Raw genomic sequence first — 70,754 nt, 5'->3', positions numbered from 1 at the left:
GGATTTACGTCTCTTCCTATCCTCTCCATCTTCATTCATACCACCTACTACTTTGATTGTGTCATAGTTTTGGTTAGATCATTATTCCATATTTACATTTTAATATATGTAAATGTCATAACAGTTGATCCATATGGTATAATGTGATTACTTTTCCTTTGTCTCACAATGTTTTATTTCCCTATTCATTTCATTTCCTGTTTTTAAAATGAGACTTATGGTATGTGAGTAAATGGGCAAGCCAGGTGATTTCAACTCCTCTTATTGGCCCTTTTACTTGATTGTTAAGATGGATTAGTTCTATTTAATAGCTATAGCTATGAAGTTTAATTTGAGCTTGGTTTGTATTAAAATTCAAGGGCACACCTGGGTGGCTCAGTCAGTTAAGCGTCTGAATCTTGATTTCAGCTCAGGTCATGATCTCATAGTCATGAGATCAAGCCCGTTGGGCTCCGTGCTGAGCATGGAGCCCACCTGGGATTCTCTGTCTCCCTTTGCCCTCCCTTGCACACACGCGCGCTCCCTCTCTTTCTCAAGAAAATAAAAAAATAAAACCCTACAAAGTATAAACTTATTAAACATGTACATGTGTATGAATTTACATACAGTAACATTGTATACTACAGTATACATTCTGCAGTATCATTGTATACTCTATAATTCATTTACGTTTGGACTAGAAGTGAATAAAGACTTAAAGAGTTTTTTTAGCATTAGTTTGCTTTTGGCATGGTAAAGTAAATACTGTTATTCTTTCTTCAGTGCATTAGGAATTTAGGCCAAGATTGGGAATTTAGAGTAGAATTTAGATAATTTAGTTACTACACTGGTGAACTACTTTTTTTGAATTGTTATTGAAGAAACTGGGAGAAATATAGTTCCATGAGTTTAACTTTGACTTTTAATAAATGGCGTATTTTGTTCTTCACTTTTGAAGAGTAAGAGTAAATGCTTTTTTTTTAAAGTCACTTTTTCCAAACTTTCTTTCAGTTGTGAAGTTATCCGGGATTGGAAGACAGGAGAATCCCTTTGTTATGCTTTTATTGAATTTGAAAAGGTAGGTCATTATATAGATATATTAAGTTTATATTTATTTTGCTCTTATATAGTGTTAAAGTATGAAAAATTATAAAATTTTTCCAGTCTCTGAGATTAGAACATTAATTCGCCCTTTAGGCACCCAAGAAAAATAATTTTATTATATCCTCTATTTAAATAAATACAACATCTGTTGGTGTTAATATATGTACCTTTAGTTTAGATTCAGGTACAGTCTGAGTTAGTGTATCTTTAAAACTTTAAAGTTTTAGGTAATGTCTTTCATGTTGTAGAAATGATTTTTCAGCATTGTTTACATAGATCTGTAATTGAATAATAGAGAACTAGACTGAGTATAAAGTTCTAGGTGTTAATCTGAGCTCTGTCACTATTATATGATATTTGACAGTTTATCTGGAACTCTTATTTCTAGATATTACCCTCCTTGTAAATAAAACCTGAATATTGGATTAGATGGTACCTTCTAGATCTATAATAATAATGATGAGAGCTTATGTTATTCAAATAGCTTTCTTTAAGCCAGGTGTTACACTACCTGATATGCATTTAATCCTTACAACTCTGTGAGAATAGGTACTGTCCTCCTTTTCCAAGTAAGTAAGTGGAGACACATAGTGGTCATGTGACTTGATTAAAATTATGCCCCCAGTGATTGCCTACCATGTACCAGATGATGTTCTAAATGATATAGATACAAAGATGGCTAAAGCTTTGTATCCTCATGGAGTTTATGATCCATTTAATTCTTGACATACATGGTAAATAAATATGATTGTAACTAGGTTTTATTTTTTTGTCTGCTTCTCTGAATTGCCTCTAGTAAGTTGTGAACAGACCAAAGGATACATTTCCAGGAATATAGGAGATAATTGATCAGTGCTGGGTTGAAATGCATCATTCCTAGTGTTCAGATGTCCGAGATGGAAATACAGGGTTTCAAAGTTGCTGACGGGAAGAATCCTTATGTAACAAGGACCTTGGTATCTCAGGCCCACAGTCCATTATCCACACCATTGGGAATAGCTTTGTTTCTGATTTCAGGCTTTTTCAGAACTTAGGTAATTGTGTATGTGTGTGTGTACACACACCTGTGGACTGTGTCATACTCCTCTGGGTCAGCACTCCATAATCAGTCACAATTTCTGGACAGAAATGAATGCATATTCATACCAAGTGGAATAAATTAAGTCCATAGTCTCCTGTTAGGAGACTGTTTTGGTGTCAAATGGATTTTAACACCAAATTTATAAAAACAACTTTGAACTTTCAGGATATTTTTGGGTTTTGAGTAGAAGGGGTTATGGACTTGGGGAACACAGTTTGTAGGTATATGTATGTCCACTACAGTCAGACTGCCTCAGCTCACGTCCTGGCTCTCACCTTTGCCAGCTGACCTTTGGCAACTTCTACGCCTTTCTAAACTGATGTTTTCTCTTTGAGAAAATGGAGATGATAGCAGGTAGTAGTTCCTCATACACTTGTTACCAGAGTTAACTGGGGTCACAGGCACAAAACATTTAACGGCATTTCGCGTGTAATAAGCTTGCAAATGTTAGTTTGGGTAAAAACAAACTTTTGTATTTTTAGTATTTGTTGAAGCTGCAGAAATCTTTTCCATAAAGATTTATGCTTGAGTTTTTATAATTACTCTCAGGAAGAAGATTGTGAGAAAGCATTCTTCAAAATGGACAATGTACTTATAGATGACAGAAGAATACATGTGGATTTTAGCCAGTCTGTTGCAAAGGTTAAATGGAAAGGAAAAGGTATGTTGGTTCATCTTCCTTTGTTTCTGTTCAGCGTGCCTGCTTGTGCGTGTGAGCGTGCTTGCGCGTATATCTCCTTTGACTTAGTGCTGCTCATTAGGAGAAATGTTCATTGATGTAACTTCTGCCATTTATGGTTTCACGTAGCTGCTATCGAGAATCTAAGATAAAGGGGAGTGTATGTATGTGTGTATGTGTATTTTAAGCTGATGATGAACATATTTACTGGCTTTGACTGTATTATAAATTACTTTTAACCCATTTAAACCGTTGCAGATATTTGCAAAATGATGGTTGTGGTGGCTTGGTTCTTTTAGATGCAAAACAGGTTTTTTTTTTGTTTTCATTGTCATATGGTGCAAAGTTGGAAAGGTCCATGAAAGGTGGTGTAAAAAACTCTCCCACTTCTGCACCTCATCTACCCCATTTCCCTTCCGAGAGGTAACCACTCTCACCTGTTTCTTTATTTTCCGCATACATTCTTTGAATAGACATGCATATGTGTTTATGTTGAGAATTTTCTCTCAATGTGTTTTTTCCCCGTATATATTTTATGTATATTTATAGGTTTCTCCTTTAAAAAAGGAAGTATATATATTTTATATGTATTATTTTCAACTTTAGAAAAGGATAAGACAAATGGATGCAGGCTATACATACTGCCTTCATATCTTGCATTTTTCATTTAATAATACATCTAAGAGAGCAATTCATGTTAGTGTATAAAAGTGACAGTCTCAGCAGCTGCAGTTTTCTATTGAATGTATATATCATAATTTATTGGACTAGTTCTATTAATGGACAGTGAAGTTTCTAATCTTTTGTTCTTCTGTTTTACTGTCCCTGTGCATATGACATTGTCCACATACGCATATATACATGTCAACTGAATTTCTGGTAGTAGCATGTCAAACTTAAGATTGAATGTCTGTATGCTAAAATAATGTAAGTTTTTGATTTTTGATGCAGTATTTTTAGAAGATTTTACTTTGACAGTTATTCACCACATCATGCTAAATTTTACTAGGAATTCCAGGATTACTTTCTTTTTCTATAAAACTTTTCTTTCTTTCCCATGATTTTTATGAATTCTTTTTTTTTTTTTTTTCCCAAATAAGAAAGAACACTACTTGAGAGTGATGTGCTCGTTTGTTTGGTAGGTCATGGTACCTTGTGGGAGTTCAGAAAAAGAAATGATCAATGTCCGAAGTAGGTGAGGAAGGCCCGCTGGAAGCTGTGTTCTCCGTGGTGGGAGACGGTGACGGGTCAGGGTTCCCTATAGTGTTGGTTTCTCCCATGAAACTGTCGTGCTGGATTGCAGGACTAGATTTTCACACCGCTCTCTATTTTCAGTGACTCGCGAAAACTAAACGCACTAAGGTGGTGTGTTTTTCACATGTAGTAACTGCAGCTTTGTAAACAAAAGAATCAAATAAGTGTATTCAAGAACTATAGAGGAGCTGTTGGCCTAATGCACTCTAGTTCTGGTCCAGTGGTGCTAATGCACTGGCCTAATGCACTCTAGTTCTGGTGCAGAAGTAGCTCTTCTGTGGGGCTTTTTCCCCAAAGAGCTAATTTAATTTTAGCATTTGGGGCATGTGTGAAACCAGTATAATTACAGTTCCTCACCACAGAGAAAGAACTTGAAGCACAATCTTGTGAAGTGATTTATTGAGAGTCACATAAACTGATGATATAAATAGGATTTAATTTAGTTTTTGTTTTTTTTTCCTCTCGATTCTTTTCCTAACATATCCACCCACTGAAAAAATGATACTGCCTTCCTAAGTGGTTTCAGTGTAGTTTATTTACAGAGGACTTTTTTTTTTAACTTTATTTATTTATTTTGAGAGACAGAGACAGTGCAAGTGGGGGAAGGGCAGGGAGAGAGCGAGAATCTGAAGAAGGCTCTGTACTGCCAGCGCAGAGCCTGATGTGGAGCTTGAGCCCACGAAGGCGTGAGATCATGACCTGAGCTGAAACCAAAAGTCAGTTGCTTAACCAGCTGAGCCACCCAGATGCCCTTCCTATGTAACATTTTAGAAAAAAATAAGTTCACTTTAAAGTCCTCTCTAAGGGGCGCCTGGGTGGCTCAGTCAGTTAAATGTCCCACTCTTGGTTTCGGCTCGGGTCATGATCTCCCGGTTTGTGAGTTCAACCCTGGCATCAAGCTCTGTGCTGACCGTGTAGAGCCTGCTTGGGTTTTCTCTCTCTGCCCCTCCCCTGCTTGCTTGTTCTATCTCTCAAAATAAATAAATAAACCTTAAAAACTTGAAATGAAATGAAATGAAATGAAATGAAATAAAAAAATAAAAATAAAATAAAATGTTATAGAGGAGGGCTCCTGGCTGGCTCATTGGTAGAACCTGCAACTCTTGATTTTGGGGTCATGAGTTCAAGCCCCACATTGGGTGTACAGATTATTTAAAATAAAATCCTTTTCTTTTTTAATATTTTCTTATTTTTGAGAGAGAGAGAGAGAGAGAGAGCAAGCAGGGAGGTACAGAGAGAGAGAGGGAGATACAGAATCTGAAGCAGGCTCCAGGCTCTGAGCTGTCGGCACAGAGCCTGATGCAGGGCTTGAACTTAAAACCCATGAGATCATGACCAGAGCTGAAGTCGGATGCTTAACTGACTGAGCCACCCAGGCACCCCTAAAATAAACTCTTTAAAAAATAAAATAAAATGTCATATAGGAGACAGATGCTTTATTATTTATTATTTATTTTTTATTTTTTTTGTGGTTTATTTTTTGTAACTGTAACTGTTTTTCCCCTTCCCTTCCCCCATGGTCTTTGTTAAATTTCTCAAGATCCACATGTGAGTGAAAAGGGAGACAGATGCTTTAGCTTCACATGCCATCATAAACATGTTTATTTGTTAACTGTAGTTAATTTTGAGATAGTTTTATGTATTATGGATTCGTATTTAATAAATTGAATATATACTCTATACCATTCACAGTGCTAAGTACTTTGTCTTATAGCTCTGTGAAATGTAGGTATTATTTTCAGCTTACAAATGAAAGGAATATAAATGAGTTTCAAAGAAGTGGCTAACCTAGGACCTTCCACTAGAGTCAGGATTTGACCACAGAACTTTTCACTTTAATCCATTGCTCTTTCCATTATACCGTAACTGCCTCATCCATAGTGAGTCTGTGCTCCTGACAAGCACAGAATCTTTTGTCAGTGATGAAATGGTACCTGTTCGTTGTAGTTATCAGTGTTGTAATGTGTGCTGTTGTCTATTTCATGTTCACGTGAAATACTGTGAAATGTTGTTTACTGGCCATTTTTGTTTCAAGAGTCTCTGGAATTACCAGGTAGATTCATTTTGTTTTTGATGCTTACCTACTTCTTTTATTCCTATTTTCCCCTTTGTTTAAAGAACCTGATGGTAGGTTGTATGTAGGATTCCCAATCAAAACACCTCTCTGTGTACCTGCAGTTTGCTTTACTTGTATGTTCAGTCTTGGCCCTTGTGTACAAAGCCCTCCCACTAGAAGCACTTCGTCATGGTAGTTGAGGGGATAGGAAAGGCAGGTTGGTCAGCAGGTCTAGGACTGAATCTCCATCTGGTAGGAGAGTAGGCTTGGGAGTCAAGGGGCTGCAGAGGATGATGCTCTTTCCCTGCCCTGCCACTGAAGGCCAGTCAAGATAGAACGGTAGGTCCTATTTTTCTGAAGGGATAGTTGATTTCATTTTTGGCACTCGGGAGGAATAAAGGTGCTCTTGAGCAAGAACTTGAAAGCAGACACAGTTTGTCTTTGGTGTTCTTGCCAACCCTCCCCTCTCACACCCTTTAGTGAATTTCTGTGTGGATCCTACTGTGCCCTATCTGCTTGGTGCTCTGTTGAGATTTTAGTCTGTCTCTTTTGACAGATCAGAGATCTTTAAAGCCTTACTTCTTCCAAGATAAGTCTCTCAGATCTCAGACTCCAGTCTCAAGCCATCAATTTCCTTTGGACCTAATTTTCTTATGGACTCAATGGTTCTCCTTAAACACCGCATTATTTCCCAGTGAAAGTATTCATTGTGTAATTTAGGATTGAAAGTTTGATGTTGTAATACTCTCATAAATTGTTAGGTGGCAGCATAGGGCTACCTAGCAAAATAGGTATCAGATTTCATTTAAAAACGGTAATGGAGAATGAATTACTAATCTTCATTCGTTTTCTGTTCCTCAGTATATATGCTACTTATAAAATAGCTCATGTTATACCTCTTATAAAATAATTTTTGTTCTTTGATAAATTAGGTGAGTTTTCTTACTAAATTCTTTTTTTCTTTTTTTTTTTTTTAATAAATAGGTGGGAAATACACCAAGAGTGATTTCAAGGAGTATGAAAAGGAACAGGATAAACCATCTAATTTAGTTTTGAAAGATAAAGTAAAGCCCAAGCAGGAGTATCCTTCACAAGAACCAATTGGTGGATGTAGACCATCCACTCTGTGTAGAGTACTATGTGATATGTTATAAGTCATAAAGTCTGTAGAAGACAAGGTTCCTGAATCCAGATGGTTTGTGAAGACATCATTTAGTTTATTGTTAATATTTTTTCACCATCTTACATATACTTTTCCCTTTTTGGTACTTTCTCTATTTTATGGAGTTTACAGTTCAAAGAGATCTTTAGCCTAATTCTTTTCCCTCCTTACTCTTAGGTTAAGGTTAACACTTATTCTGAAATCTTCAGGTAAGATTTGTATTTTCTGTATATAATTGTAATGTTTTCAGTTCCCCATAGTCAGAAATTTTCTTCATATAGTTTAGCTAAATTCTTGGTGTTAACCTTCCTTGTAATGTTTAACTTCTTTGGAGATGGTAAATGTGTAGATTAACAAAATCCTTTTGTTATTTTATATGATTAGGTTGCTTCTTTCTGCTTAGTACATTGTCAGTCTAGCAACAAATATTTATTTGGCTCATACTGTAAGCAAGAGTTGATTTTTATAGGATTAAAAAGAAATTCATTGACTTGACCATTTAATTTAAGTTTTTTGAGGTTTTAGGTTGAGAAAAAAATCAGAGACATACTGCTTACATTATGTCATTTCAATTTTTTCATTGATATTCTCATTATAAATCTATCACTCTACACATTGCAAAAGTTATTTCTTTTGTGATTCTTTCTGGTAAATGGTTTCTTTGTTTCCTAATTTCTGTTAGTAATTTAGGGATTCTCTTTTCCCACACTGCCTTAGACATTTCCTTTCCAAGTATTCATCAAAGAAAGATGAATATCAGGTTGACTTGTTATATACTCATTTAAAAAAATGTGTTGACTGTCTACAATACATGAAACATTGTAAGGTGTAACAGCTGGATAAAGCTGAAATACACTGACATAATCAACATGAGGAGAGGCTTTCACATGCATACACAGCAAACAGTAAGCTAAGTTCCAGTCTAAAAAGGTGAACATTAGAGGAGATATGATTGAAATATTAAAATCATAAAAGGTGTGGATGGAATACACTTGAGATTTATTTAACAAATCTTTGAAATTAAATTTAGACTTACTAGTAACTGCAGCTGGAAGAAGGGAAGTGGGTGGGACAAATAAAAGGAAGTATAGGCATAGAGTATAAAGTACAGGGAGGTGTCTTTCCCTCACAGAGGTAAGTAGATCAGGCTGCAAAGAAAGAATATGTAGTATTAAAATGTTTTAAATTTAAGATGATAGATTGCTGAAAGTTAAGAAAGGAAACCAGGTATGTTTGAGAATAAATCTGTAGCCCAGTGCTCTCCAGTAGAATTTTCTACAGTGCTGGAAAATATCTCCACCATCCAGTATGGCTAGTAACCACATGTGGTTTTTTGAGCATGTGAAATGGACTGAGGAACTGTAAAGTTTGTTGAATTTTAATTAATTTAAACAACCACATTTGACTAGTATTGAAAAATGCTTGCCTTCAGTCTTTTGAAATGGATGGAGAAGACAGACATGTCCTGATGTAAACCATTGTTAATCATTCTCAAACAGGATATTGAACAAGAAAAAGGAAATTCTTGAGTTTGACCAAATACGGTGGTCTTTATGTTGTTGGTAGTTGATAGATTTCACTTCAGCAAGGCATTTATAATCTCAGGTAAAATATTAGATTGGTAGAACATGTGTTTATAATATGTAAGAGATAAAAAACAAAAAGTATAACTAAGAGATATATTGTCCTCATTCTATATTATATGTTACTTTGTTACTATGGCAAGGAAAGGAGATTTAGAGGACAATGTAATAATCTGGTAAGTTTTTTTTATAGTAAGTTTTAAGTTACAAAGTCATGGTGGAGATACACTTTAATGGATCTTGAAAAAAAAGAAGTTGCTGTAAATTACACTACTACTAAGAAGATTAAAAAATAGAACAAAAGGAAAGGCAAGTTTAACTTAGGGTAGATCTCGGGAAGTAACTGTGGAAAAGAAGACGGGAGATCTCAAATTTGTGTTTAACTGGAAAGATTTGGCATCTACAAGTGTTGACTATACTAGTGAGCAGAAGATAGTAGCTAAGCAAGGGAAAAGAGATGTGACAAATGTCACGTCTGGGGGTATAATAAATAATCTACAGATACTTATTTGGCATCTGATGTATACTAAGCAATAAAACATAGCCCCTGCCCTTATAGAACCTTACGTTTTATTGTTGGAGAGGGGGGATGAACAGACCTTAAGTAATTACCATGGATCAAATATAAATATGTCTGTAGTGTTGTTAAGAAGTGCATTTGTGGGATATGGGGCTTGTAGAGGCAAGGAGTCAGGGAACACCCTCGGGTAACACTAAGAGAAATGACAAAAGCTGCAACTTGAATGTGAGGAGAGGAGGGCTGAGGTGGGATGCTGTTTTCTCTAACTTGATCCATCATTTCAGAAATACGGTTTATATCTGGACCCACCACAATCCAAGGATAGCCATTCACGCGCACACGTAATTGAAACAAACGCACTGGTATTTTTCCGAGGCTCCGTATACTCTTTTCTGTTCTACGTTATTACAAAGTGCTGGCCGTGACCCACTAAGTGGATTTTGCTCCCCATTGACAGGTTACAGTCAGCAGTTTGAAAACCGCTGCTTAAAGCATTTTGGACAGAGGGAGCGGCATGTGTAAAGCAACACAGTAAGGTGAAATGCTGGGCAAGGGCTACCAAATTTGTACCTGAAAAAAGAGAGGCTCCAGAAGCTACTCTGGAAACTGTGACCTACTATAAGGGAGCAAAGAAGTTAGAGATGATGGAGTGACGTAGTGGATGGTGCAGGCTGATTAGCCATCGCAGCCATCTTGTGAAACCCAGAGGGTGCAGCGTTTTCCTGTTCCATCTTCTGTAGAAGTGAGACGTCCCTGAGGAAAGCGCAGAGCTGCGGCAGCGTGAGGGCAGACCTGGAACTCGAGTCCTGAGGGAAGTGTGTCTGCGATTTACTCTAGTCCCACCTGCCACTAAAATTGCTCTGCATGCGGGCCTTCTTCAGAAGAGTTTTTTTTTTTTAAACCACAATTCTGACACTTGTTAGCCTTCTTCAAATTCTATTAGAATTTGAGGTTATTTTCAATAGAGGTTGTAATAGTTTTACATTTTCTCTTATTCTAAGATGTAATAGTACATTAGAAAAAAATACTTACCTCTGTATTAAAATACATTATCATAATTTTCATAACATGTTTATGTGAAATTAAAACAAGATTCATTCATGTATATAAATATTGAATCACCATGTTGTACACCCGAAACTAATACAATATTGTATGTCAACCACACTTCAACTAAAAAAAAGAAAAAAAGATTCACTCACAGTTTACCACCTAGAAAAATGATGCTTTTTCTCGTTCCTTTCAAGTCTTCATCTTTTATGCTTTGTAAAGTTAACGATTACCATATGGTATAGACAGTATTTCAATCTCTTCACTTTTAATTTTTCATAAACACCTTTCCAGGTTTTTTCATTACATTCATTTATCATTGCTAGTAGCTTTCTTTGCAATAATCCATCATGTTGAAGTTCTACAATATATTGAAGACTATCTTCATTACTGTGCTTTATGTTGCTGTCAGTTTGTTATTAAAAATAATCATTATATATGTCTTTGTTCATTTAACTTATTTTAATTTTTTATAAATTCTTACTGTAATTTAAATATGGTAGTTGTGGGTGCCAGCGTGGTTCAGTCGGTGAAGCATCCGGTTAAGCTCCAGTCATGATCTCACAGTTTGTGGGTTTGAGCCCCGCATCGGGCTCTGTGCTGAGCGCTCAGAGCCTGGAGCCTGCTTCAGATTCTGTGTCCCCCTCTCTCTCTGCCCCTCCCCTGGTCATACCCTTTCTCTCTCTCTAAAATAAATAGACATTAAATAATAATAAAATAAAATAAAATATGGTCGTTGTTGCTCTGCATTGCTAAATTTCCTCCTATAGGGTTGAACTAATTAGTACTTCAAAGGAAGAGTCTCCTGAATGTACCTTCTGTCTTATGTAGCTCCTCTGCCATTGGGGTTTGTAATACCTTCTTTTTTTTCCAATGAAACATGTGCCTCCTTTTCTAAGTTTTTTCATTATTGACAAATAGGTTTCCTTATTTTTTGCTACTTCTATTTTATTTGTGGACACATGTTTTTTGCCCACCTACTTGCCGATTGTTAATTGCTTATTTAAGGTCAGGGTTCTTTCCATTTTCCCTGACTATGTAATGAAAGAAAATAGGAGTTAGTTTTGTATTAGAAATAAACTCTATGCTTGTGAGCTGCTTTTTGCTTTAAAAAGTTACCTTTAGCCTCATGGCCTCCTTTGTTTACCAGATTCTTATGTTTTGATGTATTATCAGCGTCAGTTCTCACATCTGTCCTTAACTAGCTGCTGCAGTGCGAAATACGATCTTGTACTAGATGAGCAAGCAGAGGATCCGAAATCAAGTCACTCCCACACAAGTAAGAAACACAAGAAGAAAACTCGTCACTGCTCTGAAGAAAAAGAAGATGAGGACTATATGCCGATCAAAAATACTAATCAGGTACTTCGAGTGTCCGGCCTTAGCTGCAGGGAGGTAACCATTTTATCCCTCTGTACATTACATCTTAGCGACGTAAGTTAGGGACTAAGCATATAGATCTGGACAGGGTGCGTATGTTCTAACCCCAATGGTTTCATTGGGGTTAATGAACTTTAATTGTCAAGAACATATATCACAAATGATAAAAGATTGTTTTCAAAGTAGCTTAGTATATCATTTAGTTCCATATTGCAAAACAAGTGTGATTTCCATACATGTGGACACTAATTCCCATCAGTGTGGTTATGCTGAAAAAGTGCTCATTTATCATTTTCATTTATTACCAAGTGTTACGTATAGTACCGATAGCTGTTGAGGTTTTCAGGCCCGTGGAACATTTATGCGTTTCTATATTGTGTATCTGAAATAAAAACAGCACTCATAATTAACCACGTGAGGACTTCTCAGCCAGGCCCTGGTTGATGCAGAGATTTTAGTAGGCAAAGGTGTGAAGGGAGAAAATTCAAGATGGTAAGAAGGTCAAGCAGAAATGCAGAGGAGAGATGTGTATGGTTGGCAAAGGAAGGGATTGGCTTCGCAAAAACTAGGTGTACATTTCGGCACGGCTGTTCGTTGATGTGGCCTCCACAAGTTAGTGAGCTTTCTGAGCTACAGTTTCCTCCTCTGTGAAATTGAGATTATATTTACCTTATAGGTATGTTGTTGAGATTAAGGGAAGGAAAACATGGGTGCACACATTTTCTACACTGGGTATTATTACTTTTACTGTTACAGTCAAATTAGTGTGTTTTAAATTACTTGGAATAGTTTCTGTGGTAAGGCCATTAACTAGATTGATATTTCAGTTTGTTTCTTTTCGATGTTTAGGGATTGCTTAAATTTTTTTTGTTTGTTTTTTAGTTTTAAAAATCACTTGTATGGTTCCAAAGTAAAATCTATAAAGTGGTACAAACGGAGAACCTGTCCCCTTCCCTGTCCCCTGTCCCCTTCTGCCCCCAAGGTAACCATTTAATGTGCTTCATGGGTTGTTCTTCATTTTTTAAAAATTTCAGCAGACACATATTTTACATATATTCTTAGTTTCCTGTATTCTAGATAGCATATATTCCTACTTCTTGCTATTATCTTGTGTATCTTTTTCCATAGCCTTTCTGCTGTTTAAAGATGGCCATCATTCATGACCTGCCCTCATTTTTCAAGTTACACCTTCACTCAGTTACTCAATCCTCCAAATAATAGGCACATGAATCCGTAATAGCTAACATCTTGTGTGCTTACGGTGTGCGGTGGATACGATTTTCCCCATCTCACAGCAGAGAAAGTGAAAACTGGAGAGGTTAAGCGGCTTGCCTGGTTTTGTACCACTGATAAGTAAGAGAAGCACAGTGTAAATCTGGACGTGTACTCCTAACCACTCTGCTGCTGCTCTTATCTGGAATATATTCCTGGCCGTTTCCTCTCCTAAATTCTATCGCTGTGCTAATATAGTTTGTCCCCTAGTATAATAATCCAGTGTGACCTAATGGAACATCTGCCTCTTCTTACTAATGTCTGTACTCTATCAGTTTGGCCTAAGACCACCCCAATCTTTTAAAATGGTGGCTGCGTCCCGTCTCTGTGAATATTTAGCAGATTTGCCACTAAAACCCCTCGGTCTCTACCCCTGCTCCCTCCTACCACCACACTCACCATGTGTAGTTTCTCATCTTGCACCTGTACATGGAATCTGGAAGCAGTGAAATCAGGCCTGAGATATACTTTGGTGTATTTGAAATCATCAGAGGTCCAAAAAATCCAAAAGCTGGCCACATTTTAATTAAGTCTGCGATTCCCTCCTCTTCTTGCAAATCGTTTTTATCTTCCCTTTGATTACTTAAAACTTTATAATAGCAAATACTTTTGTTTTTTGGCAAGGAGTAAAAGGCATCGAGTACTTTTGGGGGGAATGTTGTTAGTATCTTTCAAATAATTTTAAGTCCATCGGTAATTATAAAATTGTTAAATTCGGGGCGCCTGGGTGGCTCGGTCGGTTGAGCGTCCGACTTCGGCTCAGGTCATGATCTCACGGTCCGTGAGTTCGAGCCCCGCGTCGGGCTCTGTGCTGACAGCTCAGAGCCTGGAGCCTGTTTCGGATTCTGTGTCTTCCTCTCTCTGACCCTCCCCCATTCATGCTCTGTCTCTCTCTGTCTCAAAAATAAATAAACGTTAAAAAAAAAAAAGTTAAAAAAATAAAATTGTTAAATTCTAAATAATAATCTCCTAACTTTATTTCTCCCCTCAAAGTATATTAAAGCAAATGTTTTTGTATTTTGTACTTGGTTATTTTTTTTTTAAGTGTATTTATTTATTTAGAGACAGAGAGCGTGGGAGGGGCAGAGAAAGGGGGGAAGAGAACAGACTCCACACTGTCAGTGCAGAGCACAACACAGGGCTTTATCTCACGAATGTGAGACCATGACGCGAGCTGAAATCAAGGGTCAGACACTTAAATGACTGAGCCACCCAGGCACCCCTGATGTTGTACTTTGATTTAGTATACTAATCAAATTTTCTCTTATTTTTTCTTATACTAATTTTCTCTTATTTTTTTTTCCAGGTAATAGCATCTGTATTTAAGATCTTAGTGGGCCAGATTTTTTTTGTATTATTCTGATCTTTACCCTTTTGAGTTCAGTCTCAAAAATATAATCACTAAAGGGGATTTTTAGTGCTAGATTATTTTCAGGTATAGCTCAGATTTTCCTATTTATTGGTATTTTGCTTGGTAAGCCTAGTTCCCTAAGAATGTTTTAACTTATTTCTTGAAGTTCTTTGTTTTTTGTTGAGTGACAGACTTACTACTGAATTCGAAAACTTCTCTGTTTAATTTTTTCACCTCACGTCTTTATTCCAAAGGTGGTTACTATGTTGTTGAGGTTTGGGCTTTACTGGGGTTCCAGGAAGTGAGTTCTCGGCTGTGGGTTTTGCCTTGCTGAGAAGTATTCATTCTGGCTGTCAGTCCTCTGTGGCTTTTAAGGTGTTTATTATTCTTATAATTTGGGACTCTATTTTTACTGTCATTTTAATCATTTAGTATTATTTTAGTGATTTAGATTTAACTAAACCTTTGATTGAGTCCTAAAGACCTGAGCAAGCATGGCTCTTAGTTTAGATTTTTTTTGGACTGCTTTACATGAAATCATTGGATAGGTTAAGGTTTAAATTGGCCACTTAAAAAAATAAATAAATAGGACTTTTTAATGGTGTTTTTTCTTTCCTTTTTAGCCACATGCTAGTTTAATCATTTTGCCTTATGTCTTAAGTGTATAAATTGATAGAATGTTTTCTTAAGATTTTTTTTTTCAATGTTTATGTATTTTTGGAGAGAGAGAGCAGGGGAGGGGCAGAGAGACAGGGGGCAGAGGATCCAAAGCAGGCTCTGCACTGACAGCAGAGAGCCCGATGCAGGGCTCGAACTCAGGAACCATGAGATCATGACCTGAGCCAAAGTTGGGCGCTTAACTGATTGAGCCACCCAGGCACCCATAAAATGATATAATTTTTTATAGTCTGTACTGGAAAGACTTAGAGCTCATCGAATTAATTTCTCTCACTTTAGATATAAAGTTCCTGAACCCACAGGCCTGTGAACCTTTTGAGTTTAATCAGAGAGCTAGAACTTTAACATTATTTTGATTCAGTCAGGTATGAGGTTTTTTTTCATTATTCTGTACCACCCCCTTTTCAATTTTATATGTCAAGTTACTGCTCAATTGAATAATAATCTCCAACCTGTATAGATCTCTTGAGTCTCAATTTCTTTATTTCTAGAATGAGGGTAATATTGTGCCCCCAAAGCACTTAGCACTGTGCTAGCACATACATACTTAAAGGATCTGTTCTAATATGACTTCACCCAGCCACCTGAAGTTTCTCTTTTATGCACACAGTGCTGATTTCTTCCTTGCTCTTTGGTTTTCACTTCCACTCTGTGCATTAGCCTTCCTGCAGCCAATCCACAGCCAAACCCACTCACTCTTTGAGGTTCATCTCCAGTCCTAACTTCTCTATGAAACCTCCCCTGATAAATCTAACCTCAAGATTATTTGTTTGACACATCTCCTAAATGGCAGAGACCATTTGAACCGAGAGCTGCCTGACTTCAAAGCTTGTGTAGCTTTGAAAATACTCCATCCAAGTAGGAGAGGTTTTAAGGCTTCTGCCCATTTCACATTTTCAGCTTCCTCAATTTTTTCAAAAAATTAAGTACTGTGTAGTCTTTTATCTCTTTCTCTGTAATTTTAAACACTCAAAGCATTTAATTGCCTATTTGTATAATTGCTGAGGACTTTAAAGAGTTACGCATCAGCTAAGCGATCTCTCCATCTTAAAAGTTGGTTGTCTCAGCCAATACAAGAATTAAGTGTACAGACAGAATAGTACATAGGTATTTACATTTTGTGTATGTTACAGGAAGCACCAAAAAATTCTTTGATCTGGGGCTGTCATGTTTTGCTAGAAAACAGTTGGTAAAGGGTTAAACCACATAGTCATTCTACCTTGGGGACTCTTTTAGAATGACAAGACCTATTGGGATTGTGTGGGAAATTATGAATCAGTTTATAATGTTGTATTCCACAAGCACTGATTATAACAATCATGTTAGATCTGTTTTCACATATGACAATCTCCATGCCGGGTGTCATGTACAGTATCTGGACAGTGTATGGAATAATTATGAATCTTTGCTTACAACCCAGTCCTTAACCATGGGTATTCATCACTCTAGATTTTAAACCTTGATATTTATCTTTACTATAATGTCTGTGGTGACAGAGTTGGCACCCTTGGGAGCTCAATCCTTAGGATTTTGCCTTTCCTCTGAGAGAAATCTGTTAAGGAAGTTGGATTTTATGAACTTATCTCTTGAAAGAGCATCGGCTCTGGTCTCTTTAGATTTCAGCTACTTGCTGAGATACTCACTTTAATTAGGGGTAGAACACAAGCAGAAAGAGAATTGTTTTAAGTAACCCTCTTCTGTGTGTGGAAATTACTACTGTTAATTACTAAGAATGGAATTTAATGTACCTACTCTATTGTCTGTCTTAAGGGCAGTGGAATTTTCCATTGTTTCTTAGCTCATTTTAAGGATATATGTAAATAAATGATTTTTAATAAAAACATACATCAGTGTAGTGTAAACAAGGAAAATTTATTTGAAGATTTGGAGAGGAGCTGTTATAAAATCAACACTTGAAAAATAATGAGACCAAAGTATGCAGTATCTGTTTTCCTTTTGGACTGACTGACTTGTCTAAAACCTCTCCTGGCTATCTCTTCTTTTAGGGGTAAAAGTTGGGCTTTTAGGGGAACTTTAGTAATTCCATTGCCGATCACTTGGGAGTGAAGAAGGGAGAGGTAGAAAGGTGAGCAGCCACAACCAGAGTTCTTGGTGTCACGATTTTCTCTAAAGACTTGTTCTGTTTTCAGCTGGATGATTTCAATTCTTGGTTTTGGATCTGATCCTTTAGTTCAGCTGAAATAGTAGATACAAAGCAATGAGATCGATAAGAAAAATGGTTAAGTCTCTTTGTGAATTATTTTTGCTTTCTGATTTACAAGATTCTGGGCATTAGTGGTAGTGTTCCAGTCTGAGCTGGTATAGCTCCTCGCTGAGTTTTATTAATTGACAGTGACTACAAGATGATCCTTCTACTCATTCACCTGTAACTGTCTCTCCATTCCTTTGACAGGATATCTACAGGGAAATGGGGTTTGGTCACTATGAAGAAGAGGAAAGCTGTTGGGAGAAACAAAAGAGTGAAAAGAGAGACCGACCTCAAAACCGAAGTCGTAGCCGATCTCGAGAAAGGGACGGCCACTACAGTAACAGTCACAAAGCCAAATACCAAACAGACCCCTATGAAAGAGAACGGAGTAAAAAGAGAGACCGAAGCAGGAGTCCCAGGAAATCCAAAGATAAAGAAAAATCCAAGTACAGATGAAAGACAGAGAATCAGACATGGGTGGCTAATGTATTTACTGTTGTCTAACTTGGAGCACCAGGTACTCAGATATTGTGTCAAAGCATCAGAGACTCTGCTTATTTTTTTTTCACACTAGGGTTATGGCCCTTTTCGATTAATACTGATTGTATAGGGCACAGAAAGACAATAAAAAGTTGAACATTTTCTTTGTATACTTTTGTACACTAATTTTATTGTTATACATAAATAGTGGTCTTCATTTTTCAAGTCTTTCACATTTTCCACTCTTCTCTTTTTTAAATGAAGTATTTCATACCTACAGAAATCCACAGATGTGTATATATAAGGTATAAAGAATAGTAAATATTTGTGTACCCATGAGCCAGCTCAAGAAATAGAGTATCACCTGCATTTTAGAAACCCTCTGTGTGTTCTCTCCTCAAGTGATGATTATTCTGAATTTTCTATTTGTCCTTCTCCCGCTTGTTATAGTTTTACAACATATGGATGTATTCGCAAATAAAATGTTAAGTTTTGTATGTTTTTGAATTTTATATAAATAGCATAATGTTTGTTTACTTCTGTGACTTGCTTTTTTCAGCTTAGTATATTTTGAGAGTCATTCATTTTTATTGCTTTATAGTGTTGTATCAATAGACCACAATTTACCCATTCTTCTGTTAGTGGACATTTGGGGTTGGTTTGTGTGTTTTTGTTTTTGCTATTGCAAACAATGCCGCTGTGACCATTCTGTATATAGGAGAGATATCGCTTGCTCACGCAGTATGGAAATCCTCGTCTTTGCAAGATAATGCCAAGCTATAGTCTACAGTGGCCGAACCAGCTTACACCCCGACGCGCGTTATGTGACTTACCTTTGTTTCGCATTCTCTCCAGCACTTCTTAGTTTCCCACTTTTCAATTTTGTCAATTTAGTGGACGCTTAGTGGTATCTTCTTGTGCTTTCCAGCAAGAAGACTGCTATTATTCTTATATTTGTTCTCATATATGTAACTTGTTCTCTTCCTCTGGCTGCTTTTAAGGTTTTCTCACTGCTGTTAAGAAATTTGATTATGATGTGCTTGGTGTAGTTTTTTCATCATTCTTCTGCTTGGGCTGTTTACCTGTGGGTTTATGGTTTTCACCAGGTTTGGAAAATTTGGGGCTATTATTTATTCAGTTACTTTTTGCTGTTTTCCCTCCTCTCAGCCCTCTCCTAAGACTCCCGATTACTTGTATGTTAGGCTGTTTGAAGTTGTCGCACGTTACACTGATGCTCCATTTGGGTTAAGTCTTCTTCTCTGTTCCGTATTGAATAGTTTCCATTGTTATGTCCTCACATTCATTAATCTTTTCTCCTGAAGTATGTAATCTTCTCTCAATCCCACCCAGTGTAGTATTCACCTCAGACATTATTTTTAATTTTAGAAGTTCCGTTTGTGTCTTTTTTATATCCCCCATGCCTCTCCTTAACATGCTTATGCTTTCCTCCCTTTTTTTTTTTTTTTTTTTTAAACACCCAGAGTACATTAATAATAGCTGTTCTAATGTACTTGGCCATTCTATCATCTGTATCATTTCTGGTCTGTTTCTATTGATTGATTTTTTTCCCCCACCCATTATTGAGTTGTAATTTACTTTGTATCCCTGGTAATTTTTGGATTTTACGTTGTTGTGCACTAGAGTTTTTGTATTCCTTTAAATATGTTGAGCTTTTTCTGGAACATAATGAAGTTACTTGGAAACAGTCTGATCCTTTCATAGCTTGCTTTTAAGCTTAATGAGGCGCTGGGGCTAATTTGGCTCACCACGGGAGTAAACCCTTCTGAATACTCTCCACTATGCTTTGTCTTTTATTAAGAGATTTCCCCTCTCTGGCTATGGGGAACTATTTTGAGCCCTATATGAACTCCCAAATTGTGCTGCCTGTTCTTTTCTGGTGGCTCTTTCCCACCTTTGGGTAGTTTCCTCATGTGCATACACTGATTAGTATTCAGCTGAAGACTCAGGCAAACCCTCTGTAGATCTGGAACTCTCCCTTTGTAGTTTCCCCTCTTTCCAATTCTCTGCCCTACAAACTTTATCTTGGCTCTCCTGCGTTCTCTGCCCATGGAGATTCCCTATCACCACGCTATAGTGTGGACACTGTGCGGTAACCTCAGACAATGATTGGACTTGCCTTGTTCTTCTCTCAAGAGTCACTGTCTTGCACTGGCTGTTGTCCAGTGTCTGAAAAACTTTGTAGTATATTTTCTGTACAGGCTTTTAGTTGTTTAACATGGGGAAGGTAAATTCTGCTCCTGTCACTGCTTTCTGGCCAGAGTAGAAATCTCAGTGTTTAAATTTGCATTTCCTAAATGCTGACAAGGTTGAGTATCTTTTCATATGTATTATAGTCATTCTTGATTGCTTTCTGTGAAAAGTTTCACATGTCTTTTGCCCATTTTATGTGAAGTTGTCTTTTTATTACAGATTTCTTTGAGGAGTTTTTCTTACGGATACTAATCCATTTTTACTATTTGATGTTGTAAACATTTTTTCTCAGTTTGTGGTGTATTTTCTCACCTTTGTATTGATATGCTTGGAAGAGCACAAGTTGTAAATGTCCCCTCAACTTTGTAATATAAAAAATTTCAGGAGTGCCTGGGTGGCTCAGTCGGTTAAGCGTCCGACTTTGGCTCGGGTCATGATCTCGTTTGTGAGTTCAGGCCCCGCATCAGGATCTCTGCTGTCAGCACAGAGCCTGCTTTGGATCCTCTGTCTCTCTCTCTCTCTATACCCCTCCCCCACTAGCACACTATCTCTCAAAAATATTTAAAAGATTAAAAAATTTTTTTCATATAAACACGAAAACAATGAACATCTATAAGCCTTCCATCCAGATTTAACAATTAATAACAACTTGTTGATCCAATTTGAAAGTAAATTGAAAACATGATGAACTTTAACCTTTCAGTATTTCACCATGCATTTCTTAAAAAGCAAGTGTCCTATATAACCACGATATTATTATCACATTTAAGAAAATTAACAATAAGTGCACTTGACTGGCCCAGTCTATAGAGCATGAGACTCTTGATTTTGAGGTCATGAGTTGGAGTCTCATGTTGCGTACAGAGAAAAGAAAAGTAACAATAATCCCAGAATAAATAATATATAGTCTACATTTGAATTTCCCTGAATATCTCAAGAATGTCATTTTTAGGTATTGATTTGTTTTTAATCCCAGACTCAACATTCATGCATCACATCTTGTTCTTGTCACTTTATTCTCTTAATCTAGAAGAGTTTCTTATCCATCCTTCCCACCTCAAATGACATTGACTTTTTGAAGAGTTCAGGCCAGAATATTTCTTAGAGTGTTTCAGATTCTGGAAGTTGATGGTATCTTCATTGTGTCTTCTAACTCTTCTCTATTTCCCGTAAGCTAGAAGTTATGTCTAAATGTTTGATTAGAATTAGGTTATATATTTTGGGCAGAAATCTTTAGGTTGAATGTCAAATTTATTAGCCTTTCTCTGTGTGTTTGGTGTTTTTTATATTTTGTTCAAGAAGTCCTTAATAAAGATATTCTCCTATATTCTAAAAGTTGTAAATAAAGCTTTGTTTTTTATATTAAATCTTTAATCCACCTTGTATGTGTGTATGTGTATGGTGTGATATAGCAAAAAAAATCTTTTTTTTTAACATATGGATGTAGCCAATTGTCCAAAACATTAGTGAATAGATCATGTATATTCCCTGTTGATCTTCTATCAGGTAAGTTTCCATATATGTGTGGATTTTGTTTCATGGGCTCTCTCTTCCATTGGTTTACTGTTTATCCCTCCACCAATACCACACATCGACATTTCTATGGCAATAGAAAGTATTTAAGCAAGCCCCCCCCCCCCCCCCCGACCTGTTTTATTAAAAATGCCTCTGCCCTAATTTGCCTGGTTTCCCAAAGAATTCTTTTAGGATTTTAATTGCATTTGCATTCAAACAATAGAAACTTTTGTGGAAAAAAAACAGCAATCATAATATTGAATTTTCCTATTCATAAAATAGCTTATCTCTCCAGTTAGTTCTTGAACCTCTTAGAATTTTCCTTACAAAGCTTTTGCACTCCTTTTGTTAGATTTACTCCTAGTTTCCATATATTTTATAAGATTCTATTCTTTTATAAATTTGTTTCCTGACCTAAGAGGTCACACGTACCTTTCAACTTTTAATTTTGATATAATTTCAGGCTTACAGAAACAGTACAAAAAGGAAAATATGGAATGCTGCTCATTTTCATGTCACCCTTGTGCAGGGGACGTGCTAATCTCTTTATAGTTCTAATTCCAGTATATGTGCTTCTGAAGTCAGCACACAAGTTATATTTTAGATTACTGCCCTTCTATCCAGTCATTTTACTAAAGCCATATATTTAAAACTTATCTCCAGGGTTTTTTTGTTTTGTTTTGTTTTTGGTCTTTAATGTAGACAATAATGTTACCTGCAAATACATTGTATTTTCTTTCCCCGTTCCTATTTTTAAAATTATTTTTAAAAATATGTATACCGGAAAACCTTGGATTGCAAGTAATTTGTTCAGCGAGTGTTCTGCAAGACGAGCAAACATTTTTAATTCTAACTTGATAAACGAGCGATGTCTTGCAATACCAGCAGTATGTGATGCCTAATGTCACGTGATCACAACTGAACCAACGGTTCTTGAATTCTCTTTGATAAACAAGTGGGATTATAAGCATGTTTCCAGAATGAATTATGCTTGCAAACCAAGGTTTTACTGTATACTTATATTTAAAAAAAAATTTTTTTTATGTTTATTATTTGAGAGAGGGAGAGAGAGAGAGACAGAGAGCAAGCAGGGGAGGGGCAGAGAGAGAGGGAGACAAAGAATCAGAAGCGGGCTCCAGGCTCTGCTACCAGCACAGAGCCCGACATGGGGCTCCAACCCACAGACCGTGAGATCATGACCTGAGCTGAAGTCGGCCGCCCAACCGACTGAGCCCCCAAGGCACCCCTACTGTATACTTATTTGTAGTAGTGATGTTCTTTTAGTGTTTGCTGGCTAAAATTTCTAGTACAGCGGGGCCCAGGAGGCTCAGTCAGTTGAGTGTCAGTCTCTTGATTTTGGTTCAGGTCATGATCTCATGCTTCATGAGTTCAAGCCCAGCAGTGGGCTCACGCTAACAGTGTGGAGCCTGCTTGGGATTCTCTCTCTCTCCCCCTCTGTCTACCCTCCTGCTCTCTCTTTCTGTCTCTCTCTCAAAATAAATAAATAAAAACTTAAAAAAAATAAAATTTCTAGTATAGTGATGAAGTTGGCCTCTAATTTTCTTTTTTTGTATTGCTCTTGTCTGACTTTCACGTCCAGCTTATGGAATAAATTAGTGAGTGTTCTCTCTTTCTTTTCTTATTCTCTTCAAAGAGAAGAAAAAGATTGAAATTATCCATTCCTTGAAAATTGGGTAGAGCTTGCCTATGATGTTATCTGAACTTTGTATTTCCTTTGTGGAAAAAGTCCTTCACTACTGATTGAGAGTTCAATGATTATGGAATTACTAGCCTTTCGGTTTCTTGCAAGTGCTTTTTTTTGTTACTACATTGCTCTAGGAATTTATTTTCTTTGAAGTTTTCAATTTATTGACTTGAAGTTGTTCGTAATATATGGTAGAGTTTTTATTATCCTTTTGATTTTATCTTACACCTTATGTTTTAGTGTGTCTTTGAAACAACATGTAGTCAGATTATTTTATTAAAAAAATTTTTTTTTTTATTTTAGAGAGAGAGTGAGCACGTGCGAGTACACGAGTGGACAAGGGGCAGAGGGAAACAGAGAAAGAATCTCAAGCAGGCTTCACACTCAGCATGGTGCTTGACACGGTGCTCGATCCCACGACCCTGAGATCAGGACCTGAGCCCAAATCAAGAGCCAGATGCTCAACCAACTGAACGACCCAGGTGCCCCAATTTTGGCCTTCTGATAGATGTATAGTGATATCTGATTGTGGGTTTAATTCTGTTACCCTGATTGCTAATGATGTTGGATATCTTTTCATGTACTTGTTTTTCTATCTTTATATCCTGGTGAAATATCTCTTCATGTTCTTTGCCTATTTCTAATTGGATTTCCCTTTTTTTTTTTTTTTTTTACTTTTGAGTTTTGAGAGTTCTTTATATATATGTAAAGAGAGACAGAGAACAAGAACATGAGCAGGGGAGGAAGGGCAGAGGGAGAGGGAGAGAGAGAATCTTTTTTTTTTTTTTTTTTTTAATTTTTTTTTTCAACGTTTTTATTTATTTTTTTGGGACAGAGAGAGACAGAGCATGAACGGGGGAGGGGCAGAGAGAGAGGGAGACACAGAATCGGAAACAGGCTCTAGGCTCCGAGCCATCAGCCCAGAGCCCGACGCGGGGCTCGAACTCACGGACCGTGAGATCGTGACCTGGCTGAAGTCGGACGCTTAACCGACTGCGCCACCCAGGCGCCCCGAGAGAGAGAATCTTAAGCAGGCTCCATGCTCATTGCAGAGTCTGACATGAGGCTTGATCTCACAACCCTGAGATCATGACCGCTGATATCCAAGAGTTGGTAACTTAACCAACTGAGCCACCCAGGTTCCCCGAGAGTCCTTTATATAGTCTAGATATTAGTTCTTTTTGGATATATTGTTTGCAAATAATGTCCCAGTGTGTAGCTTATGTGCTTGTCTCTTCATCCTCTTACAGGGTCTTTGCAGAGCAGAAGATTTTAATTTTATTTAAGTTTAGTGCATCAATTTTTTCTTTAATGGACTATGCTTTTGGTGTCAAGAGTAAGATTCTTTTTCTAGCCCAAGATCCTGAGGTTTTCCTCCTATTTTTTTTCCTAAAAGTTTCAGAGTCTTACATTTAAGTCTGTGATCCATTTTGAGTTAATTTTGAGTAAGAAGTAATATGTAGGTTGAGTTTTTGGGTTTTTTTTCTTAGGGACATCCACTTGCTCCAGCAGCAGTTCTTGAAAGTTCTCTGGCTGCTTTTACGAGTTTTGTTTTTTCTTTGGTGTGATAGAGTTTCACTATATCTAGGTACAGATGTATTTAGCTTTCTTAGTATATCATTTGTCTCACGGTTATTATGCCTTGTCCTGTATATTATGTCTGATGGCTTCAGATATTTTTCACTATTCTGGAAACTTCTCTGGCATTTTCTATTGCCTCTCCCCTGTTCATTCTATTCTTTTGCCACCTCAGTCAGTTTTTTTTAGACCTCCTTATTCTGTTCTTTGTATCTTAACTTTTATATTTTCCGTACAGTACGTTCTGAATAATTTCTTCAGATATGTATTCCAGGGCACCCATTATTTCTTCATATAGGCCAAATCTGCTATTTAACCCATCCACTGAATTTTTTTCCATCCACTGAATTTTTAATTTCAGTGATCATTTTTACAAGCTCTGTTTGATTCTTTTTCAAGTTCACATGGTTATTTTTTATTCCCTTTATTTCTTTGATCATTTATTTCCACTCTGTTTTATTTGCATGGTTACTTTAATTTTTTTTAAAATGTTATTTGTTTTTGAGAGAGAGAGAGAGAGAGAGAGAGAGAGAGAGAGGGAGAGGGAGAGACACAGGAACTGAAGCAGGCCTTGGGGTCTGAGCTGTAAGCACAGAGCCCGATGTGGGGCTCAAACCCATGAACCTTGAGACCATGACCTGAGCCAGAGTCAGACGCTTAAGTGACTGAGTCACCCAGGTGCCCCGACATGGTTACTTTATATTGTGTTTTTGAAAATTCCAATATTTTAATTTCTTAAGAATTTGAATCTTCATTTTTTTTCCTGCTACCTCTTGGGCATAGTGGCTTCTTTCCTTGTATGTTTCCAATTTTTTTTTTTTTTTAATTGGGAATACATAATTTGGGACTCCTAAGGTACCTGAATTGAGAATAGTTTTCTCCAAAGAGAATTTGTATTTGCCTTTCAGGCAAATCACATCACTTGGAGACACTTTGAATTCTGGGCTTACAGTTTCCAAGTGCATGCATAGTGTAGACCATAATATTTGTAGAAAAAGATACTGGGGGAAACAGTCTATATTAAGCTTGATTCCTATCTCCCATCATTACAGAGCTGGGAAGATGCCTGCAGATATTCTTTTCTAGCCTAGATTTTCTCCCATGGGGGGCCTTTCTGGTCCTTGGCTTTAGGTGAAGATCTTAGACTCAGGTTCCCAACTCTCTTAGGGCCCAAAGCCTGGTCCTTGTTGGCACCCCTCATCCCTGTGGCCTGAGGCCTTTATTCCCCAAGCTCTACATGAAGGCTGGTGGTTTGCTTACCATCTTGTTAATAATACATTTTTAGGTCTTGAGGAAATCCCTCTTCCAATCTTATCAGTGTATTTAGAGTATGACTGCTACAATTTATCTGGCATGTGGATGTTTTACAGAAGGCTGATGGGGGGGTGGGGAGGGATGGTATAGGTGGTCATAATTCAGAGTATCCAGTCTACCAAGCTGCTAAGACTGGACGTCTCTCCACTATTGTTCATAATTCTTAGCCATCAGTAGAAAAAATTGTAATGCCCTCACAGAAGAAACTATCACCCTGAATATAGAAAACTAAATGTTTTCCATACAGAAGATTCTACAACGTCTGAAAGAATGAATGACCAAGAGAAAAATAATGGTTGAATATGAGAGGGATCATAAGAAGAAATAACCTAGAACCTAAAACTTGAATTCGGTAGGTTCAGTTCCAATTTCTGAACCTGGCATTTCAAGGAAAAACTGTCCTTACTTGTAAAAGCTGATATTTCAGGTGTGAAAAACTATAGTTCTAACAGAGATGTGTGTACCGAAACAAAGAGTTCTGTTAGTCAGAAAGTGGTTTTAATAGTGGTGATCTCTCCTGACATCGAGTATCCTTGACTAGATGCAGGGCAGTCGTGGTCCTATGTTACTACTACTAACATCTAGGGTAAAGTGACTGTGTTTCCTGTTTCTTCTGTTTTGCTTCTCTAGGTCTTAGGTGAACTCAAAACCAGGCTCCAGTTAGATGTCCTACCCGCTTTTGCCAAAACTAGAGGAAAAAAATTGAGCAAGCTGTAGAGTAGTCAGGTTGTTTTTTATTAACGGGAAGAAAAAAGTTATTTTGAGGCTAAAATTGCTCACTCATTATAACTTTGCTGTCGAGTTTCAGGCTGATCTGTCTTACCTATTGAATTTTCAAAGATTTTGATGAGAACCATTAAAGGTTAAAAGTAAATACACCTTAAGTGGGTACAGCAAAAGAAAGAAACTTTAAATAGGCTTAAACTTTCACAAGTGCCTTTCAATAAATTGGTTGTTTTTTAGTCACTGAAAGAGATTTCATATCTAGGTTTTCCACTCATCATAAAAAATTTCTAATCTCAAGTTTGACATTTCTTACCCATCTAGATTGAGTCACAAAGAATGAATAATAGATAAGTAAAATCGAAATCACAGAAGTCTTACCTTTCAGTGGCTGTTGCTATGAAATTGTTTTGCTGGGAAATTTTAGAGAAGCTTGTGCTTCCTGTTGTTAAGTGATAGAATATGGAGATCCCCTTAATTTTCAAAATTGTCTTTTTTTTTTTTTTTAAAGCAAGTTATCTCAGTTATTCTTGCTAATGGAACTGTCTTCATTCTTACCTTATCTTACCCACACGGGACTGCTCACTAGGTTTAATTTTGTGTTTGCCTCCTCTCCTACGCCCTGTGCATCAAATGGGCAGATGGGCAGGGTTTTTCAGAGGCGTTTCGTGTGCAGTTAAAAGGCTGTATCACTATTATTTATTTTCCAAGGACACTAGGAAGCTCGAGACACACACGGGACTATTTTATACGAGAGAGCTTGTATGAAAAGGAAAGTGAGACAAGTTGTGCTTTGTTGCAAACTGGGAACAAGACCACGATGACCTCTGGCTCCTGAAAAAGAGAAAAGTTTTGTTCTGTTTCCTCCAAAGGCAGTTTGGTCTGTTGGAGAGAGCTTGGGATTCCGAGGCAGAAAACTTGAGAGCAGAGGCAAGCCGGGAGGGGACAGCAACGTGATGGTGTGACTGAAGCAGACGGCCCCTGAAGGGTACCGAGCGAGTGTGAAAAGGGAGGAGGAACCAGGAAAGGGAGGGCACTGAATGTAAAACTGAGAAGCTAGGCTTTGATTTGCCAGGCGGTGGAAAATTAGACCTTATTTCTGAGAAAGGCAGTGGCACTGGGGTCTTGGAGGAAAGTCACTCTAGGAGCTCTGGATAGGATCTTCCACACGGGTTGGCACCAGATTCCTACGATTCAACATCTGTTGAACACATAGTCCCTCATCCAGATCCACATCAGAGTGGGCTCCCAGAGGAGGCGAGGTATCAGCCAGAACCCGCATCTGATACCCGCTTGGTGTGGCACTAGAATGTGGAATGGGCATCCCAACTATAAACATTTTTTTTAAGTCACACCATACTTGCTACGTAGCCACTCATTTGGCATTATGGGAAGTAACTCCGATATCCTTAGGAGGGTCAGGGCCGAACGGGCTTAAGTAAAACTTTGGTATAGTGCAGGGTCGGCATGGAGACCGCCCGGCTGACGGGGGCTCACCTCATGCTGTGTTGGTGGCATGCCCGGAGCCGTCCTGAGCTCGGGCACCTTGTCTGATTCATCTTTGCACATCTGGCGAGCAGGAGAGTGCCTCACATCGAGTGGGAAACCAGCCTCACGAATTCTGCAGTCTCAGCATATGGCAGGAATTATTTTTAACTTTATCATAAGTGTTGTTTCATTATTCTGTTGATAATTATCTACTACTCATTCTCTGAGAACAACCCAAAGGCACACATCTGTGGCCCTTCCCCCTGGCATATGCTTACGGGAAATAACGTGAAGGGCCTCACGGTAGAGCCCGCCGGTTTTCGGGTCTGCCCTAGGTGTGCAGGCACAGGAGATGCTGTACGGGGGAGGACAGGTGGACCTCGGCCAGCCAGCCAACCCCCGGGCACAAGGATTCGCCCTGTGGCTCCCCTGCCCGTCTTCCCATTATGGAGACGTGTGCTTAGCTGAGTAAATGGTTGCCACAGCCAAGAGCTCTGAAGGAAGGCGGTTTGGGGACCGAGGAGCGTATCCGTTTCCTAGAGCTGCCATTACCAGCAGCTGGGCGGCTTAAAACAACAGAAGTGCGTTCTCACAGTTCTGGAGGCCAGAAGTCCAAAACCACGGTGTTGGTAAGGCCGCGCTCCCTCTGAAGGCTCTAGGGAGCCTTCCTTGCCTCCTCCTAGCTTCTGCTGGTGTTCCCTGGCTCACAGCTGCGTCACCCCAGTCTCTGCTTCTCTACGTCCGGCCTTCCCCGTGGCTCCTGTGTCTCTGCATCCAACTCACCCTCTCCTTACTCTTATAAAGACTTTGGATTTGGGGCCCACCCTAACCCGGTATAACAACTCACCTCGGCTATATCTGCGAAGGCCCTGTTTCAAATAAAGTCACATTCACAGATATTGGAGGTCAGGACTTGAGCTTAGCTTTTGGGGAGCACCATTCAACCCTCTGTGAGGGGTGAGGTGTTTGCAAAGTTCAAGAAAAGCGTGGCCAGAGACCAGCAACGATGCTGTTGAGACAAAACCAAGCTGAGCCTTAGGGCCTGAATTTCCAGACACAGAGCATTGCAAGTGTTCGAATGCGACCACTTAAACAATCCGTGAGCATTAGCCCAGGAGAAGGTGCCTCAATTTACCATATGTCTCATCACTCATTCTTTGTCCTCAGCCTATGTTCCTCCACCTGGTTCTCATAAACCTCACCTTTTGGTTCATAGTCTCTCTTTCTGGCAATGGAGAGAGGAGTAGACCATCTCACATCTCCCTCAGGGCTTTTGTGAGAGAACCAAAGACGTCAGAAAGGCTGGGCGCCCCACAGTCAACGCACACCCACAGGAGGTATGGGCTGCAGCGACTTTAGGGAGATTTCCCAGCATGCCAATGCACTTAGGTTATATAGAGACAATCTCGCTGTCTAATGTCTCCAGGACCAAACACAGAAGCACCTGAGCCCTGGGTTAGCAAACCAGGCACTCAACGACAGGGCAATGAATTCAGCAGCCAAAGTTGGAGAAAGAATAAAGCAAGTCTGAGAGTGCCCTGGCAGATCAGTACTCTTCTTACCGTTGGTTGATAAGAAGGTCTGAGATCCCTCAGAGCTTAGACAACCTTTGGAAGGCCAGGCCCTTGATGATGGCGCTTGTATTTCAACCTTGAGCGCTCTGAGACTGTTGGTTTTCCCGAGCCGGTAGCTTCACGATGACCCAGAAATGAAAATCATTTTGCTCAAAACAAAACAACAAAATACTGTGTGAGAACATATTAATTAATGATTCAGTTACTTTTTTTTTTACAATGAAAATGCTTCCTTTTTTTTTTTTTAATTTTTTTTTCAACGTTTTTTATTTATTTTTGGGACAGAGAGAGACAGAGCATGAACGGAGGAGGTGCAGAGAGAGAGGGAGACACAGAATCTGAAACAGGCTCCAGGCTCCGAGCCATCAGCCCAGAGCCTGACGCGGGGCTCGAACTCACAGACCGCGAGATCGTGACCTGGCTGAAGTCGGACGCTTAACCGACTGCGCCACCCAGGCGCCCCTACAATGAAAATGCTTCTTAAAAAAGTGTTTAAAGTTTTTCCTGAGCTAAGTTATTTCACCCTGAGGCTAAGTGCCAAACAGATGGATCTTGTCAAGTTTCCTTGTGCCTCTGAGCAATAGGCCTAGATTTTTCCTCCACCTGGAATGTCCCAGAGAATCCAGACTTCTCCTGGAAACTCCAGCCTGTCCTTTACTTATCATTATTTTAAAGATTTTATTTTTTATTTTTTATCCCCGCCCCTTAAAGATTTTATTTTTAAGTAATCTCTACACCCAACGTGGGGCTTGAACTCACAACCCCAAGACTGAGAGGTACATGCTCTACTGACTGAACCAGCCAGACGCCCCAGCCTGTCCTTTAAAGTCAGCTGAGCCAATGTTTCCTCTATAAAGCCTCCTCCACCTCCTCACTCAGAGTGGGGATTCCCTCTTTGATGGAAACTGTAGTCCCGTGGTTCTCAGTCTGGGGTGATTTTGCCCCCAGGGGGATACTTGACAATGTCTGGGAATGTTTTTAGTTGTCACGATGTGATGGGGCGTGCTGCTGCTGTCTAGTGAGTAGAGGCCAGAGAAGCTGCTGACCATCCACCCGACCGTGCACAGGACAGTCCCCACGACAAAGAATCTGCTAGCCCCAAAGTCAGTAGTGCCAAAATGGAGAAACCCTGCTCTACGCTGACATTGACATGTGCCTGTAACTCTTTGTTTACAGTCATCCATTCACTCGGGGGCAGAAAGTTCATTCATTCAGCTGGTGCTTTATATTCTCAGCCCAGTGCATGGTATGAAATGAAATTGGAATGTACTTAAGAGTTTTAATTGCCTCGATCCCTGTAGTTAAGATAACATCCCAAGTGGAACTCAGAGGAGTGATTCATAGAGATAATTTATTAAACTCGAATTGTCTTATTTATTTATTTAGAGAGAGCACATGTGTGCAAGTGGGGGAGGGACAGAGAGAGAGAGAGAGAGAGAGAGAGAGGGAGAGAGAGAATACCAAGCAGGCTCCAAGCCCAGCGCAGAGCCTGACGTGGGGCTTGATCCTTTGACCGTGAGATCATGACCTGAGCAGAAATCAAGAGTCAGATGTTTAACCAACTGAGCCATTGAGGCACACCTTAACTAAAATTATTTTTTTTTTGTTTTTGCTTTTATTTTGTGAGAGAGGGAGAAAGAAAGAAAGAAAAAGCCGGGGAGGGGCAGAGAACTAGGGGGACAGAGGATCCAAAGTGGGATCTGAGATCGTGACCTGAGCCGAAGTGGGACGCTTAACCGACTGAGCCACCCAGGTGCCCTAAATTAAAATTGTTAAATACACAGTTGTTTTAAATTAGATTATTGGCTAAGCCAGAATGACAATGACAACTTCTTGTCCACTTGCTTCTGTGTGTATTGTGGGTGCACTCATTCCTATTGGGGACCGGAAGTTTGTTTCCCTGGTCTCTATAGCTCTCTGATGGTAGCTCAGTGTTTCCCGGGGGCTAGACTTTGCCATAATAACTTCTAGTAATCACATTTTTCATTGGAGTTTGTGCTCAAAATAATAACAGCCATCTGTCAGCAATTAATACCTGCCAAGCACTGTTCTAAGCATTTTTCATGCATGGACTAATTTAATTCTCATAATGTTCTGTGAGATAGATATGATAATTATCCCCATTTTACATGGGAAGAAACTGAGGCACAGAGAGATTAAATAATGTGTTCAAATTTATTTATACAGCGGATAAGTGACGGGGCAGTCTGACTCTGAGTTTATGACACCAAACTATGATATAAGCTTAGATATCAGAACAAATTCCAGATCACGATTCAAGACCTGATTAGAAAAAGCAAAATGCTACAACTTTAGAGAAGATATAGGAAGATCTATTTACAGTTTCAGGGTAAGGAAGGATTTCTTTCTTTCTTTTTTCTCTTTTCCTTTCTTTTCCCTTTTCTTTTCCTTTTTTCTCTTAGGATAGGGAAGGATTTCTTAAACAAGATTCAGAGAGCGCAAATGATGAAGGAAAAGCCCATAATTTTGACCACCCCCAGATCAAAACATTTTCAGGCCCCGACACGTCATAAACAAAGCTCAAAGACACGTGCTAGACTAGCAGCAATTACAGCACACACAAAAGATGAAAGGTTAACAGGAAGAACAGGTGAAGGGTAATGGCAATCAGTAAGAAAAAGGCCACACGAGAGGACACCGGGCAGTGGAGGGAAAAAAGCAAACTCGCATGACCAGTAAACATGAAGAGATCCCCAAGTTCCCTAGTAATTGGGGAAACGAAAGTCAAAACAGCCATGGGAAGTGGTATATACCATTTCTCACACATCAGACTGGCAAAAAGCACAATGTCTCGCCCTCCCAAGTGCTGGCGAGGAGACAGAGGAACAGAACTCCCACTGCTGCTGGTGGAGAGTGGCAGCGGCCTGGGGGGGGGGGGGCGGGGGGGGGGGCGGGGAGGGGGGGTATCTAACAGGGCTGAGCCCTCGCCTGTCGGTACCCCTGCTGCAACTACCTACGCGCCGAGTCAGCTCACTGAGAAAACATGCGAAGCAAGATAGTTCTTGGTGCTCACAGATGCCGTAGATAGAGGGGAGGTGGCTGACCCAGGGCTCCAGGGACCACCGAAACAGTGGCACATCTAGCTACACGTTTGTGCACCCCTCCCTGGGGAGGGTCTGTGTCCACACACTTAGGAGCCACTGTCTCAACACCTCCAGGCCACTTCCTGAAAGCACAGACCTCTGTCTCATCATCACCAGGGCCAGAGGGGACAGAAATAGCCTCGCGGCAGAGTCCACGCCGATTGTAAGCCGGGGAAAAGAGGGAAGAATGCTGCACCTGCTACCCAGTTTCTCAGTGCTCCTACGGCTTTATTTTATTTAAAAAAAAATTTTTTTTAATGTTTATCTATTTTTGAGAGAGAGACAGAGAACGACTGGGGTAGGAACAGAGAGAGAGGGGGAGACACACAGAATCCGAAGCAGGCTCCAGGCTCCAAGCTGTCAGCACAGGGCCTGACATGCGCTTGAACCCAACAAACTATAGATCATGAGCTGAGCTGACGTGGGACGCTCAACCGACTGAGCCACCCAGGCGCCACTCTAACAGCTTTAAAGAGATGTAGACACACGCCCGGTCACCCCTGCAAGTGGAAAGCCACTGCCTTCTCTTACAGCTCTTGTGGGTAGAGTCTAGTTTGGGGTCAGTGATATCGCAGCTAAAATTGTTACCTCTGGCAGGCCTTATTTCTCATTCAGTTGGGAATAAATAGCCTAAATTGTGGCTTAAGTCTTTTGGCTCTTCCAAGTCATGGCAACTAAGCCGTTTTAATAATTTTTTAAGTTTATTTATTTATTTTGAGAGAGCGAGCGAGGGAGGGAGGGAGGGGCAGAGCGAGACGGAGACAGAGAATCCCAAGCAGGCTCTGCACTAACAGTGTGCAGGGCTCGAGCCCACGAAACCGTGAGATCATGACCTGAGCAGAAACCAAGAGTCAGACGCTTAACCGACTGAGCCACCCGGGTGCCCCTAAGTCATTTTAGCTGTGGAGGAATCAGCTGGGGTTTCTCTAGATCGGATACTAGAATGGCTTCGTACGGTGGTCCTTGTCTTACAGAGACATCTGAGTCACAATTTTTGTGGCTTCAATAATGTCTCCAAGTCTTCAGACACAGAACTCTGGGGCCTCTGCCAAGTATTCACCTGTCTGATAGGTGAGCACATTCAAGTGTCTTTCCTGCGGAACTGGTTGGTGCTGGCCACTGTGGTCCCTCCTGTGCGCAGAGGTGCCCTTTGCCTGGGGTCGGACACAAACCAGGATTCTTACGTTTCATTGTCCAGGCCCCTGTTGTGTGAAGCTGGGTGGCAGTGGACAATATCCTCAGAGAATTCCCTTCTTGGCTTGTTGCTACCCTCCCCCTCCACTGGCCTCTGAGCTTCTATAGGACTTGAATTGAAGATAGTGTCTGATGTGTTACTCAGCATAAGGATTTAGATTTCCCCTAACATTTAATGCCAGGAGAATGTTGATTTCGTTCGGAAACCCTTCGTGCTTCATTCGGTATTTGGGAGCGGAGAAGCCACGTGTAGAGAGGATACTTTGGAGCTCTGTGGCCCCGAGTTTCAGTCCTGAGCCAACCACTTACTGAGGGAACTCAGGCAGTTGAGTTACCCTGGATCGTATCTCAAAAGTGGGGATAACAATTCTGGGGCCATAGAGCTGTCGTGGGGATAGGATGCTCCGATGGAAGGCACTGAGTACACTTGGAGGCGCTACAGAAATCATACTTGTTCTTAGAAAACCCATTGTGCTGGAAAACAAGGCTAGAGTTAGTGCTCGGGTGAAGTCACTAGTAAAAAACGTTTTTTTAATGTTTATTTTTGAGAGAGAGAGACAGAGTGTAAGTGGGGGAGGGGCAGAGAGAGGGAGATGCAGAATCCGAAGCAGGCTCCAGGCTCCAAGCTGTCAGCACTGAGCCCGACACGGGGCTCGAACCCATGAACCACGAGATCATGACCTGAGCCGAAGTGGAACACTCAGCCGACTGAGCCGCCCAGGCGCCCCAGAAGTGACTATTTTAATCTGGGTTCCAGTACCATGTTCTGGTTTTTGTTCTAATCATTTCTGACCGTGATTTTATGTCAGTGTTCCCATTCTGTGTCTTAATACTCTAGACAGCCTCACACCTTCTGTAGGAGGCAGATGGGGGATAAATCAAGAAGACCAGCTGAGTCCAGTTTCCTAAGCAACAACTCTCAGACTCTAAACCCAGCTCTACCTGCTGGCTCACCGTGTGCTTGGGCAAGTGACTTTAGAGCCCTGTCATTGTTGGGAGATGGGCTTGCCGTGGTTTGTGTTCTCTCCTCCTTCTCGACCCCCGACAGGCATCCAGCGATGCAGGGAACAGACGACAAGAGTTCAGGGTCTGCTGCCCGCACCCTCTGTCGCTGGCAGCTAGGCAGCTGCAGATGCCATGGTCAGGAGGCCCTGAGGTCAGGCTCCCCCTGCCAGATGGAGACAAGCAGCCACCCACCCCATGCAGGGCTACAGTGAGGACAGCTCAGAGTCCTGTTACAGACAGAGGCCAGTGCCCTTAGCCGGAGGCCTCTGGGACTTGTTAGGGACTCTGTGCTAGAAGGGACAGGGCCTCTCCACGCCCGAGCCCCTGTGCACCCTTATCTAGTAGGCATTTCTATTCTTCCTCTCGCCTGACACTTTTCACTCCTGCATGCTTTCGTTTTGCTTGTAAGGTCGGGAGCCCCTCGGATCAGATGCTCTTTTCAGCCAAAGGCACGAGTGGAACTTGGAACGGAAGTTTTCACCCTCCGCCTGTGAACACTTTTGTTCTCTGAGCCTCTCCTGGCTTTTTCCTGTGCAGCCAGCCCATGCCCTCAGAGAGTTTGTTTTGCATGTGGTTGTTAAACTTTGATTCGGTGACTCATGCCGGGGCGAAGCCTTCAAGTCTGCCTCCCTCATTTGATTGCTCTCTTCCTTTCCTTTTTTTTTTTTAAAAAAAAACAAAAAAAAAAAACTCAGAGCAAAACTACCTTGGCAGCTGAACGTGACCGTGGCACTCAGGAAGGGGAGCTTTGGCATGAAGGGCCTCCTAATGGCCTCGTGGCCCAGCCGGGCAGGGCTCCCTCAGGTTGGATGACACCTGGCCGACTGTGGCGGGCGTGGAGCTGGGGGTGCTGCGTGGAGCACGGGTGTCCACTGTGGGGGCCGAAGCGACACGCCCTGCTGGTGAGTGCCTGGCTCCGGCCATCATTCAGTAGGACAGGTGCTGTGCAGACTTGGGTCCAGGGCTGGAGGAGAGACACAAGAATATACGGGGCGGGGAGCAAGTTGGGGAGCAGTCCTTGGATTAGCGTTATTCTGAGCAGTCTGATCTCCCGTGCCTCACATGATTTTAAGTGCACAGATAAAAAAAAAAAAAGGTGAAATCCTTGCTCGTTTTAGCACAGTTGAATTTAATTTCAAGAGGGCTTTCGTGGGAGAAAGATTAATCGGAGGAACTCTTAGGTGTAAGGGACAACTCCTGCTGTGGTCTTCGAAGATCTTTTAGTTTTACGAAATCAGAAAGTCGAGAATGCTCAGGCACGTTTTCAGCCTGTCTCCATGCTCCTGAAAACATATCTTTTAGGCTAGATATTGATTTGTGGGTGTCTAGTTTCCCGGCAGATCAGGAATATTTGACCGCAGTCCCAAACCCCATCTCTCCTAAAGGACGGCTCTGCGGGCTCCAAGAAGGCCCAGAAGGACATGGAAATAAGTCTTAATTGGAGGCAATGGAGACAATTTTGGCTCATTCCCTGTGGTTGTTAGAAACCTTGGCCACGCGTCCAGGATTATGAACTCCTCTGCAAGGCCAGGTGATGCCAGGCCAGGAATGCCAATACCTGATGAGTGAATAGGTTGGGTGTAGACGATAAGGAGGATGGGTTTTTGTTGTTGTTTTTTTTTTAACTCAGAGTTGCCCCGGGGTATGGATCAGGGCTTGTGTGTATATACTTGTGTGTGTATCCTAAGTAACCTATAACAATACGGAAGAGCAAGGGACAAGCTCAAGGAGAAAACCCAAGACCAGGCCACCTATGCTCACAGCAGCACTATTTACAACAGCCAAAAGGGAGCAGCATCTCAAATGTCCGTCAGCAGGTGGGTGGGCAAACAGAAGGTGGTCCATATACATAATGGACGATTATTCAGCCTTAAAAATGAAGAAAATTCTGACAAATGCTTGCAACAGGGCGGAACTTGAAAACATTATGCTACGTGAAATAAGCCAGTCAGAGAAGGACAAGTACTGTGTGATTGCACCTGTAGAAAGTACTTAGAGTAGTCAGATTCATAGGGATGGCAAGAAGGAGTATGGTTACCAGGGGTGGGTGGGGGAAGAGGGTGGGGAGTTAGTGTTTAATGGGGACAAGGTTTCAGTTTTATAAGACGAAAAAATTCTGGAAATGGATGCTGGTAATGGTTGCTTAATGCCACCGAACTGCACTCCTAAAGATAGTTAAAATGGCAAATTTTGTGGTATGTATAATTTACCACATTTTTAAAAAAATTATAATTCCCTTTTAAAAAAATCCCCCCAAAGCCAGACCCAAAACCCGAATCTCGTGGGCTGAAGTCGTTGCCTCTCTGTGACTTCCCCAAAATCTAACTGACAACCCCACCGATCTGAGCTGAGCCAGAAAACTGCACAGACCGTGTCTATGAGAACTTTTCTCCTCATCATGCGGGTGACTTCTGGCTGTCATGATGGGGTGGATTTCTCTAGAACTGGCAGAGGTGACCAGGAACAGACTTGAAGGTCAGGGGCAACGTGATGAATGCATTCTTCCTGGGGCTGGTGCTCGGGCTCACCTTGCTCTGTGGCCCCCTGAGCAGCCCTGGGTAGCACCCTCTGGGCCAGGCTGTAGGAGGAATCCCTTGGGAGTCTAGTCCCTCCCATTAATTAGCTGTGAGACCCTGGGTAAGTTGGCAAAGAAAAACTCTTTTCTTCAGTTTTCTTACTTGCAACATGAGTCATGAGTAATGAATCCTTTTCCATCTCCCACAGATGTTGGTATCTCCAAAGGCAATATGCAAGGCTGTCCCTTGTATCTGTAAAATACTGGGCACATGTGAGCTACTGATTCTCTACATGTCTTATCCCTCTAATGTCTCCTCCTTTTCTCCTTCTTCAGTTTCTCTAGTATTCTTTTCCTCAGGAGGTCTTCCAGTCAGAGGTTACAGACCCTAGGTCCAGAGGCCCTCAACCTGGATTGGCTGATTCCAGGAGGAACCGGTCTGATCTAATTCTCATTTTTTTTTTTTTTAATGTTTATTTATTTTTGAGAGAGAGTTGCGGAGGGGCAAAGAGAGAGGGGGACAGAGGATCCAAAGCTGGCTCCGTGCTGACAGCAGAGAGCCCAATGTGGGGCTCAAACTCACGAACTGTGAGATTATGACCTGAGCCAAAGCCGGATGCTTAACTGACTGGGCCACGCAGGCACCCCTAATGCTCCTTGTTAATAAAGTTCTACCTTTCCTCCCTCCCTCTTTCTCCCTTCCTTTCCTGCTGCTTTGTTAGGCCACCTCCAACTTTGGATTCCACCCGAACACATCTCCATGGCTCCCTTGACTATTGACCATAGGGAAGTGTTGCAAGGCTGACCGTCCTACGAGCTCCTGAGGAGACCGAGGAGTTTTAAAGGGTTACTAATTATCTGTGCTATTTGTGACTTCCAGTCAAGCTTGAGGAAGCAAACTCAAATGAAATCATTCATACTTTCAGGACTTAAAAATAGAAAGCAGTGAGAAACTGCTAGCAGCCTTGCGCTCAAAGACCATCGCATCTCAAGGGGAGGGTTTTGGCCTGAGGGCCAGCGGAGGCTCCTGAGGACAGGCCCCCACCTCAGGTTTCTCCCTTATTTAGAAGTTTTAAAAGGAAATGAAGTTGATTTTGAAATCTCAAGGGAGCAAAAGAAAGCCTCTGAAGTGGGTGAACTCTTTCAGTTAATGTTGTGTAAAAACAGCTCTCCTGTCCCACGCATGACCTTTCAAAAGTTTCCTCAGAAAGGGAGCTCCGGGGCACCTGGGTGGCTCGGTTGGTGAAGCGTCTGGCTCCTGACTCTGGCTCACGTTGTGATCTCACGGTTCATGAGACCGAGCCCCGCGTTGGGCTCTGCACTTGACAATATGGAGCCTGCTTGGGATTCTCTCTCCCCAACCCCTCGCTCTCTGCCCATCCCCCACTCTCTCAAAATAAATACATAAACTTAAAACAATTTTTTAAATAAATAATAAAAATAAAAGAAAGGGAGCTCTTTTGGAACTGGTGGGTGCCGTGGAGAGCTGCAGAGGACAGGCCTCACGCGACCCCTCTCCCTCCCCCGCCCCAGGTAAAAGCCCCAAGGTTTTTCATTGTGAAGATGTCTGTGATTCGGTCTGCAGATTTCAGACTGCAAAGTTACGACACTAACCCGGACTCTCCTCATAGCTGTTACTTTGTGACCAAAGAGAAGTCACCCGGGGGTGGTTGTATTTCGGGTTTTTCGATTTCTGCAAAAACAAGACGCTGCTTCCATCTTGAGCACAACTCAGAGCAACGCGTTGTTTTTGGTTTCTACTTTTTGTCGGCCTCTGCCGCTTACTGACCGTATAGCCTTTTCTCGGTGCCACTCTGAGCCTCGGCTTCTTCACCTGTGGAAAGGGGCTACTTTTATCCACCGTCTACCCAACCGGGGGTAACGGCAAGTTCAAGGGAGAGAGGCTCTCAGTGAAGGTGGTGTGGAAACAGCGAAGAACTCTGTGAGCACCGACTGTGACGTTCATGCTGTCTGCCACAGTCATTCTTCTTTTTCCTTCTCTCTCACTTTTCCTCCCTCTCCCTTTTCTTTCTCACACCCCTCCTCTCTCTTCCCTTCTCCTCTTTCTTCCAAAAATTTTTTTGTGGATGTAATACATTATAACTTTATATATTTATTTATTTAATATGCAATTTATTGTCAGATTGGTTTCCATACAACACCCAGGGCTCATCCCCACAGGTGCCCTCCTCAATGCCCATCACCCACCCTCCCCTCCCTCTCACCCCCCATCAACCCTCAGTTTGTTCTCAGTTTTTAAGAGTCTCTTATGGTTTGCTCCCTCCCTCTCTAACTTTTTTTTTTCCTTCCCCTCCCCCATGGTCTTCTGTTAAGTTTCTCAGGATCCACATAAGAGTGAAAACATATGGTATCTGTCTTTCTCTGTATGGCTTATTTCACTTAGCATCACACTCTCCAGTTCCATCCACGTTGCTACAAAAGGCCATATTTCATTCTTTCTCATTGCCACGTAGTATTCCATTGTGTATATAAACCACAATTTCTTTACATCACATTAATAAGAGAAAAGAGAAGAACCGTATGATCCTGTCAATCGATGCAGAAAAAGCATTTGACAAAATTCAGCATCCTTTCTTAATAAAAACCCTCGAGAAAGTCGGGATAGAAGGAACATACTTCAACATCATAGAAGCCATTTATGAACAGCCCACAGCTAACATCATCCTCAATGGGGAAAAAGTGAGAGCTTTCCCCCTGAGATCTTTCTTCCAAATTAAAACAAGAGTCACACGTATGTGTAAGAAAGGAAGGGCGGAGGTGGGGGTGTAGCTGGGCTGGCGGGGGCGTGGGAGGGACGGGTGCGACAGGGGAGTCTGGCCTGGGGCAGGAGGGGCAGACCTCCAGGCAGAGGGAAGAGCCCCAGTGAAGCTCTGCAGGCCTGAGAGCCAGCCCAAGGGTCTTTCAGGGACAGTAGGCGACTCCTGGTGTGAGTCGTGCCTGCCAGGCTGGGTGATTGTCCTCCTCCTCCCCAGAGACTGGCCCAAAGCTGGACCCCGGCCCAAGAGAACAACCTTCCCAAGGAGAAAAACTGGTCACCCATCAAGGAGGAGACTCTGTACAGGACGGAGTGACAGAAATCTTTTGTCAGTGGACTAGTTAGATTAGTGTAGTGGGGGTGGAGTGTGGTGAGGAGGCCCTCCCAGAACCCCCCGGGAGAGATGCCATGGCCCTTCCCCCACTGGGAAATGTCAGCGCATCCTCTGTTACCCAGTTTTGTGGGAAACTTCCTGGCCTTTCCTGTCCCCTCAAAGGAAGATAAGTCACTCCTCACCTGAGTTTTGAGAGCACATTTTTTTCCTAATTGAAAGTATTGTGCTTATTGCCATGATTGATGGCTTGGTATTTACTTATTTGGTCTGTTTTCCTGAAGAGGTTGTAAACAAATTGAAATTGGACTGTATATTAGTTTTTATGGAACTGGGTCCCAGCACAGTGCCTGGTGCCTAGTAGGTGACATGACCTTGAGATGTCTTCTTTAGTCTGGGGCACACCATTCAATGAGATGGGAACCCAAGAAAAAATATTTGAGCAGGGAAGATTATTTTCAGCTTTGGGCATCCACTGAAGAAAAACCTATTGAAGTCCTTAGATATAGTAACACTGTGCCAGGTGCTGGTGATTCTGAGGGCAAAGACGTGGGAACATAGTACACAGTGTCTTGAGATACGGATAAGTGACGATCCAATGTGTCATTGCAGAGCTGTGAGCAAAGTGCCCGGTAGATGAGATGACCAAGTCACTCATTCTGTTTGTGGACTTAGGTGTGACCACTTTGAGGGGCATTTCTGCCGAATCTTGAAGTTTGCCAAACCAAAAAGGGCATTCCAAGTAGAAACAAAAGCATATGCAGAAGCACGGTGATGAGAACCTTCCAGAAGGCTTGGGGAGCCAGGAGAGATTCATCATGGCTCAAGAGAAAGGGCCAGGTGGGCCAGGGTTGGTGGTGAGTTGCACAGGGGCCAGCACGGCATGGTGATGGCTCAGCAGGCCGCTTAGGCATTTGTGTTTTTCTTGTAGGTCAACACGGGGTCTGAGGATATTTATTTATTTATTTATTTATTTATTTGTTTGTTTGTTTATTTATTTAGAGAGAGAGCATAAGCAGGGGAGGGGCAGAAGGAGAGGGGGAGAGAGAGAATTTCAAGAAGGCTCTGCACTGTCAGCACAGAGCCCCCACATCAGTCTCGAACCCCCAAACTGTGGGATCATGACCTGAGCCCAAACCAAGAGTCGGAGGCCCACACAACTGAGCCACCCAGGCGCCCCATCTTGAGGATATTTCTAAGGAAGGGGGTGACATGGTCACACTTGTTCTAGAAATATCCTGCTGGCTACAAACAGGGACTGAGCCAAATGGTTTGCTGAGGGACGCCTGTAGGACGCTGTAGCATGAGTTAGGTAAGGGATGAAGAAGGTGTGGGTGGGACAGGTGGGTGGATGGTGTGAGAAAGACACTGGGCCTCTGTCCTGGGACCCTGCATAACATGACTATTCGCTCCCTACACGGGACCATCTTCTGGGAAATGCCTACTAGAAAGCTCTGGATTTAAGAAGAAACTCTTGGTTTCAGAACTCCTTTTCATAACTATTGAGGATGCCGAAGAGCTTTCGTTTATGTGAGTTATATCCGTCCACTGATAAGCACCTTATTAGAAACTAAAATCAGGCAATTATAAATATTTGTTTATTTTAAATATTAATAAACCATTACATTAGTATAAATAATGTATTTTTATGCAAAATAACTATATTTTCCCAAAACAAAAAAATTTGTAAGAAGACTGGCACCGATTTATATTTGCAAGTCTCTAATTAAGATCTGGCTTACCAGAGGACCGCCAGGGGTTATCCCACGACACTCAGTCTCTGGAATACTTCATGACATGCTCATGAGGATGAGAGTGGAAAAAAGCACGTTACGCCTTATTATGTGCCATTATGAAAATAGTTCTTACTTTGAGGACTGCCTGAAAGGGTCTTGGGCCACCCCCGCCCCCCGAGTTTTCCTGGACCACACTTTGAGAAGTAGACTCGGTCTACTGAAGTAGACAGACTCAGCCAATGTTTGGCGAATGACAGCATTTTCTCAGTTCCCACAGAACTTATTCAAATAGCATGCATGCCATTTACCTCACAGGTTTATAGCTGTGCGTGCCTGGTGCTTAGTGAGGTCTGAGCCACGAGTGCGGTTGTGGACTCTCCAGTATAGGGGCAGGTGGAGGGCACGAGAGGGAGAGCCGATGGCCTGGGCAGGACCCTGTCTTTGAACCCATGAGCAGAGACTAAGGAAAGAACTGGAAAGACTTAGAAGACTTGGACCAAGTTTTACAACCTAAGGGAGAAGAGTTTCAAGAGGAGGTGGTCCAAAATGTTTTGATTTATTATTACTTCTTTTAAAATTTATTTATTTTTGAGAGAGAGAGAGAGAGAGAGAGAGACAGAGCATCAGCAGGGGAGGAGCAGAGAGAGAGGGAGACACAGAATCCGAAGCAGGCTCTAGGCTCTGAGCTGTCAGCACAGAGCCCGATATGGGGTCTGAACCACCAACAGTGAGATCATGACCTGAGCCAAAGTCAGATGCTTAACTGACTGAGCCACCCAGGAACCCCTTAAGTGTCTTGATTTAAAATAAGAGGTAAGGGTGTGGTCCACAGTGTTGAAAGCAGCAGAGAGGTTTGTATAAGGCAAGGTGTGTGGAGCTGCTGTTGGATTTGCCCGTGAGGAGGTCCCTGGTGACCTCGGGGGCGATTTTGGTGTTTCAGCAGTCAGGGGGCCGAGGTGGAGTAGAGGTGACAGCCGGGCCTCTCTGTCCAGGAGACCAGCCGAGAAATCCCTCCTCCTGCCAGAGCCAGACCTAGTCCGTTCGGTGGGGTTCCTGCGCTAAGGGGAGCGGCCCTGCAGGGAACAGGAAGCCACGCCGAGATCCAGTAGGAAGACGTGGGTGCTGCGGGGGATGCCAGCAGGAGAAGAGGACTGGAAGGTAGAGAGCCTGTCATACTGAGAAGAAGATGGGGGACAAGACAGTTGTGCACGAGAGAAATGGCAGGCAAACTAAACTTCCATCATCTGGCATATGGTTACACGCCAATCATTCGCTCATTCAGCAAATCGGCAGGAGATTCAGCTGGGCCAGGTGCTGTTCTAAATGCTGGGGATACAGTGGGCAGCAGGACAGATAAACTGGCATAGAAAGATTTCCCAAATGCATTTTTAATAAGAAAAGCAAGTTGCTGGACAATACTTAGCAGGAGAGGCAAGCGGGATTTGGGGTTTGTATGAGAGACAGTGTATCTTTTTAAAATTTTTTTTCTTTTTTAAAAAAAGCTTATTTATTTATTTTGAGAGAGAGAGAGAGAGCATGAACAGCAAAGGGGCAGAGAGAAGGAGAGAGAGAGGACTAAGCAGGCTCCACGTTGTCAGCACAGAGCCTGATGCGAGGCTTGAACTCATGAACCACGAGATCGCGACCTGAGCGGAAACCAAGAGTCGGACACTTAACCGACTGAGCCACCCAGGCGCCCCTCTCTTGTTATTCTTTACGCTTTGACATTGTTGCATTTTTTTCCACATGAAATATATTTGCATGATGATTTCTGTATTTTCAAATGATTTTTGAAAGCTGTCGGTGTCTGTGAGTAGAAAAGAGAGAGGGACCCGGTCTGTCCAGAGGGTTTGTGTTGATTCAGTCTTCTTTTTGTAAGCGCGGGTCAGACTGAACCCCCACCTCCCCACCACTCCCGCGGTACAGGCCAGGCGGTGATGCTCACTGGAAAATGTGGGTTAGGACCTTCTACTTTACAGGTTCACTACCATCTGAATTCATTGCTGGGGAAAGCTGTGCCACAGCACAGAGCTGAATTTGGGCCAGAGCATTGCTTTCCTGGGAATGGAATTGACCAGCAGCCCTTTCCCCTCTTTAAGCTGAGGAGCTATATTAATTTTCGAGGCCTGCTATAACACAATACCACAGGGGTGGTATGTATTACATATAATATCATATATGTAATATTTTACCTATTCTTGGTGTTATTGCCTCATAGTTCTGTGCCTAGCAGCCCGAGATGAAGGTGTTGGCTGGGTTGATTTCTTCTGAGGCCTCTCTCTCTAGCTTGTAGACGGTCATCTTTTCCCTGTGCCTTCACATGGTCTTTCCTCTGTTCCTATCTGGGTCCAAATGTCCTCTTCTTATAAGGACACTAGTCATATTGGCCGGGAATCACCCTAAGGAGCTCATTTCCACCCAATCAACTCTTTAAAGACCCTTTCTACAAAGGCAGTCACGTTCTGAGCTACCGGGAGTTGGGCCTCAACGAATGAATTGGGGGGGTGGGGGCCCAACCCAGCCCATGCTCGAGCCTCGAAAACGCGTCTTTGGCCTGTGTGCAAATGTTCGAGTGCTGGGTGGTTTGCTCAGAGGCCCTTGGCTCCTCTGGCCAGTGGATCCTTGCGGGGGCACCTGGGTGGGGAGAAGGCCTCAGAAAGTGCACGAGTAAAAGCAGCATGATTGCATCTGTGGCTCCCCAACCACACTGAGCAACTGAAAATCCCCAAGGGGACCAGGCAACATGATTTCCTGACAGATAAGGCGGGGAGGGAGCACGCATCATTTGCCCTCAGTAACCTGACAGCCTTCAGGCCCGGGCCGCTCAGAAAACACCTGATGGATGCTTTTTCTCTTTAGCTCATGCCAGCGTGGCTCTGCCAGAAGGAAACTGGGGGCAGGACCCTCAGCAGGGCCCCAGCTGGCACGGCATGGAGCGCTCAAGCAAGATGGAGTTCTTCCAGAAGCTGGGCTACAGCCGGGATGATGTGGTCAGGGTGCTGGGCAAGCTGGGTGAGGACGCCCTGGTCAACGACGTGCTGCAGGAGCTGATCCAGACTGGCAGCCGCCCTGGGGCCCACGAGAGCAGTGCTGTGCCCCTGCTCGTTCCCAGGGGCTCCTGCGGGACCCTGGACCCTGCCCACTGCGGGCTGGCGGCAGAGCTGGAAGAAGAGCACGGAGACCCAGCCAGTTCCTTGCGACCCATAGTGATTGACGGCAGCAACGTGGCAATGAGGTAGTTTTCTTCGTCCTGGAGCCTCGGGGTGGGAGAACTGTCCCTCTTTTCAGTGGTTTTGTCCAAAGAGTGGTTTGGGGGCTAATGGATGGACCTTTGATCCCCATTCCATCCCTTTCATAGCTGTGTGGCCTTAAGTAAGTCGCTTAACCTCTCTGAGCCTCACTTCCTCCATCTGTAGAATTGGTATAAAACCTCCCTAGAAGGCAGTTGTGAGAACTGGAGCTGCACAAAATGCCTAGGACAGTGCCTGACGCAGAGTAAGTGTTCAACAAGTGGTAGCTATTATCATATCGACCCAGAGAGAGGCTCTTTTCTGAGAAAGGCAGTAGATGACTGGGGAGGAGCCTAGCACCGGGCCTCGGCAGATGTGGCTTCTTGTCTAGAGCCTGTCCCTAACCAGCTGCGTGACTCAGAAAGCCATGGCATCTCAAGTTTCCTCTTCTGTGACACGGGCTAATAGATAGCTTTGCTACTTCTCTAAAGGTAATGAGAATCAGAGGGGAGATGTACTTGAACTAGAAACCCTCTTTTGGGGGGTGGGGTGGAAGAGGAGAGCTGCTGTGGGGTGGCTGGCGGTGGTGTGGCTCCCTAGCCAGGTTGGAGACGTGTGCTCACGGCCCCTGAGCCGTAGACACGATTGTCAGGTCTGTGTATTGGCGTCTTTGTGTGCGTCAGTGATGGGAGTGCCGTGCCCTGGCTTGTTACGTGTCCTGCGCGGCTCCGTTCAGCTGCAAGCCAATCTTAGCGTCTCATCCACACTCCGCGATAGGCCAGGAGGAGGCTTTGTGCACACAAGTGCAGTTTTCTACTTCTTGCCTTAGTTACAGGCAGGCAAAGGGCAGATCCATAGGAAATTGGCCACTCGAGGCTGTAAATAGACGCACTTCCCCTTTCAAAAGCTGAGCCATGGGTGGGGACTGAGGAGAGGAGTGTTCTCCGCAGTGCTAAATGTGTCCAGAGGGTGTCCGTCCTTTGGCTGACAGGGCCAGTGGCTTTCCCTGGGGATTTGGACTCACTTTGGACTTGGCAGTGTAGGACGGAGGTTTGGAATGATGCTACCAAGGCTGGCCCAGCCCTGGGCGCTGTGCCTTTGTGCTTTGCGTGGTGTTTGTTCAAGTTTTAGCCAGCTGGGTCACCCTGGGCTGGTCCTCAGGCCTCTGTAACATCCACACACATGCTCCCATGTAGGCACCAGATAGGCCAGACTATGAAATCCTGCTTAATTCGAGATTTCAGGGGGAAGTTGAAAGGATGTTTAAGAATCTGGTAGGTTCTGGGGCACCTGGGTGGCTCAGTCGGCTAAGTGTCCGACTTCAGCTCAGGTCATGATCTCACAGTTCGTGAGTTCAAGCCCCGCATCGGGCTCTGGACTGACAGCTCAGAGCCTGGAGCCTGGAGCCTGCTTTGGATTCTGTGTCTCCCTCTCTCTCCTCCCTTCCTCTACTCACACACTCTCTCTCTCAAAAATAAACATTAAAAACTTAAAAAAAAAAGGATCTGGTAGGTTCTGAGGGTGTGTGAGGGTTGTGAGGGGGGCCTGGCCTCTGTCTGATCAGGACGAGCCACCTCTCCTTCTGGGCATCCATAGAAAGGAGGCTTTAAAGGTAAAAGGGTATTGCTTAAATTGAAGACCTTTCCAGCCCTAAGATTGTACCAGCTCTGTGATCCCAGATCAAAAGAGCCGAATGGCTCTGGGCTGGAAGGACTGACTACTTCACCTGCTAAAGGGAAGAGTGGGCATGCTCTCTTGGGGACCAGAGAGTTTTTAGGAATTGTTTCGATAGGGTGGTGTTGGAGGATTTTATTTTGCTGAAAATCTCTGTTGCTGCTTGGACTTCAAACTCAAACCACACCTTCCACTTGCGTGTGACCATGATGTGTCCCAGGTAAACCCATTTGGTCCTCCCTCCCCCACAACTGTAACCAGTTTAATCCCCTTGTGCTCAATCTGTGTGGGGGACAAGTAGAAGCCATCACTCAGGCTTATTATGAAGAATGTGTCAGAACACCGATGCTTTCTTTCACACACTTGCTGCCTGTACGTCATCTCAGTTAACAAGAGCATGTGTGCCTGTGTGAAGTCTCAGTGTGTGTACCTGTATGTGCACACACACACACACACATCCCATCCCTTTCCCTGCCCCTGCATCCCAAGTCAGGGACAAAAGACCCATTGTTCAACCACCACCTGGTGGGTGGGACCTGATTTGCTCAGTGGCCAGTCTGGGAGACGGTTGGGGTGCGAGGCTCTACCTCATCCCCTGGCTCCTTCTCCCACAGTGACACCGCCTGTGTCCTCTGACCAGAGTGTCAAGAGGACCCATGACCCTCGGGCTCTGCCAGATCTCAGTTGTGCAGGATAGATTTAAGTGTGGGGCTCACCCTTTAGACACAATGGGTGGTTGAAACCAACATGGTGTCTAGTTATTATCAGTTGACCTCAAAACTCAGTTAACCTCAGAAACGTGGTTTCTGAAAATTTTCCTTTCTGAGGTTTTGTAGTATCACAGACTTTGCTACGCTCTGTTTTGGAAGAAGATATTGCTTCATATGCTGTCTGATGCTGCATGAGGTAGGGAAGGACTTAGAAGGCAGATTGGAGCTCATGTCCGTGCTGCCCTGAGGAGCCACCGAGAGAGTCCAAAGATCTGAGTCCTGACCTCTAGCTGGGAGCTGCCCACTAAAACCTCCCTTCGATGATGGAAAGTTCTAGACCTATCTGCCCATTAGCGATGGCCACTTGACACATGGGGCTACTGAGCACTTGAAGTGTGGCTATTGTGACCAAGGAACTGAATTTTACATTTTGTGTCTTTTGAATTAATTTGAAGTTAAATGTAAACGGTCACATGCAATGAGCGCCTAGGTATTGGACTGTACCCTAGCTTTCCAGCTGTGTGACCTCAGAGTCACGTGATGTTTTTGAGCCCTTGTTTATACAATGAAGAGGTTGGACTAAACAACAATGATCTTAAGTGGCTTTCCATCTGTAACATTCTAGGATTCGAGGTGATGATTTTATGCATGCATGAAAGAAATAAATGCATTTTTCTGAGAAAGGAATTTCTCTTCTTCTGCAGAGGTTCAGAGAGAGTAAGTAACTTGCCCCAGGTCACAGAGCAATGAATGCCAGGCTCTGCTTTCAGAGCTCTTTCCAAAGCCCTGTACTTCCTCTAGCACCGTGCATCTTTGGTTTTCCCACTGCCCAGTCTTCCAAAGTGTCTCAGGGTGGGAGCCCCTGACCCCACGGATTTTATTCTGGGGCCAGAGCCTGCCTGTGCTGACCAGAGCCCTTCCCAAGTGGGATGGGCCCCAACTTGCCCGCTGCACACAGGATGTGCTGGACCCCCTCACCAGGTGATCTCTGTAGGACTGGTCCCCAGGATGCCTTTTCTGCTGCTGCCAGCCTTCTGGACCCCCCCCCCCCCACCGCCGCCCCCACCGGGCATCACATGTGCATGGAAAGGTGGCTCTGGTGGGCTGGCTGCCCACAGAGTGATTTCCAAGCACGCCCTGCACCTTCAAAGGGTATGGGCGTGCCTGTGCGTGTGCTCCCGTGTGTGTACATGAGAGAGGAGGGTGTGAGCTCAAGAAACAGCTAAAAGCATCTGGCAGGTTTGACAAAGAAGGTGGCTTTCACGGCACACGTGCCTGTATTTGCCTGCCCGACAAACTCTCAGGAGCCCACTGCGTGGTGCGTTCTGTAGCAAATTTAGGAAAAGAATGATTTGGAAGGACTTCAGCTTGGGGGAAAACCACCTGATAATTTCACATCCTCTTGCTGCCCCAGACAAGGGTTTTACTTAAACAAGTCCATGTTGGCTTGCAAGGGCCTTTTGTCTGGGTCGTCATTTACATTTCTAAGCTCTCAGAAACTTCAACGGAATCTGGCTTATTCTGGAGTAACCAACCTTCAGTGACAGGAGCTCAGGCCTGCAATGGGGCGGGGGGGGGGGGGGGGGGCGTCTCATCAGCCCCCTTCAGTGGGCTGTTCGTGGAGGAGGCACTCCTGGGCTGGGGGTCAAACCTCCTCCTGAGTCCCTGAGTGGACTCTGGCCGGTGCTGGCTTTGGGCTCCTACCTCGGTCTGCACCTGTTTCTCCCTCTCTGCGATGAAGGCACACCCTCTCTTTCTCCCCCCTGCCCTGAGCTGGGGAGAGATCTCTTGGTGAAAGAAAGGGATAAAACTCCGAGTATTTGCAATATAACCCCCCAAAAGAAACAGAGTGGAAAGAGGGGTGTGCTTTGCACCTCCTGCCCTGAAGGAAGCATCTTTTCCTTTCCTCCCTCCCCACAAGCACCACCTTGCTCGCCCGGGCACCGTTCTACGGGTCGCTAACTTCTGCAGACACCTCCTGGGCAATAGTCAACGATACAGTGATGGTCCACTCAATGTACTTGGTCCACTTGCTTCAAATGGCCATGCTGACTGTGGGCGCCCCAGGCGTAATTGTCCCACAGGCCAAGTTTGCCTCGGGCACCAACCCACTTCCCCTTACCACCCTCCCTTTATCCAAAACCTACCGCTTCTGTCTCCTTTTCCCAGGGCCTGGCTCTCAGCTCTCGGTGATGAGCTGGTTCACAGTGACTGTTAAGAAGCCCTAAGGGCCCTCCCCAAACTCCAGCATTTTAACAGCAGACGACTTAACCTGTCTGGGTGTCAGGGGAGAGACCGGGGAGGGGCAGGAATAAATGGAATAAGAGATGGGGGAGGAGGAGTTTGCAACCCAACAGATCAGGCTCTGAGATGTGCCCCTGGACCAGCCAGGTGGGCACCTGTCTTCGCTTTAGTTTCCTCAAGGGTGCGGTCAGAAGAAGGTCACTTCCTCGGGGGCTCGTTGCAATGATTGAAGCGCAAAGTGCAAAGTGGCCTGGGACACGGGACTCTACAAATATTAAAAATGAGCTCCAAGAAGCAGGAACAAGGTATGTCTCTGAGGACCCAGCACAGAGCCTCACTGAAGATGTTCGTAAATTGACGTTGAGTAAGTGGAGGGATGCGCAGATAAATAAATGCTTTGGGCTTATGCATTTACCTCTGTGTGCCGAGGGGTGTGGACCCAGGGTGACCGCGAGTGCTTTCTTGCCTGACTGGGAGCTCTGCAGACAACTAGGGACAGACCCCTCTGTGGTGAGAAGGTGGTCCCTGAGTGTGGCTTCAATCCTGCCATGGCCCAGGGCTCTCTGTGGTCAGAAATATGGCAGCCATAATGGGGTTATGAGGTTTTTACCAACCTCAAAGTTTGGTAAAAAAAAAAAAAAAAATGTGGCAAGGATCCAACGGTAACAATCCTCACATCTCAAAAGAGACCAGAAGGCTCAGAAGAGAGGTTGGGGTGGAGCGTGTGGGAATCCGGTCCTGAAAACAATAGACCTGAATGAAAACCCTCCATTCCAGAGACATCAGTTTAGTGATTCTAGGGGTCAGCCCCTGACTTCCCTTGCCTGGAGTCAAAGCTGGAGAGGAGAGCACTGCTTAGGGAGGGAAGGAGGGCTCTGGGCAGATGTATGTTTGTTCCAGCTTCTTCTGGTCTTCATCGTATTTACTGCCCTTTGGAAACTCTTGGCTGAGGAAACATCTTGGAAACATCTTTCCAAACATCTTTGGAAACATCTTGGAGTCTGGGGTCAGAGGGGCCATGGGACTGGATTTTGCTGCATGAAGCTCAGGGTAGCACCATTCCTCAGTTTTTCTCTTCCTGAACTGCTGAACTGCCAACCCCTTCCCCTCTACAAGCCCCCAGCCAGGGCCACTTCAGGCTGTGGTCCTGACCATCGTCACCAGAACCTGTGGCCCTGCTCACCTTTGCCTCCTCGGAGGAATCGGGTTCAGCCTCATCACCAAACATGCTCCCTCCACCCACACACCCAGCAAAGGTGTGTAGTCACAGAAACAGATGTGTGGTCACAGGAAAGAGAGCCCTCAAGAAACCATTTTTTTTTAAGTTTGTTTGTTTGTTTGTTTGTTTACAGTATAAGTGGGGGTGGGAGCAGAGAGAGAATCCCAAGCAGGCTTTGAGCTGTCAACGTAGAGCCCAACACGGGGCTCAAACCCATGAACTGTGAGATCATGACCTGAGCCGAAATCGAGAATCAGAGGCTTAACTAGGCTCCCCAAGAAGCCATTTTTAAAAGAAGGGTGGTGGTGAGATGTTTGCTTGAGAACGGAGGACAGACTTGTCACCGCTGACAGAGGCATGTTTGGGAGTGGGGGTGGGGTGGGGTATCATCAGTTGTTCATATTCCTGCTCCAGTGTGCGCAGAAAATAGACCTTATTTTCTCAGATACAGTCTCTTCCCTACTTGTTCAGGTCGTGGCGAGTGGCAAACCTAAACTTACCAGTGTGTGATATCTTGGTGTCTCCTGCCTTCTGGATGACTTGGGGTTCATGTTTCCTCTCTCTCCCCCGCTCCTCTCCCAAACGGCATCTGGGGGTTTTGAGACCTGATGTTGGCTGGGAGAGGGGGGTCTGGGACCCTCACGGGGCTCTGCTACGGAGCAGCTGGTCTGACCTGGCTTAGCTTCCAGAATGGTCAACGTAGGAGGGTCATTGGTCTTTTTGGGATCCGTGCTGGCTTACAGCCCTGCCCCCCTCACAGGGGCCTCTTTGTCCCTCCCTAGGTCTCTGACAATCTCCTGGGCCTGGGGGCATGTGAGGGATCCAGGGTGATGCTTCCAGCTCACCTATCTGCCCCCTTCCTCCGAGGCAGCCGTGCAGCTCTGTGGACACTGTGCCCTGCTGAACCCAGGATCTCCAAGAGCCTTGTGACCTGCCAACACTGTGCTGGGAGACCGACCTTTGGCCTCCTCTTCACACCCATCCTGATGTTTCTATACTTTCTCCTCCCCTTCTGGCTGGTGGGTGAAGCAGGGGTGGGGGATGCATGGGCAAGGACCCTGTGAACGCCCTCCTCTTTCTCCCTCCCTCTCCTTTCTTTCTTCATCTTCCTCTGGGGCAGAGGGACTGGTTCCACTTCCTTTCTTTGCACCACAGACATTGATATTTTCTCCTTACTGTTTGCATAACCCTCACAGCTTGGCCTCAGGGGCCCAAGGACTATTTTCTCTAAACTGGAAGACACTACGGGTGTAGGACTCAAGGCCTGGTTCCCGACACGTTACTGGAGTCAGAGCAATTTAGAGTTCTCGTGTATGTCCACAAAGCCTGACTTTCAAGACTATTGACTAGTGTTTCCAAAGCCTGCCTTCTTCTCGTGGGCCTATCCTGATCCCCTCTGAGAAAATAGCAGGAGAGGCCACACACACAAGAGAAAGCACAGCATGGAAATTTAGTGTCGTCCTTGTCTGGACGTGGGCGGTGGGCCGGCTGCCGCGGGCCAGGCTTCTGAACAGAGGCTGTCATGGTGCCCTGGGCTCTCTGTGAACTCTCAACTCTCCCCTTTGCTCCCTCTCCCTGCCCCAGTCACTCTGTTGTCTCTTTGGTCCCTAGACACAGAGAGCCTTTCGCGTTGTCTTTCCACCCGGTTCTTCCCCCTTGCCTGGGCTGTACCCCTCTGGTGGCTCACAGGACCTGGGTCTTCTCAGCCCTTCATGCATTCGACACATTTTTACTGTCCCCTTACCGATCATCAGGCGCCATGTGGGTGCTGGGAATTCAGTGGAGAGCAAAAGGAGCCTGTGAGTTAAAGAGGGGGAGACCTGTTCATCCTATAGGTGTGTGTAATCATTTGGCTGAGATTAGGGCCAGGCAGAGGCAGCATGTGCCGTGGGGACTCGTGATAGGGGAATCGGAGGGGGACCAGAGGGCAGGGATGCTTTCCTGAGGAAGCAGAGATGAAGCTGAGATCCGCAGGAGAAGGAGGCGTGGACCGGGCTGAGAGGAGAAGAAACAGCTGGTTCAAAGGTCCTGCGGTGGGAGCGGGGAAGGTGGCTGGCCAGGACAAAGTGCTGCAGGCCGCGCGGGTGGCTGGGCTGGGAGCGGAGGCCAGGCTGCATCGCACCCGGGGCGAAGTCCGACTGATTCTGCGATCTCGTGATCTCGTCTATCCGCTCGTCCCCTTCGCCGGCCAAACACCACTGACCTGCACAGACTCGTCCTCAGGGGTGTTTTCAGGCTTCATGGGTTCCTCCAAGCAGCACCCGGATGCCTCCTTCCCATGGCTTCCACAGCGTGGCACTCCTGGTTTGCTTCCTGTTGGCCTGAGAGATCCTTTCCGTCTCTCCTGTGACATTGCCCCACCCCTGCCGTAACCAGCTCTGAGTTCCAGAGCTCCCCCCAGACCCGTCTCCCGGGCCCCTCACTCCCTCCCCTCACTCCCTCCTGGGAATCAGGCAATTCTCTGGCTTCCAGTGCTGTGTAAGCACAGATGCCCTACGCGTTTCGTCACCCAGAACTCTCTTCTGGAACTCAGCATGTCCACCTACAGGGGCTCCTCCGGCTCAGTAGGTGTCCATGACAAAACCCGCGGTCTTTCCCTCTACACCCTGTCCTCCCCCAGGACTCCCCGTCTCAAGGAGGAGCCCACCAGCCACACAAGCCAGAGATCTGGAAGCCTCCTCAATGCTTTCTTCTCTATCGCCCTGGATCCAACCGATCACCACATTCTGGAGATTCTCCCTTCCAGATATCTCTCAGGTTCACCTACCCTTCTCCCTTATCCACCACCACCCACTCGGTCCCAGTCACCATCCAGTTTTGCTTTGATGACAGTGACAGCTTCCTAACTGGGTATCTCACCCCCACCTTGCTCCCTTCCAATTTACTGTCCTCTGTGTTGCCAGATTGAGCTTTTAGAAACATACATTGGATCGTATCACAGCACAGCACATATACCCCCCCATCTTCAAATCCTGCTATGGCTTCTCATTCCTTTTAGGAGAAGAGTTTGGGCCACCTGGGTGGCTCAGTTGGTTAAGCCTCAGACCCTTGGTTTTGGCTCAGGTCATGATCTCACGGTTTGTGGGTTCGAGCCCCACACTGGGTTCCACACTGACAGTGTGGAGCCGGCTAGGGATTCTCTCTCTCTGCCTTTCTCTCTGCCCCTCCCCTGCTTGCACGCTCTCTCTCTCAAAATAAATTAAATTAAATTAAATTAAAAAGAGAAAAAAAGGAGTTTTCAGTAAGGCACGCCAGGCCCTGCCTGGTCTTGGGCCTTCTCTCCCACTGCTCTCTACTTCCTGATGCTTCAGTGGAATTTCTGGGGCACCTTGGCCTCCTTCCTTGGGAAGCCCCATAACACATACACAGCCCTCTCTTAGGGTAAGAGTATTCCGCAGATGGCTACTCTCCTCCGTCTTATGTTGATCCTTATAGCTGCAGGGAAAAAGGGGATCGTGCCTACTAATCCTTGGGGTGCACTTCCCCAGGAGCCCAAGACCCTCTATACACATAACTATCGCAAGCCGCATGGTGCCAGTTAAAGGATCCATTTTTTGCCGAGAATGAACTATTTTTCAAATGCAGATTTGCCTGATTCCCTTTGATTATGAGCCTGTGATTCAGGATATTCCCAGGGGAAATCACTCTTCAGAAACCTTTTCCGTGACTCTACAGATTTCTTTGTTTTCCCATCGTAGCCATGGAAATAAAGAAGCCTTCTCTTGCCGGGGAATCCAGCTGGCTGTGGACTGGTTCAGGGACAGAGGACACGCCTACATCAAAGTTTTTGTTCCATCCTGGAGGAAAGACCCACCAAGATCTGATACCCCTATTAGAGGTATGCTGGAGCAGATATATGCTCAAGAGGTACTCTACACCTTTCCTCGGTAGTTCTCGTGGCAATTACAGTCAATTAGCTATTTGTTTGATAATGTCTGTGTTTGTCACCGCACTATAAGCTCCATGTGAACACTAACTATGAATATCACTGCCATAGCCCTAGCACCTAGCATAGGTGCTCAACATAGAGTTGGCATATAGTAGGTGCTCAATAAATAGTTGTTGAATAGATGAATAAACTACTTATTTTGTCTTCTAGTGTGAACGATTAAGTCCCCCAAATGATTGTGTCATACAGATTTTAACATTCTGCAGAGATTGGATCTGCATCCCGCCCCTAACAGAATATAGGATCTGAAAGAGACATTCATTTGGTTCAATGATATTTATTTACTTTATACCTTGTCCAATCTCTGCATTAAAAAAAAAAAAAAAAAAAGGAAGGATACTTGGGTGGCTCGGTCGGTTATGCATCTGACTTTGGCTCAGGTCATGATCTTGAGGTTCATGGGTTCGAGCCCCACATCAGGCTCTGTGCTGACAGCTCAGATCCTGGAGCCTGCTTCAGGTTATGTCTCTCCCTCTCTCTGCCCCTCCCAGTGCTCGGTCTTTCTCTGTCTCCTAACAATAAATAAATGTTACACTCATTGACCATAAAACAAACTGATTTAAAAAATAATAATAATAATTAAAAAAAAGAAAACTAAGGCCCAGGGAATTCTTTATTTTTAATTCTTATATCAGCTAGGAATATTTTAAGCTACAAATAATAGAGCAGGTGGTTTAAATAAACAGGGTGTTGTTTGTTTGTTTTTGTTTGGCTTTCTCATTACTAGAAGTCAGACACTAAGCCACTGTTGGCATTGTTTCTTCAGTGATGGTGGGGCTGACCTCCTGGCGATTCGGGGAGATTTCTTTGATTTTTAAAAAAATCTTTTTAACATTTATTTATTGTCAAGAGGCAGAGACAGAGCATGAGAAGAGCAGAGACAGGGGGAGACACAGAGTCTGAAGCAGGCTCCAGGATCCAGTTGTCAACACAGAGCCTGATGTGGGGCTTGAACTCATGAACCGAGAGATCATGACCTGAGCCAAAGTCAGATGCTTAACTGACTGAGCCACTCGGGCTCTCCATCTTTGATTTTTTCTTTCAGCCTTTTAACCAAAAGTTTTTGGTGTTGTTTTTAATTCTACCAATGGTTTCTAATTGCTGCTTCTTCTCTTTCAGATTCTCTGTCTTTATTTTTTAAATAAAATGATACTCTTGTTGGGGCACTGGCGTGGCTCAGTCAGTTGAGCCTCCAACTCTTGATTTCGGCTCAGGTCACGATCCCACGGTTGTGGGACCGAGCCCTGCATCGGGCTCCATGCTGAGCATGGAACCTGCTTAAGATTCTCTCTCTCTGTCCCTCTGCCACTTCCACCAATCGCATGTGCATGCTCTCTCTCTGTCAAAGTAAAAAAAAAGATATTCTTGGGGTGCCTGGGTGGCTCAGTTAAGCGTCCAACTTTGGCTCAGGTCATGATTTTGCAGTGTATAAGTTTGAGCCCCGCATCAGGCTCTGAGCTGACAGCTCGGAGCCTGGAGCCTGCTTCGGATTCTGTGTCCCCCTCTCTCTCTGCCCCTCCCCTACTCATGCTCTGTCTCTGTCTCTCTCTTTCTCAAAAATAAATAAACATTAAAAAATATATATCCTTGTCTTAGGGATGAAATATCTTTAATTATTTCTATAGTAATATAGACTTTAAAAAGTTCCCTTTAAGTTCTGTGAATCCTATTTATTTTTCTTGGGTCAGTTCCCTTTGTTCATTTCTGTGGTGTGTGTGTGTGTGTGTGTGTGTGTGTGTGTGTGTAGGTGTGTGTGGGGTGTGTATGTGTAGGTGTGTGTAGGTGTGGGAGTTTGGGGGTGTGTTTGCGTGTGTGTGTGTATGAGTGTGTGTGAGTGTGTGTGGGGGTGTGTGTGGGGGGTGCTGTTAAGTCTTCTCAAAGGTCTAGTACTTGTTTGGCCATCAGTTTTGATTTGCAAACAAAGAGCCAGATCAGTTAGATACACCTCTATGTGATTTCCTTGCGTCTTCTCTCCTAGTACGTGGATCTCTCCCGGAGTGGCAGGGCTGACTGACCGTCAGTGTAGACCAGCAGAGTTCACTTGGGCAGACCCTGCATGGGGCAGGCAGGTGCACAGTGCAAAGTGCCCCATGATGGCTTTACTCCAGGAGGTCAAAGGCCACATGGGAACCTCCTCCTTCCTAGTGATATCTCACTTTCCTTATAGCAGTAAGGGTAGGGAAAGGGTAGATGCACCTGCCCCAGGAGTAGCCCTTCAGGTAGTTAACCCTGACTTCCACAGACTTCCCACTTCCTCTCCACAGGCCCGCTGAACACTCTAGGCCTTTGCAGAAAGGATGGCCTCATATCCACTTTAGCCTTCTACCCACGTTCTGGGCTATGGCTCCCTACGTGCCAGAGGATCAGTATGGTTTCCTGGGTTTGCTGCTGTTCCCTGGCCCATTCTAATGTGATTATGGATCCCCTCCCCGTTTCGTACTTCTTTACTGCCACTTCAGTAGGATTATGAGAGAGAGGCAGGGATCAATACTTGTGTTCAGTTCTCCACCATGAACTGCTTACCCTAAATTATTCTTTACAGTCTGAACATGGAGAATGGCAGCTCTCAACAGCTGTGTAATATTTAAATATAGTATGGGTAGGGGCACCTGGGTGGCTCAGTCGGTTGGGCATCCGACTTCAGCTCAGGTCACGATCTCGCGGTCTGTGAGTTTGAGCCCTGCGTCGGGCTCTGGGCTGATGGCTCAGAGCCTGGAGCCTGCTTCCGATTCTGTGTCTCCCTCTCTCTCTGCCCCTCCCCCATTCATGCTCTGTCTCTCTCTGTCTCAAAAATAAATAAACGTTTAAAAAAATTTAAAAAAATATAGTATGGGTAAAGGGTAGGGAAATCACTTTGGGGTAGGGAAGGAATTTTAAAACAAGTCACAACAAGTGCAAAGCTTCAGGGGAAAGATTCATAAATTTGACTGCATTAAAATAAAAGCTTCTGTTCATTAGTGGATACCACAAAAACCAAAAAATGAAAAAACAAGCCTTAAACTGGGAGAGGCGATCACACATTCCTGATGAAGGATTACTGTCCAGAATCTATAGAGAGCTTCTCCAAATTAATAAGACAAAGACAAAGGGCCAACAGAAAGATGAACTAAAGCATGAATGGGCCTTTCACAGCAGAGAAGACATAAATGGCCAATAAACGTATGAAAAGACGCTCACTCTCATTAGTACCCAAAGAAACGCAAAAGAAAACCACAATAAGAGGGCACTGTACACCCACCAGATTGGCAAAAATTCAGAAACCTGAAAAGCCAAGCCCTGACACGGTCTTCTTGAATGCTGTGTTGGGCAGTCAGCTGATAGAACTGCTTTGGAGAACAATCCAGCACTGTCTTGGAAAGTGCCTTTCCCTACCACTCAGCAATATCACTCTTAGAGTTACTCCCCAGAGAAGTCCTTGTACTCCTGTCCCCGGAGACTGACGTGCAGAACTGACAGTGGGGAACACAGGGACGTGGCCGAACCTCTCCAACACGATGTTACAGGAAGAAAGTAAGCGTGCAAGAATATGCACAGTATGATTCCATGTGTGTAAAGTCTAGAGGTTCCTAATCGCGTGAAAAATAGTCCTTTTGGGACGATGCATACATATGTATCCTTAAAAATGAGAGGAGGGGCGCCTGGGTGGCTCAGTTGGTTAAGTGTCCGACTTCAGCTCAGGTCATAACCTCGCAGTCAGTGGGTTCGAGCCCCGCATCAGGCTCTGTGCTGACGGCTCGGAGCCTGGAGCCTGCTTCGGATTCTGTGTCTCCCTCTCTCTCTGTCCCTCCCCCCGACTTGTGCTCTGTCCCTCTCCTGCTCATGCTCTGTCTCTCTCGTTCTCTCTCAAAAATAAATAAAACATTAAATAAAAAAAATAAAAAACGAAAGGAAGAGAACTGTAAACACGAAGTCTACAAATTGGGCTACGTCAAAGGGGCAGCAGGACGTGCAAAGTGGGAGGGGCGCGGGGGACCTCGAAAGCATGGCCACGTTGTAGTTCTCTATGGGAGTGCTGCGTAGGTGGCTTTAAAAGTTATCCTTGGTGCCCTTATATGCATTATGGACTTTCAAAAAGTCATATAGGACAGGACGTAGATTTGAGGGAAGAGACAGTTAGTGAAGAATATGCTAAAGTTCTTCCAAGTTCTGAGTAACTGTTACAGTAGAAGGGATTTTCTTTTGCCTGCCTCCAAAGGCAAAACTAGGATCAAAGAGTAGACTTCCCGGGAATGTGGGTTTTAGCTCCTGTAAGAGACCTTGTGGCGTATCAGGTGTTCACCTCCTCACCAGTCCGCATACTAAGCTGTCGCCCACGTGAGCTTATCAGTCTACTCACAGACACTGAGACAGAAGGAGGAATTGCTAACCTCATTTTATACTAGTTGCAAAATCTGGTGTTCAGAGAGGGAGGAGCCACAGCTGAGACCAGAACCCAGGCGTAGGGTCTGAATCCCAGACTCTCCCTAGTACATCCTTGTGTCCCTCAGAGCTGTGTTACGGTGTGCTCTGTCCTAAGGGTGTCCCACGCAGATTCCTGTACCATGGGGGAAGATGGACAGTGGCTCTGAGCTACGGGCTCAGGCAGGAGCCTTCCAGGTGGATGCAAGTCTCCTAGTAACTTCTAAGGCTTTGCCAGGATTCCAGTTAAACTATGAATGTCTTTCTCCAGAAGGCCTCTCGTGTCTGCTGTGGTAGGGGTATTATGGCGTGTGACCATCAAAAGGACAAGAGCTATGGCTTTGCTCTCCTTTCTAAAGTGACTCCCCCTTGTAGGGTATCATTCTCGGGACAGAAGCCAAGAGCCCTGTTGACCCCAAGCTGCTGGCAAATTTCTCTTGACCTCCCTGCTCATGTGCCAGGCTGGGCCATGGGGTGGGGGAGGAGGAGTTGGCTCAGAGAGGATCCCTGAGCTGCCGCACATGCTGGGTGATCTGAGAATGGTTTTAGGGGTGGGGGTCCCACCCAGGAAGCTGCCACATCCTGTCTCCCGCCCGCCCTGTGGCCCCCAGAGCAGCACGTGCTGGAGGAGCTGGAGAGGCAGGCGGTGCTCGTGTATACCCCGTCCCGCAAGGTGAACGGCAAGCGGGTGGTCTGCTACGACGACCGCTACATTGTGAAGGTGGCCTACGAGCAGGACGGTGTCATCGTCTCCAACGACAACTACCGCGACCTCCAGAGCGAGAACCCCGAGTGGAAGTGGTTCATCGAGCAGAGGCTGCTCATGTTCTCCTTTGTCAACGATCGGTACGTGGTGGCACAGGGGGTCCTGGCATGGCAGGGGGCTGGGGTGACCGGCAGAAAGCCAGTCCAAATAGCCTAAGCCCAGCGGGGCTTGCCATCATGGGCACACCGTACCAAAGCAAAGGACACCCAGTCCTGGAGACAGAGCCCACTGGAAGTCACCTGCTCTCTCCCCCGGGGTCCGTAGAGGCTCTCTCAGTCCCTCTGGGTCTCCTCTCCATCGCGATCACGATTCCTCAGCAGGGCTGTTTTGTCCCAATTGTCCATGACCTTTCTGTTCCCATGCCCACATGTGGTTGACCTGGCAAAGAATTGCCCCACAGGTGGGCCAAGCTTGAGCTTGGGGCACCATCAACTTGTTGCTTTTATTTATTTATATATTTATTATTTTAAATGTTTGTTTATTTTTGAGAGTGCACATGGGGGAAGGGCAGAGAGAGAGAAAGAGAGAGAGAGAGAGAGACAGAGAGAGACAGAGAGAGACAGAGAGAGGGATACAGAGAATCCCAAGCAGGCTCTGCACTGTCAGCACAGAGCCCGATGAGAGGCTCGAACTCACGAACCGTGAGATCGTGACCTGAGCTGGAATCAAGAGCCACCCAGGTGGCCCTTGTTGCTTTTATTTTTAAAGCATTTACTATAGGTAAGAGCACTGAAACAGCCATCCTGGGGAAAATCGGAACTTTGTTGCGCTTCCCTTCACTTGTTTTAGGTTCACGCCCTTTTTTTTAAGTTTTGAATTACGTACGGGAGTCATCTTTTTTGGGGGGTTGAGAAGAACTTGGAACTAAGTCCATCGCAATACCTGTTGTTGGTTGCAATTTTCAAGAGCGTCGAGTTGGTTCTTCTGTCCCCTAGGTTGGTTCCCCTGGGTCAGGTCCACCCTGAACCAACCAGCTCCAGCTGGGGGAGGGCAATGTCATGGACGCAAGGCACAAACCTGTTAGCAGGTGCTGGGCAAGGGCCCCTGGACAGAGCTAAGGTGGGGAGGGAGCAGTGCGGATGTCGTCAGGCACGCTGAGGGCAAAGGCTAGGGGTCTGGCAAGGTGGCCATGGGTCTGAGACTTAGCCGGGGGCGGGTGGGGAGGCAGGGTGCAGAGGGTAGAGCACGCTGGGATATCACTCTCACTTCGCTTTCTGTTCCAGGCAGTGATAGCTTGACCCTCATTCTGGGCTCTTGGACTGGCCTTTAGAAATATGGTTTAAGAGAAACTCCCAACTCTGTGACGACAGGGGCTGTATGTGCCTTGTCTGCCATGGCCCATCACAGGCACTCAAGAACTAGTTGTAGGTGGCAAGTGAGTGAGTGAGTGAATCAGTAAAGCGAATGGCTGCGGTCCTGGGGAAGGGAGAGAGGTGACAGGTCGGCTGGGTCAGGCCACTTGCGCGCGGCAGGCCCGTTCCTGACCTCGAAGCCCAGGAGGCAGTGTGGTGTTCTGGAAAGAGCTAGAGCTTTGGAGGCAGCAGATGAGGTTTCCAGTGGAGGCTCCGTCATTTACGGGCTGTGTGTCATGGGGGAAATCCCTGTCACTGAACTAAATGTCCCTCACCTTGAATTAACCATACCTGGATTAATCATATTTATGTTTGAGATGGTTCTGAGGACTAGGGAGAACTGTACCCCGAAGAGTACCTAACTGTACCTAAGAGTAGCACTTACTTTCAGGCCAGGCCAGGACGTGGTGCCTCTAGAGGGCACTGTGCCCCTACTACTACCCTCCCAAGCCCCAGAGCAGAGGCTTGCAAGCAGCCAGCTACCTGCTCCCCGGCCCCAGGAGTCCCCATGGCCATTTCCATATACTCAAGGCCAGCAGCTCCCTCTATCCAGCTCAGGCCTGGAGAAATCTGGAAAGTCTGGTGACTGTCGGTTCCAGAAAATCCTCACTGAAGTCTGATGGATCATGGCTGCCTTTGGCCTGGCCACAGCCTGGGGCCAAGGCCAAGTCCTTTTGACGCACCGGCGTCTGCTAAGGGCCTGCCAGAAGGTCCCCCAGCTGCCAGAAGGCAGAGCCTCCCTGCCTGCCTGTGGGTGAGGACGCCTGCCCCAGTGCCCTGGGCACGTCCATAGGGCCCTCTTGGCCCAGCTCACCGTGGCCAAGGCCTAGCAGAGAGCAGGAGGTAAAGCCTTTGGGAACCTTTAATAACCGCAGTGGGCGGCTCCCCAGATTCTTGGTCAGGGCCCAATTCTGAGAAGCCGGCTGTGTAGCTGGGATCTGAGCCATGGAGGCTGCCTGGGACCAGCGACTGCCCAGTTCTGGGCTGGCCTAGGGTATGTGGTCTGCATGGTGGGACTCAGTATGACCCTTGACTCTCAGAGGGACACCAACCCCTGAAAACAGCCCCCCACTTAGGAACCACAACCCCTCTAGCGGAACCTTTGTATGACCTGGAAATGCCTCCTGGGAACGAAAGTATTCACATAAAAAAATGGATGGCCCTAAATGAAGGGCGTTTTCCTCCCAAGGAATGTGTTCCCCTCTGAGCTGTGGGCACACTGACGATGCATTCCCTTCCTTGTGAGGCTTAATTCCAGGGAGATGGGAAGGGGCAGACAGGGGGCAGGAGGGTATCAGAGAACGGGGCCGGGGTCAGGCAGCCCCGGAAGCTGAGACCAAACCCAGAGCTCCCCGGGGTTCCAAAAGGACCTGCACTGAGGCTCTGTGTGCCGGCTACACCTGCTTCTTCACCGGCTCACTGGCCGGCATTTCAAACCGTATTAATATTTATCCCCCACCTGTATATGTCCAGAGCTGTGGGGCAACACAGGAGACCCAAGTAAGGGAGCCCGCAGGACTAGGGCTGTTTGCAGCCCTGGGGAGGTCTGGACAGTGAGAAAGCAGCACAGGGTCACTTTCGGACCCGGGGCCCAGGGGAACCCTAGAGGGATTACGCTTCAATTTCAGTGCATAAAAATCACCTGGGAAGTTGTTAAAAGGCAGATTCCTGAACCACCTGAGAGTCTGATGAAGCAGGTCTGGTGGGAAGCCAGGAGCCTGCAGTTTTAAAGGCATCACCGGGTGATTGCGGCCCTTGCTGGACGCACACTCGGGAGAGGCCCGAGGCTGCTCTCCTGAGAGCCGTGCTCTCTGCTCATGGGTTCAGTGAGAAGGGAGGGCTGTGCTGCTTTCAAATGCTACACGGCCCCGGGGTGGGGGGGGAGAGCCCTGGATGGTGAGCCCCGCCCAAGGCCGGCCGTGCCTGCTGCGCCCATTCTCTCGCCCGGCTGGCTGGGGCCTGCTCCCCATGCAGGTGCTGGTGGTGAGTTTCTGTGGGTCTAGCAGTTGCCCCCCTGTGCTTGTTTTACAGGTTCATGCCTCCCGATGACCCCTTGGGCCGCCGGGGACCCACCCTGAGCAACTTCCTGAGCAGGAAGCCCAAGCCCCCAGAGCCATCCTGGCAGCACTGTCCATACGGTGGGTGGCACCCCCATGCCTCGCGATCCCGGTTCAGGTCTCGTGTGAGGGCGGCACAGGGCACAGTCAGAAGTGCTGGCCTGCTCGTCAGCAGGCTGGGTTCTTGCCTGGGTTCTGCTCCTAACTGGCTGTGTGACATCGGAGAGACCGTTTAACCTCTCTGGATGGCACTTGCTGACAAGGTTGTTATAAGGATGAACTGACATCCTGGGTGACTGTTGCATGGGAGTGTCTGTGAGGGCCGGATGCCGGGGTCCCACACAGGGCAAAGCTGTATGGTGTGTACCCCCAAGCTCCTCCTTCTCAGTCCCTCCCCCTTGCACTCTGCCACATCTGTCTGCATCCCTCCACCCCTCCCTCCACCAGCCCTCCACCCCTGGACCTTCATGGCCTTCGTCAATGCTATCCATTAAGAATTAAGGCTTTTTATCCCAGAGCACTTCTAGCCAGCTCTTTCGCTAACTTGCTTTGGCAAGTTCATTTGCTCGTTTAATGCCGCCAGGGCTTGTTTTTCGTGTCCAGAGAAGTTCAAAGTCATATTCAAAGTCATTTCTTGTTCGAGTTAAGGTGACCACACACACATTCACGTTGGTTCACCTTGCTCCCATACCCTCTCAGAAGCGTCCAGGTCTGGGCGATAAACTGCTTGATCACCTCTGTTAGAACAGCCTGTTGGGGAGGGCAATGATCAGCACAGGCGATGAGGCCAACGGTGGAAACTGTGGCAGACTGGACGTGCAATCCTGTGCGGGGCTCACCCGCTCCCCACCCTCTCCACAAGGGTGGCCCCATCCACAGGGTTCCCTGGGGAAGTGGAGGCCCAAGGTCGTTGGATCTAGAGGTTTGCTTTCAGTCCCTGGTCGAAAGGAGTTCCCATACGGACAATCTCCCGGCCTGGCACTGAGATTACTGGGTCCAGCGCCCTACACCAAGGGCGTGGGTACTGCACCCTCACCCATCTAATCCGGCCCCGGGACACTTTCTCCCCTCCTCCCCTTCTCGTCCAGCCCCAATCGTGAGACTCCTGAAGGGGGCCCGAGGAGTCTCCAAGGAGAAGGGCCGGGCGCCGACCACAACCCCCACACCCCCTCTCCTACCCGAGGTCTCACCCGCCCTCTCCCCCTTGCCCCCTCCCTCTCAGGCAAGAAATGCACCTACGGCGTCAAGTGCAAGTTCTACCACCCCGAGAGGCCGCACTTGGCGCAGCTGGCGGTGGCCGACGAGCTTCGCGCGCAAACGCGGGCCTGGCGGGGCGCGGGCGCCGAGGCGGAGCGGCGGAGGAGCGCGCGGGCGGCCCGGGAGGAGCAGGGCGGCCCCGGGGGCGCTCCCGCCGCGGCCTGGCCGGGGCCCCCGGAGCCCGGCGTGCGCAGCCTGCACCCCGCGCGGCGGGCGGCCGACGTGGCCGCGCTCGAAGCCGGCTTCTCGCGCCTCGCCTTCAGCGAAGACCCTGGGCCCCTCGGGGCGCCCCCTCGGGACGCCGGCCTCGCGCCCCGGCCGCGCCGTCCGGACTGGGGGGCGCCGGGGGCCTCGAGGTCCCCGGGAGCCCTGCCCGGCCTGCTGACCCCCCAGGTCGGGCCGAGGGGGGGCCACGGCCCCCCGCACAGTGATCTCCCCCAGCGCAGGAGGCCCGCCGAGCCGCGGGCCCTCCAACAAGGGACCTGCCGGTTCCCGGGCCGCTCGGCCTGGGCGGAACGCGGCTGGGGCGACGGCGCCTTCGGGGGACCTTCGGGGTCCCCGCCTCCCTCCGCTCCCGGCGAGGTGGACGCGCGTGCCCGGGCGCGCATCGCGCTTTGCAGCATCTTCCCGCCCCACCAGGTGGACAGCGTCATGGCCCTGTTCCCGGCGCTCTCCGACGTCACCCGGCTCATCCTTCTCATCCAGAGATTCCAGACGTCTGGGGCTCCCGTGGGGAAATCCTAAGGAAGTCGTGCAAGCCACCGGAAGTCCCAATCTTGCCTTGCCGCTTGGTCAGGGCGGATGGTCGGCCTGCCCCTGGGGCGAGCCACCCTGCAGCCCTCTTTTCCTTCAAGAAGGTCAGGGAAGCCGGCTTCCTCACCCTCAGCAGCACCCATGGTGGCACTTGATGACCCTCACTGACACTGCAGGGCTTGCTGCTGGAGGTCCGTGTCCTGCAGAATGAGGCTGGCCACATCCATGGAAGGAGTGGCCTCCTATGTCTGGAAGACTAGAAGGTCCCATGACGGCTCCAGGGGTTTGTCCAGAACACTGCATGGCTGTTTTGTCAAGCTGCATTTGGGATCCACGAGTGGGTCACAACGTCAATTTAGTGGGTCACACCAGAAGGAGTGGTGTCGGAAATCTCAGAGCACAGGCCACATGGCCAAGCTAAGTATGAAACTCTTGTGTGTTAACTACACGTGTGTGCACCTGTGTGCCGTTGGTAGCTGTGCAAACTTAACGTGGGTCATGGGCAAAAGTTTGAAAAATCCTGGTAAATGGCCTTGGCTTTTACTGTATCACGTGACATCTGAAATACGTAGTCAGTTGACTGGTGGAGGTCTTGGTGTCTGATGGGTTTCATATCAGCTGTTTCTTACCTCATGAAAGGAACCTAGAATTCTAGCCTTGATGGGTGGGTCCGCTTGTCACTCTGTGTGGTTGGAGGTGGGGCAGGGGCACATGGTCTTGAGGGCAGAGCACAGATCCTCAACTGGTTGAGCCTTCTAAGTCACACCTGACTCTTGAGTCAAGGCCCAGTGAGTCAGGACTTGTGCTCAGAAACCTCCAGGTGGGTCCGTGAAGAGCTGGGATGAGCCTCAGTCATGGGGGTTTATCGCCACCTTCCACCAGTGCTGTTTCTTCCAGCCAGCTACTGCTTTGAGTTTTGGGGAGGAGGGACCCACCTGCTTGCAGTGGACAGGACATGAGACCGTGCTTGCGGGGTGTGGACCCTGCGTCCTCAGGGGCCCTGGCATCTCTAGTGGGCATCCACCCGTTCACTCTGGGTTACAAGTCCAGATGTGCAGGTCTTAGCTCATTCGTTCGTGAGGACCCTTGGTGGCTTGGCCATCAGGGAGAATGTGAGGCACCTCCCAGTGGAAAATCAGCTCCCATCCCCCAAAAGCTTCCTGCAGATTGGCGAATGCAAAGGGAAACTTTTCTCAGTGCATCGTTCAGCGTTGTGGACACAGAGCAGGGTGTACCCCTGGGCGAGTCTGCTTCTAGCCCTCTAGTTCATGGTAAATGCCGCCAGTGGAGGTACAGTGACGCTGTGTCTCCCTGTGACCCCTTTGACCTTCTTTTTTTTTTTTTTTTTAAGTAGGCTTCATGCCCCATGCAGAGCCCAACTTGGGGCTTGAACTCACAACCCTGAGATCAAGACCTGAGCTGAGATCGAGAGTTAGATGCTTAACCGACTGAGCCACCCAGGCGCCCCCTTTTCGTCTTTTTAAACCAGATTCTTAGAGTGGCTCCAGCCTGATCTGTTCTTCACCTCTTTTTTGCACCCACAGTTATATCTTAGTATTTTGGGAACTTAGTCCTGAAGAGGCCCCACCCTTCCTGGATAAAGTGGATTTCCCTCGTGGTGTTTTGTTTTGTTTTTTCCTTTCTTTTGACAGGACAACTTTATGTGTTTGTCTCTTGGGTCTGTCTCCTGACGTAGAGCCGTCTCCTTGCTGACTTACAGTTGGAGATGTTTAAACTGCTTCCTTTGAGGACAAGTTTGAGTTTTAGTAAGCTGTAAAGCTATTTTATTTGGTTCACTGTGATGAAGACAAGCACAAAAACAGGTGAAGAGACAGCGCTTTTCAGTGTAATCCCCTTTGGAATTTTTTCCAGAGTCTTGGTACGTCTTTTTGACACAAAGCATGGATGGATGGGTGACTGAAATGTTCCTAGTTGCATAACTGTCACCGTGATCCAAAAATAAATCACTTTTATCCACACCTGGGCTCTCTGTTACCAAATTGTACATCATTTTCTCCCATGGCGGCTTCTCCCCTTAGGCCAAGTTTTCACGTCAAATATTGTGGGTGTGAAAACTGATGTTGTGGCTGCTTTATTTAGTGTTATTCCTCCCTTGGGGGTGAGGAGGCTGGGATCCGCCTTTTCCAGGGGAGGCCCAAGGTGAGAACATGCCTTTGCTGGATGTTCAGCCGGCGGTTACCAAGGACACAGGTTGCGTATCTGTTTGCTAGACTCTTAAAGTCCTCGTTACAGAACCACAAAGCAGTCTCATAAAAGCCGCTCTTCCTGTGTACACCTGCAGCAGAATCCTTGATTGCTCAGATCTGAGGAGCCTGCTGCTATACCGTGCTTTTGCTGGGGCTGCTTTCCCAGAGGCCTCTGGGCCGCGGTTTGCGGCAGAAACTGCAGAATATCAGGGGTTAAGGGGGTAGAGGCAGGAGAAGCCACTCACGTCAGCCTTGCTCCAGATAAAATGAATCCCAGCCCTGCGGAGTTTACACAGAATTCATGTGGGGGACAATGAGCCAACTGCCCGCTGGCACGGGTACAGCTTCCGGTCTCTAGGAGAACAGTCCCTGTCGGGAGAAGAGCGTGGTGGGGGGAGGGGAAGAGGCATTAAGGAATGGGTGATGGGGGAGGGGGCTCTGGGAGATGGAACAACTACTTGGAATCACAAATCCCACCGTGACGGAATGCACGGAGCCAGGCCCAGCTACTTGTGGGGCCCTGTATGGATTTAAAATGCAGGGCCCCCCAGGGGCGCCCGGGGGGCTCCAGCTAAGTATCTGACTGGGGCTCAGGTCGCGATCTCACGGTTCGTGAGTTCGAGCCCCACGTCGGGCTCTGTGCGGACAGCTCGGAGCCTGGAGCCTGCCTCGGATTCTGTGTCTGCCTCTCTCTCTGCCCCTCCCTTGCTCGCACTCTGTGTGTCTCTCTCTCTCAAAAATAAAAACACGTTAAGAAACAAATTTAAAAAAATGCAGGTACCTGTTCGAACGTGGTCAAGAATGTCAAGACAGCACAGCATTCATCCAAGCATGGGGCCCTTCTAAGTGGGGGTGCCCCGTGTGCCTGCCTACTGCCCATGAAGCTGCCCGGTGTGGAATTACCAAGTGTGCAAGGGAACATTTTGCACGCTCAGAGTGTCAGAGCCCAAGATATGATGTGCACACTTCATAGCTGGGAAAGGCCACGTGTGTCCAGGGAGGGTCCTGGTCCCCCCGGGTCTCCCCCTCAGGGACTGTCTACTGCACCCCCCGAGGACTGACTGAGCGGACCTTCCTTGGCTTTCTCTGCCCACCTCTGACAACAAGGGGCAGAAGAGGAGAAGTTAAGGGTCCTGGGAAACCAGACGCCGGACCAGCTCTGTCCGTATGAGTACGAGAGGGCAGTAGGGGTGGGCCCAGCTGGGCAGCGAGTATACTGGTTTGTATTGGGCAAGGCTCTTTGGGTGCGGGCATGGCTTACAAACCAAAGGTCAGGAGGCCAGGGGCAGAGGCGGCTTCAGGGTCGGCTGCAATGAGGGGCTTGAACCCTGTCTGTCAGAATTCTCTCTTTGGTTTTCTTCTGTATGTGGATTATTCTCTCCTTCTGAGGTTTTCTCTGCACAGCGAGGGCCACTGTGTTGGCAGACCCAGGCACGTGTCCTTCCAGCTGAAGGACTTTCAGCCTCAGAAAAATCCTGGGAAGAATTGAGTGACCTGACTTGGGTCATGTGCCCAGCACTGAACCAGTCACTGTGAGGTGTTGCCCTAGACGCATCTGGGTCTCACGGCCCCGTCTGGCTCAGACGAGGGCACGTATTGTGATTGTCAGCTCCCGCCAGACCCCACACGGTTGGTGGGGGAGAGGGGGCGGGAGGTTTAAGGGGATGCCGGGCTCTTCCCTCAGATCTAAGAAGCGGGCACGGTGTCCAGGCAGACAGAACGAACGCCAGGCAAAACAGCGCTCAAATCTGGACTCTGGGCCAGGGTTTAGGATGGCCGCACCGTCCTCCACCGCCGGCTCCGGTGGCACCGGAGAAGGGAGCCGCTGTGTGTCTTCTCTTTCTCGCTTAATCGGGAAAAACCTTCCATCCACAGTCAGCACAGCTCTCTGCGGGAGCAAGTTGGAGGGCCTGCTGCTACAGGGCCTGAGCGATCATCAATCGTCGTGCGCATCTCGCCACTCCCGGACTGCAGCCAGATGAGCACTTAGGTGGGAGACTGCCAAAATGCCCCGCAGAGGAGGAAGTGGCTCTTCAGAGTCAAAAGGTGACCTTGTTCCCTTTGACTCACTTCTGAACCGATGCCCTCTAGAACTCAGGAAGCTCAGGATCGGAGCGCTCAGCCCAGCCGCTGGCAGCTTCGCTGAAAAGGGGGGGCGGGGGCGGGCCCTGGCCCAGCTTGGTAATTACTTAGCTCCGAGTTCCTGGGGGAACAATGTCACCTCTCTGTCCTTATGGAGGAATGACAGACTTAACCCCAATGCCCAGGAACAGGAAAGGTGTGGTAAATAAACAGAAAGGCAAGTGGGCCACAGGGCTCAAAAGCCAGTTG

The 70,754-nt window shown here is 45.7% G+C and overlaps 2 protein-coding genes and 1 non-coding gene across 3 annotated transcripts in view; 2 read left to right on the top strand and 1 right to left on the bottom strand.

The window, feature by feature from the left end:
• Nucleotides 1–18,374, top strand: part of PPIL4 (peptidylprolyl isomerase like 4) — a 34,034-nt gene extending 15,660 nt beyond the window's left edge. Inside the window, exons 9-13 of the mRNA XM_049653042.1 lie at nt 991–1,057; nt 2,714–2,825; nt 7,138–7,234; nt 11,683–11,830; nt 17,563–18,374. Coding sequence (XP_049508999.1) covers nt 991–1,057; nt 2,714–2,825; nt 7,138–7,234; nt 11,683–11,830; nt 17,563–17,814 — 676 coding nt within the window. The 3' untranslated portion in view covers nt 17,815–18,374. The remainder of the gene's footprint in view (nt 1–990; nt 1,058–2,713; nt 2,826–7,137; nt 7,235–11,682; nt 11,831–17,562) is intronic.
• Nucleotides 18,375–22,050: 3,676 nt separating this feature from the next.
• Nucleotides 22,051–22,152, bottom strand: LOC125939192 (U6 spliceosomal RNA). The gene has a single exon (XR_007462954.1). It is a non-coding gene; the product is annotated as a U6 spliceosomal RNA (small nuclear RNA).
• A 13,798-nt stretch (nt 22,153–35,950) lies between these two features.
• Nucleotides 35,951–68,775, top strand: ZC3H12D (zinc finger CCCH-type containing 12D). Its single transcript, XM_049653041.1, has 6 exons — nt 35,951–36,151; nt 45,467–45,842; nt 55,383–55,522; nt 60,643–60,877; nt 64,181–64,287; nt 65,429–68,775. Exons 2-6 carry the CDS (start codon nt 45,538–45,540, stop codon nt 66,205–66,207), a joined length of 1,566 nt encoding a protein of 521 aa, XP_049508998.1. The 5' UTR covers nt 35,951–36,151; nt 45,467–45,537; the 3' UTR covers nt 66,208–68,775.
• The last annotated feature ends 1,979 nt before the right edge of the window (nt 68,776–70,754 follow it).

Source organism: Panthera uncia, assembly GCF_023721935.1.
Source record: "Panthera uncia isolate 11264 chromosome B2 unlocalized genomic scaffold, Puncia_PCG_1.0 HiC_scaffold_24, whole genome shotgun sequence".
In the NCBI taxonomy this organism is placed as follows: domain Eukaryota; kingdom Metazoa; phylum Chordata; class Mammalia; order Carnivora; family Felidae; genus Panthera; species Panthera uncia.
The sequence above is the reverse complement of the archived record's forward strand: the minus strand, read 5'-3'. Positions and strand labels throughout refer to the sequence as shown.

What these genes read in the sequence shown, in the direction of transcription:
- ZC3H12D (XM_049653041.1), top strand. Translation starts at nt 45,538, where the DNA reads ATGGAGCGCTCAAGCAAGATGGAGTTCTTCCAGAAGCTGGGCTACAGC. An exon ending in ATCTGATACCCCTATTAGAG is followed by an intron (nt 55,523 to 60,642) that starts GTATGCTGGAGC and finishes TGTGGCCCCCAG; the next exon opens with AGCAGCACGTGCTGGAGGAG. An exon ending in CTGGCAGCACTGTCCATACG is followed by an intron (nt 64,288 to 65,428) that starts GTGGGTGGCACC and finishes CCTCCCTCTCAG; the next exon opens with GCAAGAAATGCACCTACGGC.